Source organism: Carassius carassius, chromosome 18 (assembly GCF_963082965.1).
Source record: "Carassius carassius chromosome 18, fCarCar2.1, whole genome shotgun sequence".
In the NCBI taxonomy this organism is placed as follows: domain Eukaryota; kingdom Metazoa; phylum Chordata; class Actinopteri; order Cypriniformes; family Cyprinidae; genus Carassius; species Carassius carassius.
Window position 1 is genome coordinate 22540445 of NC_081772.1, and position 72089 is coordinate 22612533.

Sequence of the window (72089 nt, forward strand, 5' to 3'; positions counted from 1 at the left end):
ATGCTTTTGAATGCAGCTATGTTGTCTGTTGCTATGTAGCCAACACATTTTTTATTAGAAATAATGACATGAAAATCTGATTTAAAGAAATGGTAAGCCAACAAATTTTAGCGCAGCGCTTCTGTGTTGTACGTAACATGCATCACACACATGACCAGCGTCGGCTTATAGTGAGCCTACTTGGTGACGTGCAACACAGACGCGCTGCGCTATTACACTATGTGAAAACTCGATGCCCATAGAGAAGGAAATGAATATTGGAATAAAGTTGTTATTTATTTATTTTACTTTTTTGCGCACAAAAAGTATGCTCGTCGCTTGATGTACTTAAGATTGAGCCACTGTTGTCACTTGGACTATATTAACGATCTCTTTAATATAATAACTTTTCTGGGCCAGCAAGTTTCATTCCCATAGAAGCCTATGGAGGAGTGATCCAGCTCTCAGATTTCAAATCAAAAATATCTTAATTTGTGTTCCGAAGATGAACGAAGGTCTTAGGGGGTTGGAACAACATGAGGGTGAGTGTCAGGATCCTGCCCTGACAGTCTTGTTTGTACTGTCTTTGTTCAATGTGTCTTTGTTTATTTTGTGCCTGAGCACATGGTCACGCCCCCTTGTTTAGTCCTCATTAGTCAGAGTGTTGTCACCTGTTCCTCATGTCGCTGTATGCTTCTTATTGTGCTCTCTTTCCTCTTGTAGCGGCCGGTTCGTTTCGGCTGTATGTTTGCCTAACGTGTGTTTTGCAGTTTCGAGTTTTCCTAGTCAAATCTAGTTTTTGCTTTTTGGACTTACCTGTTGAGCCAAGCTACCTGTACTTGTTTCTCCAAGAGCTATTTTTTCCCTAGGTCTTCTCTTTTAGTTCCTTTTTAGTTTAAGTTTATTTTCACCTATTATCCAAGAGTTATCCTTCTAGTCTTTTGCTAGATTCAAGTCTCTAGTCTAGTTTAGTTTAGTTTTTTTCCCCTCAGCATTTACCTGTAAGTGCCTAACCTTTTTATTTATTTGTGTTTTTTCCCTATTTTTTTCTTGGTTCTTATTTACTTTTTTCCCTGTTTTTTGGGAAGGAATTTCTTGTTCCCTGTATTGTTTGTGTTGTCTAGTGTGCTAGTTGTTTTGTCCGGTCTTGTGGTGTCTCTGTCTGTTGTGTTCTCCCCCTCCAGCCCTGCCTGGCCGTCTGTGGTTCCCTGACCGCTGGTTCCCTCACCCTTGCAGCTGTATCGGTTCTGGGCAAGTGATCTTCAAGCTGCAATTCTCTGCTCCTTTGTGTCTCGCCTGGTCATCTACATTCTGTCTGGTCTTGCCAACTCCTCAGCAGTGGTCCTAGCTGCTGCCTCCTTATGCGGGTTCCAGTGGTCACCCTCAGCTATCCCGTCATTACCCCAGTATCCCCTCCTGTTGGACTTTCACTGCACGTGCATAATAAATAAACCCTTGTACTTTGCCATTCTGCGATTGGGTCTTTCCTTCCAGTGCCTGACAGGTGAGTAATTACTGACAGAATTTCATTTTTGGGTGAACTAACCCTTTAAAGAGGTGGTTCTTACTCCTTGATATTCTGAAATAGTCTTACCTTGTATCTTGCACATCTTCAGTTTGATGCAGCTATAAAGTTATGGAACATGTCTATTAAAAAGTTCAACCCCATATACCTCGATAAGGTGCTTCATTGTCTCTTTTGATTGTAAATCTAACAAATTCTTAAATGTAGTATCTAATCTCATTTGTTCAATTAAAACATTGCATATCACACCCAAAACAACTGATCTGCTTAATTATTGATAACTACAGTTAATTTGAATATTTACTTTTTACTTCCGGTACTTAAGTATGTTTTAAATCGGATACTTTTGTACTTTTACTCAAGTGATGTTTGAATGGAAGATTTTCTACTTTTACTGGAGTCATTTTTTTATTTAGATACATCTACTTTTACTGGAGTATAACTTTTGAGTACTTTTACCACCCCTGATTGTTTTTTGTCGTTTCTCCGATCACAAATGCAGACATGGTTTTATGTTTATGTGGCACGATATGCAACGCGTAAAAACACAGTATAAATCATTATAATCGTAGTGCCTGGAAACGGTGCTTCTCTAGTGCGGGAACGGATCTGCTCGTGTGCATAATTCTGATAATTTGCAATGACTATCCATTATGACATGTATGGATTTTTATATTTATGTAGACAATAATAATCTTTTACATTTTAATCCATACATTTTTTTCATTTTTAAAAATGTCTGTGTGCTGCTGCGAATCCCTGTGTGTGTGTGTAATAAACAAAGTGTACACGTGTTGTGCAGCCACCTATAGGCACATATTACTAACGCTCTTTAAAAAACAAATACATATGTGTATATATACGCCAGACTTTAGACCAGGTTTTTGTTGGTCAATGGGACAGTATTTTATTGCCCTCAAAATAGCAACATGCCAGCAATGCACCTGAACACACCTTGTTTTCAGACCAGCATGCCCGTGGGTGCACAAATGGATTCATTTGACTGGAATTAAACAACATGAAAGATCAAAGATATTTTTATGTATAACTCCGACTGGATTCGTCTGAAAGAAGATAGTCATATACAACTAGGATGCATTGAGGGTGAGTAATCTATGGTCTAATTTTAATTAAGGGGTGAGCTAACCCTTTAAATGTGGTTTAAATTTCAAGAACTGGCTGCATTTCCTCCTCTTTGCCTGGATAACTACACATCCTTAAAGGGAACCATGAATTCTGATGTATAGTTCTGGAAGAGTGGGCAAAAATCCCCCAAAATAGATGTCAGAGACAATGGGAGAGGTTTACACCACATTATTGCTGCTAATGGAGGAAATCACAAGCTGTTTATTGATATGCATATTTTTGCACACATTATATGTGTTTATTTGTTTTCTATATGTTTTACTTGTAGTTATTAGTATGTGCCAACTGCCATTAGAATATCAAATGCTGAGTTATGATTATGAGTGGGGTGGAAATCTATGCATATACACAGGGGCTGGACAAAATAATATGAAGAACTGGGAAATCAGCAATATTTCATTATTAAGGTGTTTTACCATTTGCCTTTAATACTGCTTCAAGCCTTCTTCGAATAGATTCATCCAACTTCTGAAAAGTGTCCAGTTTAATGTTGTTTATAAAAGTTGCTTCAGAGATGGTTGAACAGGGAATCGGCTTCCTACATTACTCTCCAAAACTGCATGTCCACAGTGATTTGGTGATATCCAAATCTGGTCATTTGTTTTGCCAGGGCAGATGTTGAAGTGCATCTAGGTGCTCCAAATGTCCAGCTTTTATAATCATAAGACCTTCTTTTTTCACATTTTAGATATAGACATAAACTTTATACATATGTATTGCACAGTGCCATTGTTATCCAGCATTTTGTCAATGGACTATACTGGACCATTGACCAAATATAGAGGATCTTCAATATATATCCCACCTGAGTAGCACTCTCTGCCATTGGACACTGTTCAACAATAAATTGCATTTTATATCTTTTATATAGTAATTATTTATTTCTGTTTGTTGTTTTTAGGTTATTGATGTCTTTCTTAATATGATGAAGTCAAAGACAAACTTCTACCTAACAACTAGCTGCCTGAGATTTTAATACCAGTGCCTTTTTGTTGATGTGCCTGGAAAATCAAATGAAGGATCATAAAAGCTTGATTCACTCAGATCAAAGTGATAATGAGGCCTATTTTGTCCATTAATCCTAATAAAAACCCTTCTGCTACTCAGGAATTAGAATTGAATTGACAAGAACAAAAATCCCAGTATCCAACCTGTTCTCTTTGATCTGATACATATTATATGAGCCTGCGTGGTCTTTGTTGACTTGGACTGAGGCAGGCTCCGCAGAGACATCTGCTGTTTCAGAGCTCATGCTTTACAGATGCATCAGTGCTGCTCAGAGCGACACTTCACATAACTCTCACGTCTCTCACTGTGTCTCCCTCGAAACACTCAGTTCTGAATTCAGCCAACCCAAATATGACTACCCAAGAGCTATTACTCACGCTCTTTGTCTTTCTTTTTAACATTCTTCATGTCTTATCTATCTGACACTCTCTCTCTTTAGTACAGTTTCTAAGTTATTTTCAATGGGCAATGCAACTTCTATAAGGAAACTTAGAGTAATTAAAATCAGGTTTCACTCTAAATATATCTATAGATTGATATATTTAGAGACCCTTCAATCTTATTTTCGTAACAAAAATCTGCCCTATAATTGCATCTAGTCCTATATAAAATGTGTTCAGTGTTTTTAAAGGTTGTGGGTTTAAAATATTTGGCTTTTCTGAAATTAATTGCAATGCATAATAAATGTAAAACTTGAAACAACAGTTCTTGTGACAGCACTGATGGATAACTTAATACTTAATACACGTGAATGCTTTTCGTTGGAGGTGAAAAATGACTGTTTTCAGCCTCCACATCAGTGCTTGATTTGTTCACTGTTATTGATGGTTTGTTCCAAACAGAGATTTGTAACACATGCCATGTTCCACCGCCAGCAAGCCCCATTTTTCTCTTCCTCAGGCTGTTGTCACACACATGTAGGGCACTTACATGAAGGCTGAATGCTTAGAACACTACAACCACTCATTTAATGAAGGTCACTAATGACTTACATCAATCTGTCCACATCTGTTTCAAGAATTTTCTGATGTTCCCTTAAAGCCCTTCACTGCCTGACTTAAAATCAGGCATAAGACGATCCCTGCAATGTTGTGAGATATGAAATTAGATATTCCATCCAAGCCGGGGGTCAGACTAAGGTAACCCGATATTACAGCTTTCCATCTCGCGGATGTACTTTTGCGCTGAAACCGAATTAGGATTCATTGGTCCCTTTAAGATGAATATAGCTTTGTGTGGGATTGTGTTTTGTTGAGAGTGCATTTGGAAAACACTCATCTGAAGCTCTCTCACAAATTGTGTGCAGACTATTCGCAAATTACCGACAGAAACTCTGTTGCTATGGCAGCATCACCATGGCGACAGCAATTGAACAGTTTTTGAGGATTAAGAAGGCAGCGACCCTGCAGCTGATGTTCGGGTGTTATATGACCAGAAAGATTTCAGAGAAAGAAAATTCACACCGATGCCGTCCATCTACTTTGCGACAGACTTGGATAGGTTCTCTCTGATGAATCCTGTGACTGTGGATCCTGCAGCGTGTCGGGTCCATCAATCTCCCGTAAACTATGTGCGAGGGATTGATGGCCTGTTGCCGGGTTGTAAAGATGAGAACTGGAGGAGTCTGGCTCCCATTATCCCACAAATCTTAAAACAGCTGCATGTTGATGAATGGGTCCCACCTTCTGTTTGACATCACCTGGCAGGTAAACTCATTTAGCAAGAGAGCAAAAGCAGTTGATTGGACGCGGCTGTGGGTTTCTGTTTGTTCATTATGATATGTTGGCTGAGTACTCGTCTCTGTTTTTGTCATATACGATTACAGGAACCAAGTAACATTTGGGCTGTTTCCTGGATGAGGTCTACATCTGGAGAAAATTACTGTCAATGCTGAATCTAAGATGAAAATAGTCTTTTGTTAGGGCTATATTAAGCAGTCTGGAGGTGGGGGGGGGGGTCTTCTGTTTAATTTATCGCTATGCCTTTTAAGAGCGATTATAAACAGCACTAAACACACAGAGTGACTGTTTGACACCATTAGTTTTTATTATTTATAGCAAGCTGGTCAACACGATGCTACAAATTTAAGGAGAAATTACATTTGACCAAAGACCTTTAAAAACAGTTTACAAACAGATGTACACTTCTGTTCATAGTATCTGGCAGTCAAATGGTAGCTAACACTTGTAAATAAATAAATAAATAAACTATGCGCTTGGGCCCTTTTTCAAATTATAGCTCATGTTTCATCCACAGTAACAATCAATGGTAACAAGTAACAAATTAAATTACGAAATCTGGTAGCCACAAAGCAATCAATCATTCAACACTATAGATTTCATAATAATCAATATTAATATAATCATCATAGTAAAATATGGAAAATAATCAAAAATGTATTTACATTGACATATTTACATTTAGCATATATATACAAACCCGATTCCAAAAAAGTTGAGACACTGTACACATTGTGAATAAAAACGGAATGCAATGATGTGGAAGTTTCAAATTTCAATATTTTATTCAGAATACAACATAGATGACATATCAAATGTTTAAACTTAAAAAAAATATATATCATTTTAAGGGAAAAATAAGTTGATTTTAAATTTCATGGCGACAACACATCTCAAAAAAGTTGGGACAAGGCCATGTTTACCACTGTGTGGCATATCCTCTTCTTTTTATAACTGACTGAGGAGACACCTGCGCTTCTGGATCATGTTTAGATATGGCTACTTTTTTGACCTATAGAGTTCTAGCCAGCAACGGCGAATGGCATGGTGGATTATGTTCACGGACAATGTTTTCTTGAACTATTCCTGAGCCCATGTTGTGATTACAGTAGCATTCCTGTATGTGAAGATGTGTCGTCTAAGGGCCCGAAGATCACGGGCATCCAGTATGGTTTTCGGCCTTGACCCTTACAAACAGAGATTGTTCCAGACTCTCTGAATCTTTGGATTATATTATGCACTGTAGATGATGATAACTTCAAACACTATGCAATTTTATCTGAGAAACTCCTTTCTGATATTGCTCCACTATTTTTCGCCACAGCATTGGGGGAATTGGTGATCCTCTGCCCATCTTGACTTCTGAGAGACACTGCCACTCTGAGAGGCTTTTTTTATACCCAATCATGTTCCCAATTGACCTAAAGTTGCAAATTGGTCCTCCAGCTGTTCCTTATATATACATTTTTAACATATTTTTTTGACCTCTTATTGCTACCTGTCCCAACTTTTTTGGAATGTGTAGCTCTCATGAAATCCAAAATTAGCCAATATTTGGCATGCCATTTCAAAATGTCTTACTTTCAACATTTGATATGTTATCTAGTTTCTATTGTGAATAAAATATAAGTTTATGAGATTTGTAAATTATTTCATTCCTTTTTTACTCACAATTTGTACAGTGTCCCAACTTTTTTTTTTTTTTTTTTTATATGCAAACATGTTACATGAAATAGCTTATATACTGTATATTGTACAGGAAATAATTTGTTATGTTTGTAATTTGTTATAATTTGTAATAATTTCTGTTGTGCGCATTCTCAAAATTTTTTTTTAAAATATGTACATTTAGAATATAAAATATTCATATTTATATATTTGTTTGCTGATTTATTGTTTTACTGATTTATTGTCTGTTTATTCACTTCAAATATCCCTTTATGAAAAGTTATGGTAAATATTTACTGCATCCACATCCTGACATCATAAATGGCTACTTCCCTGTTGTTCTTAATTTATATTATTTTTGTTTCAGTATTATCTCAAAACACAGGCCCCCGATCAGACTAAAATCAGTAAATAACAACATCAAATAATTTTCTTTGTAGGGACACATTTCAATAAAAATTAGCATGTGCCCTTTGAACAGACCTCTTCTTGCTCTGAACGTTGATCTTTTACTTTTTCACAACATGAATGTGAAACCACACTTTACAAATTCATATAATTAAAAATAAATAAATAAAAAAAATAAAAAACTGAAAAAACAATCCTTTAATATTATTTAATTTACTGTTCATGGAATGGGGAATTTTATGTGATAAATTATTATTTTTTGTCAGTTTCTTCAACGGTGTGTACTTTAAGGATAATAATTTTCTGTCAACTTCCCATAATATGTAGATGGGAAAAGGCTACAATATATTACTGGAACTCTGTATTATTATTGGAACTTTAACCTAGAATAGAGTTTATGGAAATAATTATGCAACTGTTCTAATTTTAAACTCATAAACACACTTTAATGGTCTGTGTTTGCAGAATAACTTTTTTATTGCACACTCTTTCCCATCAACACACCCCAGAAGAAAATTCTGGCAGGCGTGTGGACTTTGCATAAACAACATTTCTGAGTCCATCGGCACCTTCTGTGACAAAACGCCACTGTCAGATATCGCACCTGGAACACTCTACTTCCTTTAGGTGTTGTATACCCTTGGATGCGTCAACACAAGCCTCGTCACTTTGATGCTGACCGAGAGCAACATTGGTTAGTCCACAGCTGCAGAGAGGCAGGAAACAAGTGGGGCCGCTCATGCAGTTGGTCTCCTGTGTGGCTGTTACCATAGAGACACTCAGATGGCAAATCATCCGCATCTAATTTCCTTCAACTTCAAGATGGTCAAGATGCTCCTTCCAGCAAACTGCTAGGAGAAGAGACTGTGGAATCTCAAGGGTGAAGACACCCACCTCTTGGAACTCTAATGTACTTTGGATAAATCTGTTTTTTGGCCTCATGCCATCACTGTGAGAACAGTGAACACTTTACATATGCCTTCACAGCCCTGAAAACAAAAACTTGTGAAAAGAAAGCTCTGAGAAATTAGAGGAATAGTTTATGAAACACTGCTAACCCTCAGGCCATCCAAGATGTAGATTAGTTTGTTTCTTCGCGGGAACAGGTTTGGAGAAATGTAGCATTACATCACTTGCTCACCTGTGGATCCTCTGCAGTGAATGGGTGCCATCAGAATGAGAGTCCAAACAGATGATAAAAACATCACAATAATCCACACCGCTCAACTGAAGTGAAAACCAGCATATTTGTAATAAACAAACCCATCTTTAAGTGTTTAACTTCAAACTTTTGCTTCCAGCTGTAAGCAACAGTCCATTGCTTTCTCCAGTTAAAAAAAGTAATTTCTTCTGAATCAGTAGTGAAATATGCACAGATCAAGCACCATTTACAGGCGAAAATAGCTCTAATCAAATATGTTGGGTTTTGACATGAAATGACTCCTTAATGGTGGATTTATTTTTATTATTATTATTATCATTATTACTTAAAGAATATTAAGTTGTTGTTGTTTTATCAGCTGTGAATTCATATCACATGAAGACATGTGACTTTGCTGAATAAAAATAAATAAATAATTCAGAAAGATTGCAGAATAGCAGTAGACAGATATATAAATATATAGAAAACAGCATATTTTCAAAATTTGTTGATTCAATTTGTGATTCAATATATAAATATATGTATGACTACATTTTAATAATAGTTATGACTAAAAACAGAAAACGGTGATTAATTTGCTAAAACTACTACTGCTGCTGCTACTACTACTACTACTACTAATAATAATAATAAAAGATTAATTCAAGGACTTAAGTCTTAGTATTCATGTTGGTTTGATGAGGTTTTAAAACATTTGCATATTATTTACAACAAAATGTTTAATTTAATGACTAAAAATGTAATGTGATGTGGCCATTTTGTGAAAAAAAAAATTAGTTTTTCCTCACACCATCTTAATCTTAACTTACTTAACAACTCTACCTTAAATTATTTAAATTATTTAACACCTATTTTCTGTGTTATTTTATGTTTTATATTGGTTGTTGATCAAAACAGTCAGAATTTATTTTTTATTTTTTCTTCCTTATATATATATATATATATATATATATATACATATATATCAACAAAACATGAGGATTAATTCTTGCTCCTTTGATTTTTTATGTGCATGAGTCAGTGATGTGTGTGTCTGTGTATCTACAAAGAATTCTCAGACTGAAACAGCCAGGAGGATTATTGTTGAGAACGTGTCTGTGTTTGTAACTTGATTTTCAGGGTTGTGTCAAGGGCCTTGGGGGAAGATGTAGCTCAGTAATGAGGAATTTCCACATATTCAATAATAAAAAAAAAAAGGAAAAAAATAAAAAATAAATAAAAAATAAAAACACCCTGAGCTCACAAAAACAAACATGGATATTTTTGAGGAAAGAAGAAACTATAAATAAAAAATTCGAATGTCGTGTCATTTATTTCAGTAATTCAGCTCAAATTGTGAAACTTGTGTATTAAATAAATTCAGTGCAAACAGACTGAAGTAGTTTAAGTCTTTGGTTCTTTTAATTGTGATGATTTTGGCTCACATTTAAAGGGATACTCCACCGTGTTTTCATATTAAAGGAGCATTTCACCCGTGGGAACATTGATCTTCATTGAAAGTGGGTCATATATGTAGTCGAAATTTATTAAAACTTTCGAATTTGGTGCCTTTTTGACCGAGTTATTACAGAAAGTAACTTTAGGGCTCATTTGTATGTAAAACCACAACTCCCACAATGCAACATATTTGCACAGCTCCACAAGCCACTCCCACTAATCCAGAACACCGCTGTTAGGCTGTTAGGCGATCACAAGACATTGAGGACACAGTTAGCGATGTATGGTATTTACGTGCCACAGTAGTAAACAATGCCACAGTAAGCTTTTTGTGCATTAAAAAAGGTACTGCACAAACAGTTTACAGTTGACGTTACGTAACTTATTAACCGGGAATCATTTCGTGATAATAATGCTTGAAGAAATTGTGTACATTTCACGAAATGAATAATAAATAAAATTGAAACACTTATTTTACAGTTAGACATCCATTTGTCCCTGCAGGCTTCGGCTGGCGTTTCCAGTTTACCTTCGGAATTCTGAAATATGTCTCCAGGACGCCTCTGTCCATACGCAGGGCGAAACTAGGATGGTTCACAACGCAAACATCCGTGTCCTTGTCTGCCTCAGACATTTCTTCGAGGAGAAATTGGCATCTTTCAAATTCTTGCAGCAGACGGACTCGAGCTCTGTGTCCGTAGGCGCACAACGAGAGCACAGGCACCACCAGTCCGCGCCAGCTCGAGCACGCCCGGGCTCCTCGGACGCGACAGGCAGGTCTCCGGCCTCGGCTGCAGCCGCCGCCTCCTGTTCCTCCTCTGCGCTATATTGTGGCTCGTATAGATAGCCACGAACATCTGTTTCGAGCAACAGACTTTGAAAATCCTCTTCTTCCGTATCATGAGTTGTTCCTCCAGCCATTCTCGTAAATCTGACTCCATAAGCGCTTGTTAGCTTAGCTACATAGCTTCCAAACAAGATGGCGGATTTTCATTTTCGTTTCTGTAAGTTTAGTCCCACCCACTGATCTGTAATAGGCCTGTAGGGTGAGTGGGTCCCATCCCCTGGAATAATAATAAGCTAGTGTCTGTAGTCTCTACACTTTTCAATGAATTTTGACTTCCTGCTTATTATGACGCAAAATGACGATTTTTACGTCATAATAAGCAGGAAGTAAAACACTTAAATCCTTATTTCTCCCATCTCAGGGAAAAACAAAGGAAAAATCCATGATCATTATAATATATGACTGGGTTTCTAACAATACAAAGCTAAATGCAAATGGGTGAAGTGATCCTTTAAACTATGTTTTTCCCTTAACTAAGACGAGTTGATACATACCTCTCTCGTCTCAGTGCGTGCACTCAATCGCTTTGGCACGCGGTGACACTTTGAAAGCACTTAGCTGAGCCCATTCATTCAATATGGGCCAAGCAGAGAAGCTACCAAACACCTCCACGTTTTCCCTATTTAAATACAGTTACTCGCGTAGTGTAACTCGACCTAGGACGGTAACACAAAACAAAACGTTGCGCTTTTCTAAGCGTGTAAAATGGATAACTATATTGTATGGCGGAATGCCATGGCAAGTGCTTGTAAGCACTTCGTCTTGGCGCAGTAATATCTTCACTCGTGAAAAATCCTCTCACCGGCCCCCACTCCCTCTAGTGAAGATATTACTGCGCCAAGACGAAGTGCTTACAAGCACTTGCCATGGTACTCCGCCATACAATATATATATATATATTTTTTGACTGTGAATTGAAAACTTACATTGCCTATGTAAGCGAAGCAAGCAAATAAAAATAAGCACAACAAACCGGAAATATACAAAAATTGCAAACCAGGCAACTGAAGTGAAACTGAATATAGGTGTTGTTACACAATTATCTTTCAAAATCATTAGGCCAGTCAAATTTATCATGGAATTAGCTGTTATATAATACTAAATAACATTAACATAGTAATATTGATTTTCAAAACAGCCTTTCTGTGGGCCTCTTGTTACTCAGGTTCACCGTTTCTCACTGTCTGACGCAGCTGTGTTATCCACATACCAGACATTAAGCAATCGCCCATGACACTACACAGAAACTCTCCAGAGATTGTTTAAAGCAGTAGGAAAACTTACACAACTGGAGGATTTATATCTGAAAAAATATAATTTACAGTAATAGTTAGGACCTAGTCCAGGGCTAGGCAAGTTCGGTTCTAGAGAGCCACAGTCCTGCAGAGTTCAGCTTCAAACCTAATCAAACACACCTGAACAAGCTCATCAATGTCTTCAGGCTACAGGCAGGTGAGGGTTTTTTTCAAGGTTGGAGCTGAACACTGCAGGACTGTGGCTCTCTAGGACCGAACTTCCCCTGACCTAGTCCTAGATTGTTGATGGCAAGAAATCAGCCTGTTTTAGTTTGGCTTTTGCTCTCTCATGGTTTTTCTATTTCTGTCTGTATTCTTCTCTATACTCAAACATTTAATGTTTCAGTGCTTTAGCAGAAGCAGGATCATCAAATATTAATTTCTGAAATTGATTAAATGAAAATAAATTGAGAGCATTTATTATCATTTGAATTGCATACAACCAAATTAAGAGCACTTCTCCTGACTAATGTTTGAAATATATAACCATACAACAAAGAGACAGACTCTAGACACTAGACTATACAGTGCAGTTTTTCTTAATATTATAATATTTCACAGCTTGTTAACAGATATACTATTTCACAATAAATAGGTCCTGACAATTGTTAAAGTGTTAAAGTGGTGTTATTGCACATTGACATATTGCACATTGTATAAAACAGGAGTATAGATAGTAAAAGAGATTGGAATAAAATAAATGGATTTAGTTAAATAATTACTAATTACATTACTAAAAAATATTATTTTAACACTGTCCTTTGTCTTTAGTGCATTAATGCATTTTTGAGTTTAGAGTCCGGATTGCAACTGGAAAGAAACTGTCCTTTACTCTTGTAGTCTTTGTTCTTAAGGATCTATGCCGTCTGCAAGAGAGCAGATGATTAAAGGAGGTTTAAACAGGTGGTGTCCTGGATGTGATGAGTCCTTGATGTTATTTGCTTTTGAGAGATAGTGGGACTTTCATCAAGAGTCTAGATGACATTCTCAAACAAAACAGAGCTGAAACATCTGTGCTTCTCCAATTCCTTTCAAATGCGGAATGTGATGATGCCAGATAAAACATCCTTTCACATGGACCTTCTAGAGCTTGAAACAAACAGTGGCAACTGGCTTGATGAGGGATCCAGATAACATACCGATGGCTTCCTGCCCACCCCCACCACCACCACCCATACCCATGACCTCGTCTGAGCCTCCCTCCAAAGTGTTGTTGCCACCAGCTTTAATTAAGCAATCCATCTCAGCTGAGAGCTGGGTGTGCTGGTTACAGCACAGACTGTTTGCATGACCTGCTTTTATAAAAAGTAGAGAGAAGAATGTAACAATGCAATTTTGCTGAGCATAGATATATAGCTGTTGTTGTTATTTTATTTATATATTTTATTTATAATTTTTATTATTATCAAACCAGAAAACTATGCGGTGAAACAATTGGTCTGTGCAAGAAACAAAACACTATTTTCAACATTATAACCTTTAATCCAGAGCCTCAGGCAAACGGTCCGGAGTGATGTCTGGTTCATGAACAAATCATTGTTTTAAACTGGTTCTTATTAGTGAACTTGATGAACCAGTTTACCAAATCTGACCGAAACTGTCAAAAATAAAATAAAATAAAATAAATAATAATAATAATTACAGCACAAGCAGCACAAATCTACAAGTTATTCAGTCAGACTTGAAATGGCATGTATGTTGCTACGATGCTTGTCTTTGCCAACTCATTAAGTGTCATTCAGACTTTTTTTACAATGTTGCCAACTCAACATTTGTGTTTATTTGGTTTACTAGAAATATTTCCATAAATGTTCATTTTAAAAAAATCAGTCTATAAAGTCATGCATTTGAGAAGTAATTTAAGAAAAGGCAGAATATTGTGAAATCATTCTGGAATATTTGGCTTATCTAAAGTTGCTGTGTCTTGAGCTAAAGATTTGTTAAAAAGGCAGTATCACGCTTGAGTCATAATGTTTATCTTCATATCCGCTTCATAACAGTGCAAGTATTTTACACAGGCGAAAGACAGCCAGAGCATGACTAATGGAAAATGAGAACAGATCCAGGCATCCATTGACGACAGCCTCATTATGCGTTTATAAAAGAGCCTGTCTGATCTGACCAGCGTCTAGTTGGAGAAGATTCAGCGAGACAAGTCCTCGGGAGTGAACAGATCTGGATCTATAATCTGGAGCTGCCACTTAACATGACAGGTAGGAGAGATTCTTACAAGTCATTGGGACTTTAATAATAATGGTTATTTTCAAACAGCACATGTTAAATAACTATAAAAAGTAATTGTTGGAATATTACAGCATGGTGTGCTAGCAAGGCCAACGTTTTGGGTTTTATTCCCAGGGAAAACGATCTATTATTTTTTGGATAAAAACATCTGCAAAATGCATAAGTGTAAATCAGAATCCAAAACTGAGATTAACTTTTTTGCGACACATTTTGTTAATATTCTGCCTTTTACAAACATGGAATTTCCAGGTTTTGCTGTGCCAGATGGATCCGTTCAAACAAATGACTCTCCTTCATTCTTTGAGTTGCTTTCACAGTCTGGTTGATTTTACTTGCCAAACATGAAGGAAACGTCAAACTTCATCAATTTAGGAAGAAAGAACAGGCTTAAGATTGGAATAAATACATTTAATTAATTAATCAATTAATTAATAAATAAGGATTTTTGTACCTTTTACAAGAAAATCAGTCTTTCTATTTCCAAATGTCAAGCATTTAATTGCTATTTCTTTCTATTTGTGAAATGAATTAGAAATGAAAATGTATTGTTGTGAAGTTGCTTATGTATATTTTTATTGGCCTTTTTGATCTTCACTAGGAGAAAAAAAATGTGTAGAAATAATTTTCACTCTGAAATTGCTAGTGAATTTCACTATTAATTACAAAGAAACAGCAAGTAACACACTGAAGTAAACTATATTTTAAAAGACTGAAGTAGTATTTTTTTTTTTTCACTTTTTTTGTGTATATCTAAAATCATTTTTAAATACAGTTTAAATGGCATGCTAATCTACAATAACAATTCACATTTTACAGTGTCCCAATGGAACTAAATTCATCAAACCTCCCCTGCAATGACACAGTCGCCTGGATATGGCTGTCGTCTCTCCAGCCTCCATTCCTGGCTCTTATCAGCATCCTGGGAGTGGTGGGGAACATTCTGGTCCTCTGCGTGTTCTGCCTCCAGCGGAAGCCGTGCACCGTAGCTGATGTGTATCTAGGCAACCTGGCAGCTGCAGACCTCATTATGGTCCTCTGTTTGCCCTTCTGGACGGTCACCATCGCTCATGGCTATCAGTGGAACTTTGGTCAGCTGCTCTGCAAGGTGATCAACACTGCCATTTCGATGAACTACTACTGCAGCATACTCTTCCTAGTGTTGGTCAGCATGGACCGCTACCTCGCCTTGGCCAAACCCATGAATCCCAGTAAGCTCAGATGCCCAAGATGGGCCAAGCGTATCTGTGTGGTAATTTGGGTGGTAGGATTCATGTTCAGCCTCCCAGTTCTGCTCTTCCGAAGAGTAGGTTCCTTTCCACTCATAGGGGTGGATGCCTGTTACCTAGAATACCCTCATCCAGCCTGGGTGCTCCAATGGAACCTCACGAAAAACTTTATAGGATTCCTGGTTCCGTTGCCAATTATTTCACTTTGTACTTTTCACACAGTCAAAGCGCTTAAAAACCGTGGTCTGGTGATTCAACCGAGAGTTCAAATGGAGAGGAAGGCCACTCGGCTGGTTCTGGCGGTCCTCGTCGTGTTTCTCCTCTGCTGGACACCCTTTCAGTTGTTCCGGTTTCTAGACACTCTTCACTACTTTCAGCTCTTTTCTGGGTGTCTCTGGGAGGACATATTGCAAATAGGCAACCAGCTGGCTACTTATTTAGGGTATAGCAATAGCGCAATAAACCCTTTCTTGTACGTCATTGTAGGGAGCCACTTCAGGAAGAGAGCCCAAGGAGTTTTTCAGGGTCTCTTGTGTTCTAGACGGAAGAGCAACTCCTCTGTGCTCTTAAATGTTTCTGTTATCAGCAAGTGCAGTAACAGTGTTAAAGATAACAGAATAACACCGGTGGAACTGAGAGCTGTATATCCACCCATCAAACCTCACATGATGTGTAGATCATTTTGAAGAGGGAAAGAAGCTTAGCTGGTTGAGGTTGAGGGTTTGATTGGTAACACTTTATTTTGATGGTCACCCAACAGACATTCTACTTAACTTCTTAACACTCTGCTAATACTCTAATGAGTAGAGCTGACATATAGTTTCAAAGATAGAAAGTAACAGAATGTGTAAAATTGACCATCAAAACAAAGTATACCCATTTTAGTACAAGGAGAATATATGTATATACAAAAAAATACCTCTCATTTGTTTGAGTGTGCAATCCGGTTTTCATTTCCTCACACCTTTTCCTTCTGTTTTAGCTGAGGTTTTAAAATAGTTTTGTATGTACAGTATTACTGATTGTATTACTGTTACTGTTTACATTATAAAGACCTTGTCTCAGATCACCACCGAGACAAGACCACAGGAAACAGATGATTCTTCTGCACAATCTGACTTTGCTGCAGCCTGGAATTGAACTACTGGTTTCGTCTGGTCAGAGGAGCCCCAACTGAGCCTGGTTTCTCCCTAGGTTTTTTTCTCCATTCTGTCACCAATGGAGTTTTGGTTCCTTGCTGCCGTTGCCTCTGGCTTGCTTAGTAGGGGTCACTTCATCTACAGCGATATCATTGACTTGATTGTAAATGATTGCACAGATAATATTTAAACTGAACAGAGATCAATGAATTCAATGATGAACTGCCTTTAACTGTCATTTTGCATTATTGACACACTGTTTTCCTAATGAATGTTGTTCAGTTGCTTTGACACAATCTGTATTGTTTAAAATGCTATATTAATAAATGTGACTTGACTTGACTTCATTTTCACCAAAGTAAATTCAATAACCAAAAACCGTTTTTGAACCAAAAATTATTTCAAAATGATTCCAAAACACACTTAGTTTTTTTTTTTTTTCAGTTGTGTATATTTTTTCTAATAATGTATATAATATATAATACTGTGTATTATTTCACTAGACATCTTTCTTTACACACACACACACACACACACATATGTATATATATATATATATATATATATATATATATATATATATATATATACAGTAAAGACCAAAAGTTTGGACACACCTTCTCATTCAAAGAGCTTTCTTTATTTTCATGACTATAAAAATTGTAGAGTCACACTGAAGGCATCAAAACTATGAATTAACACATGTGGAATTATATACATAACAAAAAAGTGTGAAACAACTGAAAATATGTAATATTGTAGGTTCTTCAAAGTAGCCACCTTTTGCTTTGATTACTGCTTTGCACACTCTTGGCATTCTCTAGATGAGCTTCAAGAGGTAGTCATCTGAAATGGTTTTCACTTCACAGGTGTGCCCTGTCAGGTTTAATAAGTGTAATTTCTTGCCTTATAAATGGGGTTGGGACCATCAGTTGTGTTGTGCAGAAGTCAGGTGGATACACAGCTGATAGTCCTACTGAATAGACTGTTAGAATTTGTATTATGGCAAGAAAAAAGCAGCTAAGTACAGAAAAACGTGTGGCCATCATTACTTTAAGAAATGAAGGTCAGTCAGTCCGAATAAAATTGGGAAAACTTTGAAAGTGTCCCCAAGTGCAGTTACAAAAACCATCAAGCGTTACAAAGAAAGTGGCTCACATGCGGACCGCCCCAGGAAAGGAAGACCAAGAGTCACCTCTGCTGCGGAGGATAAGTTCATCCGAGTCACCAGCCTCAGAAATCGCAGGTTAACACCAGCTCAGATTAGAGACCAGGTCAATGGCACATGGAGTTCTAGCAGCAGACACATCTCTAGAACAACTGTTAAGAGGAGACTGTGTGAATCATGCCTTCGTGGTAGAATATCTGCTAGGAAACCATTGCTAAAGAAAGGCAACAAGTAGAAGAGACTTGTTTGGGCTAAAGAACACAAGGAATGGACATTAGACCAGTGGAAATCTGTTCTTTGGTCTGATGCTTCCAAATTTGAGATCTTTGGTTCCAACCACCGTGTCTTTGTGCGACGCAGAAAAGGTGAACGGATAGACTCTACATGCCTGGTTCCCACCGTGAAGCATTGGAGGAGGAGGTGTGATGGTGTGGGGGTGCTTTGCTGGTGACACTGTTGGGGATTTATTTAAAATTGAAGGCATACTGAACCAGCATAGCTACCACAGCATCTTGCAGCAACATGCTATTCCATTCGGTTTGCGTTTAGTTGGGCCATCATTTATTTTTCAACAGGACAATCACCCCAAACACACCTCCAGGCTGTGTAAGGGCTATTTGACCAAGAAGGAGAGTGATGGGGTGCTGCGTCAGATGACCTGGCCTCCACAGTCACCGGACCTGAACCCAATCGAGATGGTTTAGGGGTGAGCTGGACCGCAGACAGAAGGCAAAAGGGCCAACAAGTGCTAAGCATCTCTCGGGGAACTCCTTCAAGACTGTTGGAAGACCATTTCAGGTGACTACCTCTTGAAGCTCATCAAGAGAAAGCCAAGAGTGTGCAAAGCAGTAATCAAAGCAAAAGGTGGCTACTTTGAAGAACCTACAATATGACATATATTTTCAGTTGTTTCACACTTTTTTGTTATGTATATAATTCCACATGTGTTAATTCATAGTTTTGATGCATTCAGTGTGAATCTACAATTTCATAGTCATGAAAATAAAACTCTTTAAATGAGAAGGTGTGTCCAAACTTTTGGTCTGTACTGTATATATACATACATTGTGTTAAAAAAAATATATAATAAAATTAAATACTGTAATATATCATGTAAATAATGCAATAAATCATTACTTTGTACTGCTGAAATACCTCACCGTGCACTTGTATTTATGTAGCTGGTAAAACATGTAGAATAAAGCGAGATGCGCTGTTGAAATCTGCCGATTTACAGTTGATTTAAACAACGAAGATGCCAATTAAAAGTTTTTTCTGTGTTTTCCAGTAGTGTACAGAATTATTGGTTACACTTTATTTTACAGTAAATATACTGACAGTGTACATAAAGTGTACATACCCAAGCAAGTACTGGTAGTATAAGGTAACTACATGGGTTAAGGTTTAGGGGTAGGTGCAGGGTTAGTACCTAGTACCAAGTTACTATAATTACTACTATAAGTACAGTAGTATTTACACGTGGAACAGAGCTGCAAATAAAGTACTATTATTATTGAACACATTAGTCTAGGTAGGATACATATGGCAAGTTTTATTCATTCGCAGGATATGTATTCTTGATATCAACAATTCAGTTTTCACTAGTTAAAATGTTAATTCTTGATATCAACAATTCAATTTCCACTAGTAACAATGTTAATTCTTGATATCATGAATTAGATTTCTACTAGTAACAATTGCTATTTTTGATATCAACAATTCAATTTCCACTAGTAACAATGTTAATTCTTGATATCAATAATTCAATTTCCACTAGTAACAATGTGGAATTGTATTTTCACTAGTTAAATGTCACCATAGGCTTCCATTCAAATTTAATTGTTGATATCAAGAATTGCTTTCTTACTAGTTGAAATTCCGATCTCACATATCAGAAATACAATTCTTACTAGTAAAGACCTTTATTTTTGATATCAGTAATCACACGGCTACTAGTACCGACGTCAATTCTTGATATCAACTATTTAATTCTTGATATCAACAATTGAATTGTCACTAGTGACAATGTTCATTTCTGATATCATGAATGTGATTGTTACTAGTAAGAAAGCCATTTTAGATATCAGAAATTACCCTCCCAATTGTTGATATCAGAAATACAATTTCAGATATCAGAAATTAACATTGACACTAGTAACAATTACATTTTTGATATCAAGAATTAACATTTCAACTAGTAACAACTAAATTGTTGATATCAAGAATTCACATTTTTACTAGTAAAAATGTCATTGTTGATATCAAAAATTATATTTATACTAGTAAGAAATACAAAGCTGATATGTATGGCAAGCCGAATTAATTTTTATTCATTTGCAGGATATGTATTCTTGATATCAACAATTCAGTTTTCACTAGTTAAAATGTTCATTCTTGATATCAACAATTACATTTCCACTAGTAACAATTAGAATTTTTGATATCAACAATTCAGAAGCACATAGATTGAGATATATTAATAATAAATACATTTCCATATATTTAAATATCTATACCCTTCTGTAAGCATCCAGGGTCAAAACATTATGCACAAACATGCAAGTCTTAGTAGGCACTCTGTACATTGCATTTAAATATTAGCATTGACAATGCACACATTCATCAACTAATCACAAGCTCCCACAATAATACGTCAGCTAATCACACCCTTAACCAAACCACTACAAATAATTCATTGAAAATAATATGCAATAGCTTATGAACAGATGTATTATAGCAAATCAAGTTTAATGAATCTCACACCTATCATACAGCATTATGGCCAGTTCACATCTTAAGTAATTCTTACTTTCTCTATTCTTGCAATATTCAAGTGTTCATGTCCCTGAGTAATATCTGCATCCCCCGAAGTCTGAAGAGAACACAATATGCTAGTAGACAGCAATCCTCGGGAGAGAGAGGTCTGGTGTGGAAGGTGGATCTGGAACTGACTTCTCTTGATTATCTGTCTTCACAAACTGCCCTGAAATACAATTCAAACATTAACAATGATTGTTATAAATGTAATGTAAGGCTCTTACATTCATAATGCTCATTTTGGAAATATAGTTAAGTGAGTGAAGTGACATTCAGCCAAGTAAGGTGACCCATACTCAGAATTTGTGCTCTGCATTTAACCCATCCGAAGTGCACACACACAGAGCAGTGAACACACACACACACTGTGAGCACACACCCGGAGCAGTGGGCAGCCATTTATGCTGCGGCGCCCGGGGAGCAGTTGGGGGTTCGACGCCTTGCTCAAGGGCACCTAAGTCGTGGTATTGAAGGTGGAGAGAGAACTGTACATGCACTCCCCCACCCACAATTCCTGCCGGCCCGGGACTCGAACTCACAACCTTTCGATTGGGAGTCCGACTCTCTAACCATTAGGCCACGACTTCCCTGATATCAGTAATATGCAGCATGCACGATACAAGGAAGTGGTCAGTGACAACACTTTGAGGTATGATATCTATATCAGTAAGGCTAGCTTTAAGAAAAAATAAAATGAATAAATTAAGTTGTTATGCATTCAAATAGTTAGACATGCTAAAATACAGAATTTGTTAACAATAATAATAAAAAATAATTTGCTGGGGAAAAAATGAAACATTTCATAGGGCCCTAAACATGTTTTTTTTTTTTTTTTACTTTTAATAAATTGATGTGAAAAAGAATGTACTACGAAAAAGGAGTAGAGAAAAATGAAATATTTATTTTATCATTGAGGATTTCTTTAAAAAAATAAATAAATCTCGTCTCGCTCTCATGAACCCAGTCTCGTGTCTCATCTCGTCTTGTGGGATAAGTGTCTCGTCACACCCCTAGTAGCCAGAGTAAGAGATACATTAGATTTCTTTTGCATGTTTGACAGTGTAACATTAAGCTGAAGTATTTCAAATGAGTTAAACCTGTATCCTGTTTTCTGGGTAACATTGAGAATATCACTATATATTGTTGCAACACCTCCGCCACTACCAGTCTGACGGGGCTCATGCTTATAACTGTAGTTTGGTGGAGTTTAGACTAATGCTAAATCAAAAATGCCTGTCAAAATTAACACTGGAACAAACACAATCTTTATTGATTGGACAGCAAAAGTACTTCTATTTGAGCGTGTACAACAAAAGTCATCATAATAGTTATTTGAGAATTGTCTTACTAGTCACATGGAAGCGAAGTGTCCTGGAGATGTTGTCAGAGAGCAGCTCCGCTCCGACTCTGCTGGGGTGCAGACCATCAGCGCGAAACAGCCTAGGACGCTCCCAGAAAAGATTCCAGTTATTAACAAATAGCAGTTTCTGTTCTTTACACCATGACAACAACCATTCATTTAAAGCAACAAGTCTACTGAACCTTTCGTGTCCTCGTCGATACATGGGCAGTGGTCCTGACACGATGATCGTCGCCACGGGTGTCGTGCTGTGAACCGTCTCGATCAGGCTCCTGAAGTCCCTCTTCAGCGTCTCCGTCTGCCGCAGCGTGGTGTCGTTAACCCCGGCGTGAAGCACGACCGCTCTGGGGCTCTCGTCGGCCTTCAGGATCGCGGGTATCTGGATCAGGATCGCGAAACATCGAGAACACGAGCACCACTTTACCTTCGGCTAACGTAACACGGACGTGTCGGACGATGGAGTCTCCGATGATTACAGTGTCGTGTTCTGTCTCGCGAAGTGGAGCTCCTGCAGGTGGAGATCCTGAAGACCGGAGGCGTTGGAAGGAGAGAGGTCATCGCCCAGATCCTGGCTCATGTCTTACGTTGTGGACATCTGGGAAGATCGCGTCCTGGGTGCACCGAGCCTGTGCTGTGAACCACACAGAGTAGAGGTGGTAGTAGGGTTGGCTGTATACTTACCCTGGACTTATGAGCGTCAACCCCTGAATGTTTCCAGCACAGCTCTCCACTCTCTCAGCTGGGCCTGCTTCTCCACGAGGTCATGGATCTGCTTCTCCACAGCCTCCAGCTCCTTATTAGAAATAAACAAACTAGAGAATAGGGGAAATGCAGAAAAGAAAAATAGCAAAATGGAAAACATACATAAAAATCTTAAGATACCAGTATTCACATTTTTTGATGTTACAGATGCATGATGATATGTTGTGTAAAATAAATATTAAGTTATTTAATAAACTTAACCAATCTGTCGCAGTTGTTGAACTTTTCTTTGGTATAACTGACGAGAAACAGAGAAACTGTCAGACGAGTACTCTCCTCTCCAGCAGCTGATGTGTCCGCTGTTGCCATGGTAACTCTCAACGGCTAGTAGGCTAATAAAAACAATAATATTAAAAAAGGGTTTTAGCGTCTTTACAGAGATCAAGACTTTTGTTTTATAAATTTGATCAACCTCTTTATTTATTATAAATTGTAAGACTCACCTCAGAAAAGCCAATTCTCCTGTCAGACACGGTTGAAGTGAAAAGTGCTTCAAACAAATGCGCTGTCCTCCTGATAACGTTACTGTATCTGCGGCAGATGAGATGGTGTAGCCAGTCTGTCATTATTTCACGTTCACAACTCCTTACGAAATAGAAAGTTTCACAACTCCGAAAAATGTATTTCCTTTCTTGTCAATATTGTGCGCGCGGGTGCGTCAAGTTGTGGAAGCGCGCGCGCGCTGTATGCCACGTCACTATATATTAAAAGCATTACCATATTCTGACTTGGTGAAAAGAAACACATTTTATCTCTAAGGAATGTTTAATTGTGTGTCTGAAGTTTAATTACACTTTATAAATAGCACTATACTCAGGGAGCATATAAAGAATGTACAAAAATTATGGTAATAAAAATTACGTGCATACGACGTTGTAGTTACGTTGCCAGTAAGTCATGAAGTTACCAATATATTACGAATAGAGGACCTATCTGGGACGTTCTTGGTTATCTGGCCACGTTGGAAGGACGTACTGACGACGTTGTGAGTTGGTAATGTGATGGTAATACAATTACGGGCATGCGACGTCGTAGTTACGTTGTCAATTGGTAAGTCATGGAATTACCAAAAATTACCAATATGTTACGTAACTCTTACGTCGTGTGTTAGCAGGGCTACCATCTGCGCCACAGACATAGATAACCAATCGAAGTCTTTTAGTAGTGTTGAGAAACATTACTACACGTTAGTAGGCGGAGTTCAATAGTCTCTGTCAAAATAAAAACAAAATAATTATTAAAAATAGCCTACAGGAGCGTTTTATTTTCGTGAGAGGGCAATCGAATGTGCCCATTCTCTTTTGAACTCTGTATCTTGTCGTTTATCTGCCATAAACATTCATAAAGGGTTGCACTCGTCATTAAATTATGCACATATCCAAAAAGGAGTTAATTGCTATGCACATATCCAAAAAGGAATTCATGATAACTAAAATAAAAAATTTTACTAGTGAAAATGTAATTTTAACATGTAACAATTAAGTTAAAGATATCAAGAATTATGTGTATTACTAGTTGTAATTTCATTTTTGATATGATAAACGCATTTCTGCATTTCTGATAACGTCATTTTGATATCAAGAATACATGTCGTTACTAGTGGAAATGTAATTGTTGATATCAACAATTCAATTATTGATATCAAGAATTAAATTGTTGATATCAAGAATTGACGTCGGTACTAGTAACCGTGTAATTACTGATATCAAAAATAAAGGTCTTTACTAGTAAGAATTGTATTTCTGATATGTGAGATCGGAATTTCAACTAGTAAGAAAGCAATTCTTGATATCAACAGTTAAAATTGAATGGAAGCCTATGGTGACATTTAACTAGTGAAAATACAATTCCTGATATCAAGAATTAACATTGTTACTAGTAGAAATCAAATTCCTGATATCAAGAATCAACATTTTAACTAGTAAAAATCGAATTGTTGATATCAAGAATTAACATTGTTACTAGTAACAATTAAATTGTTGATATCAAGAATTAAATTGTTGATATCAAGAATCGACATCTGTGATAGTAACCACGTGATTACTGATATCAAAAATAAAGGAGATGATGAATATTAATGAGATTTTCCGACACCCCTCGTTCTAGCGTCAGCATTGGCCAAAGAGGACTATATTAATGATCTCTTTAATAACTTTTCTGGGCCAGCAAGTTTCAGTCACATAGAAGCATATGAAGGAGGGATCCAGCTGTTAGATTTCATCAAAAATATCTTAATTTGTGTTCGGAAGATGAACGAAGGTCTTACGGGGTTGGAACAACATGAGGGTGAGTAATTACTGACAGAATTTTCATTTTTGGGTGAACTAACCCTTTAAACTTGTTGGTTGTTGGGTACTGAAATAATATATTTGATTATATTTCTTAGGTACCCAAATCATAAAATGTATGGAGATGTTCTGGGGAGTTTGATCACCCGCTTTCCATTTCTGAAGGATGGCAGCTCCTCTGGTTATGTATGAAAATATTGCAGTCCTTTTAATATTGTGAAAATATTAAGATCATTGCTCATTAAAAAAATCTAACACAGAAAAAAAAAATTCAATTTAAAAAGAAATTGTAAATGTGTCCACAGGATACCTTGTTGGAATGCCTTAGAAACAAATTTAAAAAAGAAAGGATTCCCTTGGTTAGCTCATCGATCGTCCTGCAAATGAAGGAGAAGTATGTGATTAAAAGGAAGTGTGCTGGACAAACAGATTTTGAGGAACTTAGTCAACAACAAGAGGCAAGTTCAGTTCAATAAATTTGATGTCGAAGGCAGATTCAATTTGTCTTAACATGAAATACATGTTGACAATTATTTCAGAGTGCAAAATGTAGAAGAGAACCATTGGATATATTGGCATTTAAAGATTCTGCTTGTTCGCAGGTGGTATTTGGTTTATTGATCTTTAAGTGATACATCAGTTTTTAAGATTGATGTTTAAATCTTAAATATTGTATTCTGTGACTTTGATTCATATTTACGTACTGCACAATACTGTCTTCCTACCTCAGATTGTGTTGGACCTGGAAGTAATGGGTGAGGATGAGACAAGTTTCCGGGAACACATTAATGCCACCCTGGAGTTGCGTAAAAGCAATCCCAGTTACTCTGAAGTCAAGAACCGGATGAAGCGCACTCTTTTCAAAAGAGTACAGCTTATGGACAGGCATGCAGCTGAAGTAATGGAGCAGTTTCCTTTTCTTGGAGTGCCACAGCTTATGAGTAAACATTGTTACATTTTGTGCCAGGCAGATAAGAAAAATCAGTGTAATTATATTTCTGTGAATTCCTATAGCCCATTATTTGGTAGAGCAATGTGTTAGCAATGCAAAAGGGTATCCCAGGGAACACATACAATGTATAGATTGAACGCAATGCAAGTCCCTTTAGATAAAAGCGTTTGCCAAATATGAAGTATTTTATTTGATATAAAGTTATTTTGTTTTATTCTTATTTTATTATTTTAATTTTAGATATATACTGCTGTTAAAAATTGAGGTCATTGATTTCCTCGGGTTATGCTTATCTTAGAAATTAATAATTTTTGAATTAGTTAATAAGGTGTCATTTTATTTATATTGTATGACATGTTTCCTGTTCTATAAAGCATTTCTGGAGTATCGTATGAGTATAAATATATTCAGTAAATAACATATTTTAAAATACGATATAAAATATTTTGTTTCTGCAAGGTTCGACATTGAGTCTGATCTTGCTTGTGTCTTATAATGGCAGTATGAGCTGACACAGTAGGGTAGTATTAGTTTAATAAATTACAACAACGTAATTACAACAAATTTACCATTTGTGGTACTGTGTTGGCTTAAATGGTGAAAAAAAAAAGATCCTGAAGAAAGGGATAAGGTCTTATCCGAAGTGAGTCAATTGTTTTGAGTGAATCCCAAACTGAAGCACAAGGTTTCCTTTTTGCTCATCTATCTGATTCAGCCAAAATTGTAAATCTCCCATTGACTACCCATAGGCAGTTATCATGAGTGTTAGTTACACCCTTGTGAAGTACACATTAGCATACTTAGACTTACATGTTACAGAAATAATTCAATTCATGTATTTAACTGCAAATTAAATGTATTAGTTTTGGACCACCATATATATATTAATTTGGGAGATGGGAGATTTACATGTTGGCTGAATCAGATAGATGAGCAAAAGGAAACCTTGTGCTTCAGTTTGGGATTCACTCAAAACAATTGACTCACTTCGGATAAGACCACCAGAGCTTCTCAACTGGTTTTAATTAAATTGAACAGTATAATAGTTTAAATTTATATGAAATGCAATTACCTGGAGGATTCAGGACCTACCCCATCTGAGGGTTGCCCTAAAATACTACAGCAGGTGGAGGATGCAAGATAATTTAATAATTATAATATGACCGCATGGTGAACCTATCAACCTAACTCATATTTAAACAACTTTGTGTTGTTGGCCAGATAAAATAACAGAGAAAAGAAAAACAGACATAAGATGATTTTCAGTGCAACAAAACACCAAGTACAAAAAGTCCCCATATTAAGCCAATTTGTCCTTAAGGCAAAGCATCTCTGTGTCCCCTTCAAAAATTGTTCTTTAGAAATGTGATGTTTATTGTCCCTCTCAACTGTCAGATTAAATTTATGCCCATGACTGTTTGGTTAAAGTGTACTTCTTGAAGAACACTACATGTGCACATTCGATACAATTAAGCACACTTCTTTTTCACATTTGTGTGTTGCTGTCACAGCCACTGGGGAGTCTAGAACATTGTCCAGTTGAGTTTGTACCTTTGAGTTGTGTACATTGATTACAGTAGTCAATGTGATGAAAGCTATCTAGCCTCCAGTACATAAAGGTCACGGAGTAATTGTAAAGGGCATTTTCCCTGTGATTTCAAAGCTGAAAGGGCAACATGGTCCCTCTGCTTTAACTACCTTAGAGAGAGAGAGCAAAGAGCTGGTGATTGACTCCATTGTGATAGCTGATACTTTTAAAGCTTTTGGAAATGACACAAGACAAAAGTTTAGATGATGAAGCTGTTTTCCCAATCTGTGCAGAGCCATCTGTGCAGTATCAACAAGCCAAAAGGTCACCAAACAAACCCAGCAGACTTTCTTCCACATGATATGAATGTACATGACACACACAAAGATGACTATTCACTTTAAACTGAGCTGTTTTAGGCATTGGTAATCAGACACCAGACTTTCTCAGCCATTAGCATCTACATTTAGGTCAGAAGCTTTGTCCTCTCTCTGAAATCCCTTAAGACACAGTAGTTACTTGGTCAGTTGGCTAGATAATATCATTTCAACCATGTTACACTAAGGGTAAATTGCATCTGGAGGCTTCAGTAATCAACTTTGCTCTCTTTTTTTGTCTGTATGCTAATGGTATTGCATCAATAGATTAAAAGACAAACTACCCACAGAAGCAACCTATATTGATATGAGAATGATATATAATTCGATTTCTGTTGATTTAAATGGTTGTAAACTGGAAAGAGAGGTGTGTGCTGTTGACCACTAGAGGCCAGTGCAAGGCAACAAATTCTATGTGACTTCTTTTCTCCTGCAAAACATAAACGTTTTATCGTTTAATGTCTATAAACTTAGATTTAAATGCCATCAAAGTGTCTCTAGAGAAAATTTCAGTTGTTTTAATTGTTAAAGTCGTATCTGGCACATTGAAAATCTAGGGTTTAAAATGTAATTATAAGTGTAAGTAATGAACTTTGAATACTGTTAACACACATTGATAAAAACTTTTGAAACCCACTGTGACATTGTAAATCTATATATATATATATATATATATATATATATATATATATATATATATATATATATATATAAATAAAATATATATATATATATATATATATATATATATATATATATATATAAAATATATATATATATATATATATATATATATATATATATATATATATATATATATATATAAAATATATATATATATATATATATATATATATATATATATATATATATATATACAAAGGATGGTTTATATATATATATATATATATATATAAATATATATATATATATATATATATATATATATATATATAAACCTTCCTTTGTCATCACAGGAACAAATTACATTATAAAATATATATTCAAATAGAAAACAGATATTTTAAATTGTAATAATATTTCATAATATCACAGTTTTTACTGTTACATTTCTAACGTGACTATGTAATGTGTGCAGCATTTGTGGTTAAAAAGTATATACATTGTTATTTTTTAAGAAAATGAGCAATCATCTCACTAGATAAGACCCTCGGCTTAGATAAGATTCCTCGGCCGGGATTGTGTAGAGCTCTTTAAGCTGCATTGAATCTGCAGTTTGGACCTCCAGCCTTTTGCCACTATTGAAGTCCATTATACTGAGAAAAGTCCTGGAATGTTTTCCTCAACAACGTCTCAAGGTTACGCATAAAGTCTGGCGGCGTGGGCACCTCGTTCCCCATAGCATTTCAATGGAGCATCTTGTTCCCTCGAGGAACCATGGTTACATGCGTAACCTTGAGACATTCCTCTTCAAGATCTCGAGCTGCGTCGAAACGCTATGGGGAACGAGGTGCCCACGCCACCAGACTTCCAAATTCCTACCTAGTGTGTGTACGAATAGCACAGCTAAGGTGAGAGAACAGAAGAGCCGGGAGTGGCTCGCATATCTAGATCATAATATCTAACAAAGGTGGAGGGCGTGGACCACCCCGCAGCATTGCAGATGTCCAGCATGGACACACCTGCTAAGAAGGCCTTAGAGGCCGTCATACCCCGTGTAGAGTGAGCCTTGACTCCCATCAGTGAGGGGAGTCCAAAGGACTCATAGGTCAGGTTGATAGCCTCGACTATCCAACAACTAAGGGTCTGCTTAGATGCAGGAAAGCCCCTCCTGGAGGGACCGTAGCACACAAGCAATTGGTCCGATTTTTTCTCCACAGGGCAGCTCATTGGACGTATGTGTCCAGCGCTCGAACTGGACACATACAATTAAGCTTTTCCTGGTCAGGCTCCTGAATGGGAGGAGGGCAGAAGGCCTGCAGGACTATAGGTTGTGGTGGGACAGAGGGAACTTTTGGAACATAACCCGCTCAAAAGTATAGAGACGCTTTGGCCATGCCGGGGGCAAAGTCGAGGTAATTAGGGGCCACTGAGAGGGCCTGAAGATCTCCAACTCTCTTTATGTCAATGTCAATGTCAATGTCACCTTTATTTATATAGCGCTTTAAACAAAATACATTGCGTCAAAGCAACTGAACAACATTCATTAGGAAAACAGTGTCAATAATGCAAAAATGATAGTTAAAGGCAGTTCATCATTGGATTCAGTTATGTCATCTCTTTTCAGTTAAATAGTGTCTGTGCATTTATTTGCAATCAAGTCAACAATATCGCTGTAGATGAAGTGTCCCCAACTAAGCAAGCCAGAGGCGACAGCGGCAAAGAACCGAAACTCCATCTGTGACAGAATGGAGAAAAAAACCTTGGGAGAAACCAGGCTCAGTTGGGGGGCCAGTTCTCCTCTGACCAGACGAAACCAGTAGTTCAATTCCAGGCTGCAGCAAAGTCAGATTGTGCAGAAGAATCATCTGTTTCCTGTGGTCTTGTCCTGGTGCTCCTCTGAGACAAGGTCTTTACAGGGGATCTGTATCTGGGGCTCTAGTTGTCCTGGTCTCCACTGTCTTTCAGGGATGTAGAGGTCCTTTCTAGGTGTTGATCCAGCATCTGGTCTGGATACGTACTGGATCCGGGTGACTGCAGTGACCCTCTGATCTGGACACAGACTGGATCTGGTGGCCACGGTGACCTCGGAACAAGAGAGAAACAGACAAATATTAGCGTAGATGCCATTCTTCTAATGATGTAGCAAGTACATAGGGTGTTATGGGAAGTGTTTCCGGTTCCGGTTTACCTAATTAATGCAGCCTAAAAATCCTTTAACGGATTTGGATAATAAAAGCATATTAGTATGTTATGTGTATGCCAGGTTAAAGAGATGGGTCTTTAATCTAGATTTAAACTGCAAGAGTGTGTCTGCCTCCCGAACAATGTTAGGTAGGTTATTCCAGAGTTTGGGCGCCAAATAGGAAAAGGATCTGCCGCCTGCAGTTGATTTTGATATTCTAGGTATTATCAAATTGCCTGAGTTTTGAGAACGTAGCGGACGTAGAGGATTATAATGTAAAAGGAGCTCATTCAAATACTGAGGTGCTAAACAATTCAGGGCTTTATAAGTAATAAGCAATATTTTAAAATCTATGCGATGCTTGATAGGGAGCCAGTGCAGTGTTGACAGGACCGGGCTAATATGGTCATACTTCCTGGTTCTAGTAAGAACTCTTGCTGCTGCATTTTGGACTAGCTGTAGTTTGTTTACTAAGCGTGCAGAACAACCACCCAATAAAGCATTACAATAATCTAACCTTGAGGTCATAAATGCATGGATTAACATTTCTGCATTTGACATTGAGAGCATAGGCCGTAATTTAGATATATATTTTAGATGGAAAAATGCAGTTTTACAAATGCTAGAAACGTGGCTTTCTAAGGAAAGATTGCGATCAAATAGCACACCTAGGTTCCTAACTGATGACGAAGAATTGACAGAGCAACCATCAAGTCTTAGACAGTGTTCTAGGTTATTACAACCAGAGTTTTTAGGTCCTATAATTAACACCTCTGTTTTTTCAGAATTTAGCAGTAAGAAATTACTCGTCATCCAGTTTTTTATATCGACTATGCAATCCATTAGTTTTTCAAATTGGTGTGTTTCACCGGGCTGCGAAGATATATAGAGCTGAGTATCATCAGCATAACAGTGAAAGCTAACACCATGTTTCCTGATGATATCTCCCAAGGGTAACATATAAAGCGTGAAGAGTAGCGGCCCTAGTACTGAGCCTTGAGGTACTCCATACTGCACTTGTGATCGATAGGATACATCTTCATTCACTGCTACGAACTGATGGCGGTCATATAAGTACGATTTAAACCATGCTAATGCACTTCCACTGATGCCAACAAAGTGTTCAAGTCTATGCAAAAGAATGTTGTGGTCAATTGTGTCAAACGCAGCACTAAGATCCAATAAAACTAATAGAGAGATACACCCACGATCAGATGATAAGAGCAGATCATTTGTAACTCTAAGGAGAGCAGTCTCAGTACTATGATACGGTCTAAATCCTGACTGGAAATCCTCACATATACCATTTTTCTCTAAGAAGGAATATAATTGTGTGGATACCACCTTTTCTAGTATCTTGGACAGAAAAGGGAGATTCGAGATTGGTCTATAATTAACTAGTTCTTTGGGGTCAAGTTGTGGTTTTTTGATGAGAGGCTTAATAACAGCCAGTTTGAAGGTTTTGGGGACATATCCTAATGACAATGAGGAATTAATAATAGTCAGAAGAGGATCTATGACTTCTGGAAGCACCTCTTTTAGGAGCTTAGATGGTATAGGGTCTAACATACATGTTGTTTGTTTAGATGATTTAACAAGTTTATACAATTCTTCCTCTCCTATGGTAGAGAATGAGTGGAACTGTTCCTCAGGGGGTCTATAGTGCACTGTCTGATGTGATACTGTAGCTGACTGCTGAATGGTTGCAATTTATTCTCTAATAGTAATTTAGCCACTGTATTGAATAAATACCTGGGGTTATGTTTGTTTTCTTCTAAAAGAGAAGAAAAGTAATCGGATCTAGCAGTTTTTAATGCTTTTCTGTAGGATATGTTACTTTCCCGCCAAGCAACACGAAATACCTCTAGTTTTGTTTTCCTCCAGCTGCGCTCCATTTTAGAGAAGTAATATCCAGTAGCAAGGCAGTCTTAAGCGTCAGATGTCGATCTGATATATCTTGAATTGGTTCGAATGGAGCTTTACAGAGAGCCTCTAATACCACAACCAAGTGCCAGGTGAGAACGCGGGACCGTACTGGAGGCCTAAGCCTCAGCCCACCGCAGAGGAAATGTGACACTAGGGGGTGTCTACCCACTGACTGGCCACCGAAGGGTAGGCCGCAATGGCCGCCACGTAAACTTTTAAGGTGTAGTGGGTTAACCCTGCAGAGAACCTAGCTTGTAGAAACTCCAGAACTATACCAACTGGGCAGTTAACAGGGTCAAGCTGGCGGTCTCTGCACCATGAGGTGAAGAGTTTCCACGTCAGGGCGTACAGTGTCCTTGTTGAGGGAGCTCTGGACTGGAGGATGGTCTCAACCTTGGTTGAGAGACCAGATGCTATGAGCTGTACCCCCTCAGGGGCCACACACACAGTTTCCATAACTCTGGGCGAGGGTGAAATATCATGCCCTGCGCCTGTGAGAGTAGATATGTCCTGATCGGAATCTCCCATGGAGAGCTGTTGAGGAGTGAGATTAGATCTGAGAACCTGAGATTGTGGTGGCGAATTCCCAATGATGCTCTCCACATCAACCTCCTCAGAGGAAGAGAGGTGAAGTGTCGACCCCTCTCCCCAGGGGGAAGAAACCGCAGAGTTTGCTTCCGAACCCAGGGATTGTGTGCCGGATCTGGCAGATGAGGAAGGAGATATAGACTCGCCCGTCTCCATTCCCTCTAGCCAATCCACCTGCGAACCCCACGAGTGCAGCTGCCGTTCTGCCTTGGCAGAAGCGTGGCCAGCACCGTGGAGAACGCTGGCGAAGGCTCCCTCCTCAAAAAGGGCCCTCCGGGATCGAAGTGCCTGCATTGACAATCTTTCACAATGCGCACTGTCTGCCCCGTCGAGAGCTGATTCAGCGTGCTTCGACCCCAGGGAGACCACGCACAGACTGTGTTTCCCCGTTCGAAATGAAGTGGGCAGGGAGCAACACACAATCTGAAACTCGATCTGGATTCGCCCTTCAGATGTCTCAAAATTACATGCACACACAGAGTGCTTGCTGAAAGATGTGAAGCTGATTCCAGCTGTGCGGCACGTGCTTTTATAGCTTCCTGGTCGCTACGTCACCCCGCCCGTGACATCACACCCTTCCATTGGACAGATTGCACACAATATTCAGAGTCACTCACGCAAAAGGTGTTCCCCATAGTGTTTCGACGCAGCTCGAGTTCCTGAAGAGGAACCTTTTGGGGAACGTCCCTGACGAGACCGACTCTGAATATCGTGTGCAATCAGTCCATCGGAAATGCGTGACGTCACGGGCGGGGTGACGTAGCGACCAGGAAGCTATAAAAGCACGTGCCGTGCAGCTGGCTTCAGCTTCGAATCTGTCAGCAAGCGCTGTGTGTGTGCATGTCAAAGTCTGTCCTGTTGGTCCTATTTATTTTTGTCTGTCCCTTAGCCATTAAAAGATCGCTAAAACAGCTCAATATGCCAAAACAAAAGCAAAAGACCTAACATATGAAGGGCGATTCCAAGCCACGTTATAGATTGTGTGTTCCTCCCTGCCCTCGCTACATTAGGAGTGGGGATACACACAGTTTGTGCGTGGCTTGCCTGGGATCGAGAAGTGAGCCTTCGCAAGCGTTCCTCGCGATGCCGGTTCCGCTTTCACCGAGGCGAAGCCGCGCCGGCATTCGTTGGGTTCGCAGATCGATCTGCTGGAAGGTATGGAGACGGGCAAGTCCTTATCTCCTACCGTACCCACCAGATCTGCCTGATTCCGGGGTTTGGAAGCCCGAGCTTCGGCTCTCCCCCCCCGAGCGTCGGGCTTGACGCTCTGCCTTTCTTTCTCCGAGGAGATTGACACGGAGGGCGTCGGCGAGCTTGTAGTTGCACAAACAAAGTTGCATAAGCACAGTATAAAACAAACAGTGTCATTATACGGGCAGCGTTAGTGGTACAGACCTGGCCGAGGCTTCGTCTGTACGCTTTTCCCCCTATCGCTCTGCTCCCGGGAGTTCTGGCGAGAGTACGCCGGGACGGGGCCCGTCTACTACTAGTAGCCCCGTTCTGGCCGGGCCGAGTATGGTTCTCAGATCTAGTCTCGCTCCTCTACAGCTCTCCGTGGGAGATACCGATCAGGACAGACCTACTCTCACAGGCGCAGGGCACGATAATTCACCCACGCCCGGAGTTGTGGAAGCTGTGGGTGTGGCCCCTGAGGGGGCACAGCTGTTAGCAGCTGGTCTCTCAACCGAGGTTGTTGAGACCCTACTCCAATCCAGAGCTCCCTCTACGAGGAAACTGTACGCCCTGAAGTGGAAGCTCTTCACTTCATGGTGCAGAGACCGCCAGCTTGACCCAGCAGACTGCCCAGTTGGTACAGTTCTGGAGTTTTTACAAGCCAGGCTCTCTGCGGGGTTATCCCACTCCACCTTAAAGGTCCACGTGGCGGCCATAGCTGCTTTCCATGTCCCTTTCAATCGTCAGTCAGTGGGTAGACACCCCCTAGTTACACGTTTCCTCTGCGGTGCGCTGAGGCTGAGACCTCCAGTACGATCCCGTGTTCCCCCCTGGGATTTGGTTGTGGTTCTAGAGGCTCTTTGTAAAGCTCCATTCGAGCCAATACAAGATATCTCAGATAGACATCTGACACTTAAAACTGCCCTGTTACTGGCAATCACCTCACTAAAGAGAGTTGGAGATCTTCAGGCCCTTTCGGTGGCCCCTACTTACTTAGACTTTGCCCCTGGTATGGCCAAAGCATTCTTATACCCTCGAGCGGGTTACGTTCCGAAGGTTCCCTCTGTTACACCACAACGTATCGTACTGCAGGCCTTCTGTCCTCCTCCGTTTCGGGAGCCAGACCAAGAGAAGCTAAACTGTATGTGTCCAGTGCGAGCACTGGACGCATACGTCCACAGAGCTGCCCTGTGGAGAAAATCAGACCAATTGCTTGTTTGCTACGGTCCTTCTAACAAGGGTTCTCCTGCCCCCAAGCAGACCCTTAGTCGTTGGATAGTCGAGGCTATCAACGTCTCCTATGACTCTGGTCTTCCCCCTCCTTTGGGGGCCAAGGCTCACTCTACTCGGGGTATGGCGGCCTCCAAGGCCTTCTCAGCAGGTGTGTCCCTCTTGGACATCTGCAACGCTGCGGGGTGGTCCACGCCCTCCACATTTGTCCGATTTTACGATCTTGACATGCGAGCCACGCCGGGCTCTTCTGTTCTCTCGTCTTAGCTGTGCTCTTTTGACTACACACTAGGCAGGGATTTGGAAGTCTGGCAGCGTGGGCACATCGTTCCCCAAAAGCGTTTCGACGCAGCTCGAGTTCCTGAAAAGGAACGTCCCAAGGTTACGTATGTAACCCTAGTTCCTTGAAGGAACGAGACGCTGCGTCGCAGAGCCATACTCCCGGCACCCCTGCCAGCGATTGCTTCCCTACTCGAAGCTGAAGCCAGCTGCACGGCACGTGCTTTTATAGCTTCCTGGTCGCTACGTCACCCCGCCCGTGACGTCAATCCTTTCCGATGGACTGATTGCACACGATATTCAGAGTCGGTCTCGTCAGGGACGTTCCCCAAAAGCGTTTCGACGCAGCGTCTCGTTCCTTCAAGGAACTAGGGTTACATACTTAACCTCGGGACGTTTCTTCTTATATGTCATGGGGGGTGAGTACATTTTCATTCTAGAAGTGAACTATTCCTTTAAAAAAAATCTTACTGACCACAGTCTTTTGAACTGTAGTGTATGTATCTGGAGAACACAAAGTAATTTTATAATATGAACATGAAAAATCTGAACATAATATAAACTGTACATTTTGTATCAGTACAAACCAAGATTACCATACGCAATAACAAAACTTGCTAATACACTCTCATCTTGAAATTACATCATAAAGCTAAATACATCAAATTGTTTACAAAAGACCTCTAATGGGCAAAATTGCATTTTACCTGGGAAATGGGAAAACAAAATTACTTCTAAACATCTTTAATGAGACCTATACATTAATTAAATACATTCATTACATTCTGGTAAGGGAGGACAGAGTTCTAGCTGAGGGTGTATTACTTGAATTTATGCAAGAACACTTTTATTTTCCAGTCACTGGTCAAACTGAGTCATTCATTAATATGTATCCACTGTATTTGTTAGAGGAAACACACTGCATGGAAATTCATCATGAGCCCAATCAATTGTAACCCTATTTAGGAGTGTGTTCAGTAAAAGAACAGCAGTTGGCCCTGAGAAAGCGGCAAGCTACATCCATCGTCTTGGATCAGCCAAGAGATGTAAGTTACTCTGTCTAACTCCAGTGGAGCCATTGACGTCATTCCTTCCTTTCTCCTGTAATCACACTCTGCCTGATATTACAGCTTTTATAGTGTCACCTAGTGCTCAAAAATACTTTTTGCATGAGACCTTGCTTATGCATGCCATTCAAATTGTGGCATTTTATGATAATTACAACTGCTGTAAAACTTTGGATATTAACACTGACTTCTTGTTTTAAGTAATTTATGAGAAATGATTCTGTCTGATGTCTCACTCATAACAACTAATTAATACTTATTAGTTATTACACTATTATAACACATTGTGGTCAACATTTCTGAGATTCAGTGCATCACAGTGCTGCTAGAGCCTGTTTATAATGGATAAACTTCTTATTTTAAACCATCCCTAACCATCCCTTGTTTGACTCATGTGTCACATTTACTATAACTGCCAATCAACCAGACTCCAGCATACAGTAGGTTACCACTGTAACTACAACCCAGACATTTGTTGGATCAGTAGTGATAAACTGTATAATTTGCCTAATGTAAAATGTCTAATATGAGCGCCTCCATCACCCCCCCCCCCACTCCCTTATTTGAGGCAGCCCTGAGATCAAAGATAAACAGTGAGCAACAGTGTGCTTGATTTCTGTTTCTGTTCACTGTCATTCTTCACTCTCTGCTTGGTGTAGATGTTCCCTGAACTCTTATTCTTCCCCTAGGGACTGCATATCTAGATTCATGAAAGGTTAATAATACTCTTCCAATCAGCTCTCATTCCTGGCTTTTATTTGTCTCACTGTTACTGATAGAGAGTGTGAGTCACATTTAGGAACTCTTGGAGCCCCTAAGCGACAGAGGCAGCTGGGAACATAAGCCTCTGGATGAAGTTGGCAAAGAACAAGCAGAAAGAGAGAACAACTCGTAACCTCACAGCACTCACAGGGTCAGTGGCTCTTAATATTCCGGTAATGGGAATAATGCATCAAAAACAAGTTGACAACAACAGCGCTAATGAAACAGTCTGTTTTCCAAAAGGCTAATCAACACCGTGGATGTTCCTCTGCAGAAGCAGTGGGGAATCTACATACTTGTTGATGTAATACATTGAAATTGTTTAAAACAACAGCAACATCTAAACTCTTACCTAAAGGGAGAGTTTAAATTAAACCTGTAATGAATATGTTAGCACATTGTATTCACATGACTGCTTCTGTTACATTTGGAAAGTTTATATCTAATAGTTCATGTGTTTCATGATATTAAGAATACAATATATTATGTGAATAGTTTACCCCAAATTAAACTTCTGTTATAATTTACTCCACCTCCTTGAAAGGTTAAATTTCCAACACACTTTCAAAGCAGTTTGTAATTATTTTACTTTTTTGTTGAATTAGTTTCAAATTAATATGAATTTGTATGATGTTATTAAAACGTTTTCATACAATCTGCTGAAACAGAGTTAAGTGGATTTTGGCATTCAGTTTTCGCCAAAGTTAATCCAATTTCGGGTGGGGATATACAAATATGGAAGTTAGATCTTTAGTTTTAACAAAAGCCCTAATGCTGTGAAAAGTCATATAAAAGACATATTGAAACAAACGCTGGTTGAAATTCCTCGAACTAATCCTTCTTGTTTTCTCATCAAGTTGGGCTTTCTTTTTTTCTGCAGACATGAGTCCTCAAACCTGGCCATACACAAAAAGATTTTCAGTTCATATATTGGTTTGTTCCTCACACAAATCTATCATATTACTTCAGGGGACTTGAAATATACCTCAAAAATTGGTCTTTCAGAAATTGGATGAACTGCTTTAATGATGTTTTTAATGTTGTTATTTAGGCTTGACAGCCTTAGTGTTTAACAGATAAGCCTTAGTGTTTAGCCTGGACATTTTGTGTTTAACAGATGCGATAGAATGACTAGAGGGCAAACCGATGACAGATTTATACTGATCTTTTAATTCAATGCCAAGTCTTTGTGGACTTACATTTTAATTTCATATGAAAATGATTCTCTTCCCCATAGGTTAAACATATCCCTTTAATATGCATGCATGCATGATGTGATGTTTAAAATCCACCCACAGCTGAAGACATTTTGACATCATTCAAATTAAGTGGCCCCAAAAATACTGCATAATTCAACAGTGTTTCTTTAAAGGTGCCATCTGTCATGTCTGGCAAAAAAATCAAGTCATACTCCACATTCCATACCAGATGGGGGCAGTACGCCTCAATAAAGTGAATTGGTCTACTCTAGAGTAACAAACGAGAAACGGCATAGTCTGTATGCTCCGCCCCGACCTTCACAACAACCCTACAGCCATAGCTGAAGCCTAAGAGGACGTTTTGCCTCCAGAGGAACGTTGGGTGATGTCAAGTGATTTTGAAACATGACATCTTCAAGCTACTCCCCTTCACCTTTACCAGTGAATATGTTCATATTCGTTTTGTTCATATTACATTTTGAGTTGTATATACACATTATTTGAATTAAATTAATTTGAGAGACAGCATTCTGTCAACATCATTGGTCAACATCGACTGTCAAACCAACGTAACCAGAGCTGCCAACTCTCAAGCATTCACCGTGAGACACACGTAATTGACTCTTTTCACACGCTTTCACGCCACACATCAATTTTCTCACGTACAGAAAAAACACGAAGCAAAGAGAACACGGAGACCAACAGACTAGACAGAGCAGGTTAGTCATGATAAAAAAAAATGGGTAAGTTATAGCTAGCTAATTATCAAACGCAGCTACGGTTAGCCATCGCTAACATTAGCACGTTTATTGAACAGCCTTCGATACATTTCTATGTTATAACTTCCCGAAATAAAATACACAAACATATAAAACAAACTTCTAGCGAAATACTAACAGCATCTAACTTACCAATCCAAAAGAAATGTTGCAAGTTCGGTGTCGAACCTCATTTCTTTCAGGTCCATCAGTTGGTTTACTCTGTTATTTACTCTGGTTCGGCTCCTTTTCTTATCGGATTTGATTTGTGATTCCGAGCGCGGTTGTTTCCCTGTAGCGGGTGGTGGTCTCTTGCCAAGGGCTTCAGTCATCCTTCCGCTCTCTTCCCTGAACTGAAATGAAGTAGTGGGCTGTACTTTCCACACGATTGACATCAGGTACGCCCAAAAGCCGTGCGAGTTATTAGTGTATTGCAGGTTGGCTGGTGGTTATGTTGCCCGCATACCGCCTCCCATGGCCGAAACTGGTATTACGACACCTGTCGGGCAGGGGCTATTAATGCTAATGCTAATTAAGGTTGATATCTCTGCAGCACTATAACTTGACATTTTTTTATGTACATATACATATACTTTATGTACTTTCATAAAGGACATGAAAACTGTATGCACAAAATCACAATGTCACTTCTTCAAGGTCCACAGATTATTGGTTTATAATATGCCTTGGACACAAACCAATGGCCTTGGTGTTCAAACAGTGTGCTTTACTGTTTGAGCTGCAGAAATACTTACAAATTAATTAAAATGCCTTTCAAAATATTTTAGAAAGTAGACAAAAGATTCAGGACACTGCTCTCATAGTGCAAGACATGTATTTTGACAACTATACTTCAAAAAGCAGTATTCACACTATAGAGTAAACTTATTTTATACCTTCAAATTATTGTTTGGAGGCATGGCATCACATTAAAAATTTAATATGAGGTACCTCTTCCTTTCCATCACTTTTCGGGTCCAGATTAACAACCTTTTCAGAGATTTTTTAAAAGATTGTTTAGACCACTTTGTGAAACAAAAATTGGTGACCATATTAAAAATATATTTTAGGGCATTATACATTTCATGACCATGTCATGATTCATGATCATTTTTGAAAGTTCCCCTATTTCATCATCACACTTTCCACATTTTACTGGAGAGAGGGAAAAGGGCTACCCACTAGCATGGTTTTCTGGTTTTCCACATCAGGCCCTATCATTTTCATCACATATTCTACATCACATTAAAGGTACAATATGTACATTTTGCCACTAGAGGGCATGTATTCAAAACAAACACAAAGGCATAGTTTGAGGACGCCATGAAATCACCTCTTCATCCCCACAGCTGATCCAATCTTTACGTGACTCAGGCAGAAATCATGTTCATGGTTGAGCTAATGATTTATTAACGTAGTATAATGAAGCAAGGTGAGGCTGAAAGCGGTCAAAGCAGAACAAGGCCGCTGATCGAGCGTGACACAAAGCTCGAAAGCAGCGGAGCTTTTATTATGCCACTGTTGACCGCTTCCGCTCCTTCCGGTTATGCGTATGTGTAAAACTGCGCTGTTTTATCATACTAGATACAATTGAAAGATCTGTTATAATGCTACTATGTGCAGTCGACACTGGTCTATTAAAATTGGCATTGGCGTCATTGGCAGGCGACACAATTTCACTGTGGATACGGTCCGTGTCACTACTTAAAATTGCTCTGGATTTAAACATTCTTCAAAACATTTGGGATCATGTAAGTATACAAGCCAGCAAAATATATAACACTGTTCTAGTGGTTTTTGGATATTTTAATGAAAGAATCTTACATATTGTGCCTTTAAGTCAAGAACCTGTGGGCAGTTCTCCACATCTCTCCATAAATCACTTCTTCAATCAGACTAGTTATACTCTAGAACCAGTTGTACTCTCTTCTAGCTCTTCATCCCTCTTTCCCTCCTTCCGTCTGTCCTCCCTCCTTACATCATGTTTTCCATTCCGTCTGGGCACTTGGCTCGTTGGCAAAGTCGTCACCCTACGTCTGTTGCTGTCCTTGGAGTGGTCGAGAGGAGATTCAGCACCGCTCTCAACCATGGCCTCCCTTCGACCCGGGGCTCGTGTGGGATGGATCAGAGCCACCGTCTCACCATGGCGGACGGAGAGGGGAGAGGAAGCGCACGTCCGCCACGGTGGCGCCACTGCCCATGATTGCCGCGAGTCCAGCGCCACGGTGCAAAATGGCCGCCAGCTCAGCGCCAACGCCCAAGAAGGCCGCTGACTCATTCTTGGATTATTTCGCTACGCTGTCAAAGATCCTAGAGATTCCCAAGACGGTTCACGTCATGGCTGCTGAGCCAGCGCCTCAGCACAAGATGGCCGCCAGCCCAGCGCCACAGCACAAGATGGCTGCCAGCCCAGCGCCACAGCACAAGATGGCTGCCAGCCCAGCGCCACAGCACAAGATGGCCGCCAGCCCAGCGCCTCAGCACAAGATGGCCGCCAGCCCAGTGCCACAGCACAAGATGGCCGCCAGCCCAGCGCGACAGCACAAGATGGCCGCCAGCCCAGCGCCACAGCACAAGATGGCCGCCAGCCCAGCGCCACAGCACAAGATGGCCGCCAGCTTGGAGCCACAGCACAAGATGGCCGACTCAAGGTGTCACCGACTCGCCATCATAGAGGGCGGAGGAGGAGGAGACCGGCGTCTACCATTCCTCAAAGCCCGGTGCCCGAGGCGGTGCCCGATGCTGCTCCGGAGGCCGAGGCGGTGCCCGATGCTGTTCCGGAGGCCAAGGCGGTGTCCGATGCTGTTCCGGAGGCTGAGGTGGTGCCCGATGCCGAGGCGGTGCCCGATGCTGTTCCGGAGGCCGAGGCGGTGCCCGATGCTGTTCCGGAGGACGAGGCGGTGCCCGATGCTGTTCCGGAGGCTGAGGTGGTGCCCGATGCCGAGGCGGTGCCTGATGCTGTTCCAGAGGCCGAGGCGGTGCCCGATGCCGTTCCGGAGGCCGAGGCGGTGCCCGATGCCGTTCCGGAGGCCGAGACGGTGCCCAATGCCATTCCGGAGGCCGAGGCGGTGCCCGATGCCGTTCCGGAGGCCGAGGCGGTGCCCGATGCCGTTCCGGAGGCCGAGCCGGTGTCCGATGGCGAGGCAGTGTCCGTTGCCGTTCTGGAGGCCGATGCGGTGCCCGAGGCTGTTCCTGATGCGGTGCCCGAGGCCGCTCCCGATGCGGTGCCCGAGACCGCTCCCAAGGCCGTTACCGAGGCAGTGCTTGAGGCCGTTCCAGAGGCGGTGCCTGAAGCCGAGGCGTCTCACGTCTCCACAGGCAGTCCTAAGTCTAGTCAGTTGCCCATTGACTTTCCAGAGTTGAGTCAGTTCCCGGTTGACCCTCCAGAGTCGAGTCAGGTGTTCATGGACCTTCCTGAGTCAGGGTTAGTCACCGTCGACCATCTAGAGTCAGGGCTAGTTCCAGTTGACCCTCCAGAGTCGAGTCAGGTTCCAGTTGACCCTCCAGAGTCGAGTCAGATGTTTCTCAGCTCAGCGCCAACGCCCAAGAAGGCCGCTGACTCATTCTTGGATTATTTTGCTACGCTGTCAAAGATCCTAGAGATTCCCAAGACGGTTCACGTCATGGCTGCTGAGCCAGCGCCTCAGCACAAGATGGCCGCCAGCCCAGCGCCACAGCACAAGATGGCTGCCAGCCCAGCGCCACAGCACAAGATGGCTGCCAGCCCAGCGCTACAGCACAAGATGGCTGCCAGCCCAGCGCCACAGCACAAGATGGCCGCCAGCCCAGTGCCACAGCACAAGATGGCCGCCAGCCCAGCGCGACAGCACAAGATGGCCGCCAGCCCAGCGCCACAGCACAAGATGGCCGCCAGCCCAGCGCCACAGCACAAGATGGCCGCCAGCTTGGAGCCACAGCACAAGATGGCCGACTCAAGGTGTCACCGACTCGCCATCATAGAGGGCGGAGGAGGAGGAGACAGGCGTCTACCATTCCTCAAAGCCCGGTGCCCGAGGCGGTGCCCGATGCTGCTCCGGAGGCCGAGGCGGTGCCCGATGCTGTTCCGGAGGCCAAGGCGGTGTCCGATGCTGTTCCGGAGGCTGAGGTGGTGCCCGATGCCGAGGCGGTGCCCGATGCTGTTCCGGAGGCCGAGGCGGTGCCCGATGCTGTTCCGGAGGACGAGGCGGTGCCCGATGCTGTTCCGGAGGCTGAGGTGGTGCCCGATGCCGAGGCGGTGCCTGATGCTGTTCCAGAGGCCGAGGCGGTGCCCGATGCCGTTCCGGAGGCCGAGACGGTGCCCAATGCCATTCCGGAGGCCGAGGCGGTGCCCGATGCCGTTCCGGAGGCCGAGGCGGTGCCCGATGCCGTTCCGGAGGCCGAGCCGGTGTCCGATGGCGAGGCAGTGTCCGTTGCCGTTCTGGAGGCCGATGCGGTGCCCGAGGCTGTTCCTGATGCGGTGCCCGAGGCCGCTCCCGATGCGGTGCCCGAGACCGCTCCCAAGGCCGTTACCGAGGCAGTGCTTGAGGCCGTTCCAGAGGCGGTGCCTGAAGCCGAGGCGTCTCACGTCTCCACAGGCAGTCCTAAGTCTAGTCAGTTGCCCATTGACTTTCCAGAGTTGAGTCAGTTCCCGGTTGACCCTCCAGAGTCGAGTCAGGTGTTCATGGACCTTCCTGAGTCAGGGTTAGTCACCGTCGACCATCTAGAGTCAGGGCTAGTTCCAGTTGACCCTCCAGAGTCGAGTCAGGTTCCAGTTGACCCTCCAGAGTCGAGTCAGGTTCCAGTTGACCCTCCAGAGTCGAGTCAGGTTCCAGTTGACCCTCCAGAGTCGAGTCAGATGTTTGTGGACCCTCCAGAGTCAGGGTTAGTTACCGTTGACCCTCTAGAGTTAGGGCTAGCTCCTGTTGATCATCCAGAATCGAGTCATGTTCCAGTTGTTCCTCTTGAATCAAGTCGCGTTCCTGTTGACCCTCCAGAGTCGAGTCAGGTGACTGTTGAATTTTCAGAGTTGAGTGAGGTTCCGGTTGACCTTCCAGAGGCTAGTCAGGTGCTTGTGGACCCTCCAGATTCAGGGTTAGTCACCGTTGACCTTCCAGAGTCAGGGCTAGTCACCGATGACCCTCCAGAGTCAGGACTAGTCACCGATGACCTTCCAGAGTCAGGGCTAATCATCGATGACCGTCCAGAGTCAGGGCCAGTCACTGATGACCTTCCAGAGCCAGGGCTAGGTACCATGGACTTTCCAGAGACAAGGCTAGTCATCGTGGGCCTTTCAGAATCAGGTCAAGTCACTGGGTGGCCTTCTGCTCTGCCCTGTTGGACTCCGGCATCGACCACAGGGCTGTGGTGGTCATCTGCTCCACCCTGGGGTACTCCGATGTCGACCACGAGGACGTGGTGGTCATCTGCTCCGCCCTGGGGGGCTTCCGCTCTGACCACACGGACATGGTGGTCTTCTGCTCCACCCTGGGGGGCGCTTGCCCTGACTACACGGTTGTGGTGGTCTTCCGCTCCGCCCTGGGGGACTCTGGCGTCGACCACGAGGACGTGGTGGTCCTCTGCTCCGCCCTGGGGGGCTTCCGCTCTGACCACGCGGACGTGGGGGTCTTCTGCTCCGCCCTGGGGGGCGCTTGCCCTGACTACACGGTTGTGGTGGTCTTCCGCTCCGCCCTGGAGGACTCTGGCCTTGACCAGAAGGGTGTGGTGGTCTTCTGCTCCGCCCTGGGGGGCTTCATGTTGTTTTTTCCTTTTGTTTTTGTGTTAATGTCTGTCCCTGTTCCTTTCTGTTAGTCTGGCCCACCGTCCCTCCCCCTGAACCTCCTCCGGTCCTCCTCCCTCCTGGACTTTCTGTGTTCTGTTTACATTCTGGTGCCTGTTCGCCATGTTTTTCTTTTCTGGCCCTCCGTCCCTCCCCCTGAGCCTCCATCTGTCCGCCTCCCTCCTGGTCTCTGTTTTGTGTCTGTCTTGGAGCGTCTGGGAGCCGCTCCGTAGAAGGGGGGTACTGTCACAGTGTCTGGGTTGTGTTCCCTTAGGTCTCTGTATGGACAGATGACGCAATTAAAGAATTGAATGGATGTTTTTATAGTACTAATTGGGATGTTTTTAAGGACTCATGCACTGATCTAGACGAATTAACTCTCACTGTGACAAGCTATATCAAATTTTGTGAGCAAATGATTATTCCAAAAAAGACGATTACATTATACCCCAATAATAAACCCTGGGTGAGCAGATCACTTAAGCACGTTCTTAATAAGAAAAAAATAGCTTTTCAACAGAATGATATACATAAAAAAAGGAGACTCAAAGGCTGGTTAAGAATGAAATAAAATTGGCCAGAAGTCAGTTTAAGAATAAGGTGGAAGATCAACTGAAGAATGGCAATGCTTACTGTGCTTGGAAAGGGATTAAGGCCATGGTGGGAATAAGTGGTAAGAGAAAAGGGGTAGTTACATCTGACAAACCTGACTCTGATTTGGTGGAGGAGCTGAATCAGTTTTATTCAAGATTTGACTCCCATTACCTTAATGACGATCTGGCTGAATTTAGAATTGAGTCTGAGGGAAGTAAGATTTTGATTGATGAGATAGATGTCTGGAAGACTCTTGAGCAGACGAGCATAAGGAAGAACCAGGGGCCTGACCACATCAGCGGCCGATTGCTTAAAAATTGTGCTCTGTTTCTGAACAGTATTTTTGCTTTTATTTTTCAACTTTCACTATCACAAAGAAAAGTCCCAGGGATATGGAAAGAGTCAGTAGTGGTTCCAGTGGCAAAAGTTCCCTCTCCAAAGGTGTTGAATGACTATCGTCCTGTGGCCCTGACATCTCTTGTGATGAAGGGTTTTGAGCGCATTGTAAGGAGGAGTTTACTTTGCATGACTCAGAGCATGATTGACCCATTACAATTTGCATATTTACCAAGTAAGGGGGTTGAGGATGCCACAGCAACACTGCTGGACTTTGTTACTGGACATTTAGAGGGCAAGAAGACACATGCTCGCTTGTGTTTTGTTGATTTTACATCAGCGTTCAACTGTATGCAGCCTCATATTCTTGCTCACAGACTCTTGCAATTTCCTGATATTGACTTTGGTACAATTTGCTGGCTGGTGGATTTTTTAATCTTGAGGCCACAGAGGACCCGGGTAAATAACACTTTATCTAAGGTCCTCATGTGTTCAACGGGGTCACCTCAAGGGTGTGTTTTGTCACCACTTTTATTTGTGCTCTACACCAATGACTGTCAGAGTATGTTTGAATCAAGGCATATCATTAAGTATGCTAATGATACTGTGATAATTAGTCTTCTGCAGGATCATGAGGAGGGTCATGGACCAGTTTTGGACAATTTTATCTCATGGTGCAAGGACTCATATCTCCACCTCAACGTCTCTAAAACTAAAGATATGTGTATTGACTTTCGCCGTAATCCTTCAACCACAGCTTCAACTTTGATTGATGGCATAGCGGTTGATGTGGTAAGCCAATACAAGTATTTGGGTGTCATTGTAGATGACAAATTGAATTTTGACACCAATACAGACTATATATGTAAAAAAGCTAATCAGAGACTTTTTTTCTTAAGAAAGTTAAATGGGTTTAATGTTGATAGATCACTTCTGAAAGCTTTTTATTCATCCTTTGTTGAATCAATTTTAACCTTTGCTATGATCTGCTGGTTTGGCAATTTGAGTGTAACTAACAAAAATAGATTGGGGAGAAATGTAAGCATATGTCGGAAAATAATTGCCATTGATCTTAACAGCATTGAGCATATATATGAGGCCAGAGCTACACAGAGGGCAATGGCCATTTTGGTTAACATCACTCACCCACTACACTCTGAATTTTGCCTCCTACCATCAGGAAGGAGGTATACCTACCGAAAACGTGCCAGATCCAACAGATATTTGAAATCATTTGTACCATTAGCTTCAACAGTACATGTACCATTAGTACATGTGTATTTATGTTTTTATTTACCTATTCCTTATGATTTTATGTGTTTTTGTGCGAATGTGTACGTGTTGGCTACTTGTTGTGAACCAAATTGCCCCTTGGGGACATTAAAGATATTTCAACTTCAACTGGGTTTCCACTAGGTGTCCTCAGTTCCCACGGTGTTTATCATATTATCACTTCCTGTCTCCTTATTTGGTCACCTTCCTCCTTGTTTAGTTAATTGATTGTTCCCCACCTGTCTCCTGTTTCCCCATTATCCTTTTGTGTATTTATACCTGGTCTGTCTGAGTCTTAGTCACGGAGTCCTTGTTGTATGTGAGATACAGTTCATGTCTATTGTTTTTCCGTAGTCTTGATCTTGCTTTTTGTTTTGTCTGTTCATTGTTTATTGGATACTCTGGTTTTGACCCTGCCTGGACTGTTTACCCCTTTGGATTACCCCTCAATAAACCTCGTACCTGCATTTGGATCTCTCCCTTGTTTCTTGTATCACCGTACGTGACACTCTCCCCTTTGAAGTTTTATTATTATTATTATTTGTTTATTTATTTACTTGATTTGTTATTTCTTATTAAACTTACTGTTTTTAGATTTTATAAAAAATTATAATAAGAAGAACAATTTGTACATTTTTAAAGCCAAGAAAAAAGAAAAAAAAAAAGTTCACAAATTCAACAGATTGTGTGCCTATATTATAAACAGGATAGCATTAACATGTTTTTGACTTCAATAACTGGTTCAAAACATGTACTTTTACTAACTAATAAAAAGTCACATTTGAATAAATAAACATTGAAATGGCCAAAAAAAAGAAGAAAAGGAAAGAAAAATCAACTTCCTGAGAAACATCTTTATCTTTCTCTTGGGCCTGTACAAGCTTCATTGGCTGCAGAATGAGCCAAGAAGTCTCATGACAAACTAACAGACAGAGCTGCCTGTGCTTGTGAAAGGTTTGCTTCAAAGCTGAATCCCTTTTAGAGGGCTGTTCCATATTTAGACTCTTTTTTTAGAGGCGAATACAACCCAGGCTCATCGGAAATACATGACAATAGCTACATTTCTCCAAATCTTGAAATATGTTGATTCAGGTTCATTTCTCTGCACTTTTCAAGTGACCGTCCACAAGAGGCACTACAAGCAATGGTATTGTTTAACCATCCCAGTGTAGTTAAAAAAAATATATAAATAAATAAATTAAAATTATAATAATAATATTTATAACATGCCTGTGAGTACATTATTGCAAGTCAAGTCACTTTTATTTATATACTGCTTTATACAATACAGATTGTGTCAGAGCAGCTTTACAGTGTCAAACGGAAAAATTGTTTGTCAGTAATGCAAGAGGACAATAACAAAACAGTCAATGTTTCAGCAAGTCATTGTTGATTCACTGATGTCATCATCACTTGGTTACCCCTCAATTGTTGTCATGGTTATTCATTAGCTCCTCCCTCTTGTTACCTTGTTAGCTGTTTATTTAAACCCCTGTGTTTGCCCTGGTTCTTTGTCTACTCTTGTTTGTTTACTGGCTGTTGCATGTTTGGTTCCCTGTTCATGGTTTCTGTCATCCTGGTTCTTGTTAATTACTTAAGTTCATCAGCAATTTGGGTCATTTCACTTTTGTCTAGGCAAAATGCATAAAACGGTGAGAAGTGTTTGAAATGAGAAGCACTGCATTTAAAAATAATAATAATAATACAGAGGGAAATGACTGTCCCTGAAAATGATTTATGCGAAATCCAGTGGGTGTAGGGTGTAGAAAAGCATTGGTTAAAAATAGATTTAAGCGAATGTGTGTAATCTTTGAAGAAAGATCAAGTTCCATTTTACCACATAGTGATCTTACGCAACAAGAATATTTATTGTTACTAATTTGTATAGTTTCATGCCAGTAGAAACATTTTTAAATCTATTCATAGCTCATTATGATGCATTAGTGCATTAGCATTCAGTGTGCAGCAGCATAACTTAAGACATATAAAATAAACATCTCATGTGAAGAGCATTTCAGATGATGGATATCGGCATTGTGGTGTCTCGCACAACGTCTCCCACTGTCTCTCTCTCTTTCTCTCAGTTGGCTGAAATCTACATGAGGAGATTTTCCAGATATAACAGTTACTATGACAACCCAACTGCATCACATCATACTCCTTTATTCTCTCAGTAACTGATGTAGTCTGTGTTTGTTTTGCCTGCCACACTTGTTCACATTCTTTTGCTCTGGTTTACAGAGGAACTAATCGCATAGTTCTCCCAAAAATGTAAATTTGTCATATTTTACTCACCACCAAACCTGTATATGACTTTCTTGCTTTTATTGAACACATTTATAGCTAAATATCTGAGCTGATCTTTCATATAATGAAAGTCAATTGTGCCCTCGACTGCCAGGCATGATTTTCCACTGACTTAAATTTCATTGCTTTCTTCTCATAAAGCTATTTTATATGAGAACACTTGTGAAAAAGAAATGTGCTCATTACATTAAATGTGCCGTTCTAGTGTACTTCAAACCTTAAAGGATTTTATAAACCTGTACTTGTAGGTATTGGTAATATTAATTAAATAAAAGGCCACTTATGCATACTGCGTGCTCAACACACATATTTGTATTTTTTATTTTTATTTTTTTTATAAACTTTTGCTGTGCTTTAAAGAAGTACACTTGTTTCGATGCACACGGAAAGCACATGTAAAGATCCATCAAGGATCCATGTGATCTTTGATGAGACCTTTGTACTCCAGCTGTGTACTATACCACCACACATTTACTACCTGATACTACTGTACCATGGTAAAGGCTGTGATTCTTAGTGCAGTCCATGTGGTCTAGTATAGTGTTTGTTTTTAGATCATAAACTGTGAGTTTGAAGAATATTCTCCAAAAGATGAAGGAAAATCTGAACAGTGCATTCAGTGCATAAAGCAACAAGAAAAAGCAAACTGACACGAACCTCAGCTGACCATCTGCCTCGCTGAAGCAGAACTTATCTTCCCAGCCTCTCTGACCCCAATCTGTCCAAAAAGCCCTATTATCAGTTCATCATCAGTTCAGTAATTCTTTTATTGGAAATGAAGGTGAGAATTTAGATTTTGCAAAAAGTTTGCAGAAGGCAAGTTTGAAATTTTAAGTTGCCATTATTTAAAGCATTATTTGTTTATTTTTAACTGAAGCCATCATGACACTGACTTCTAATAATATAACACTTAACTAATTTGTCATTTTAATAGAGGTACAAGTGCATCATGGCATCACATTTAATAACATTTAAAAGTAAGTTATTAAAAAGACATATTTATTTTTTTGTTGTGTATTTTTGGCGTACAAGCATCAGTTTCACTAATCTTTCGACTTCTAACAAACTGGAGAGGAAAGATCCTGCTGTGACCCAGCTGATTCAAGGCAGAATCAGTGTGTGACACCAGTGCTGTTGCCCTTGCCAAGAGCTCATCTTTTCTTCAGGCCACATCCTTTCAGTTCTGTGACAGGTGTGATTCCAGCACTAATGTGAGTGCTCACCTTTACTTGCCATTGAGACAAGTGTCTTATGCACCTGTTTGTGAGAGAAGCTTTTATATATTCCTAGCCAAATACAGTAATGTCTGCAATCTGCACCTGTTTCTAAAAGAAGCTTTTATATATTCCTAGACAAATACAATAATATCTGCAAACTGCATCTGTTTCAGAGAGAAGCTGAAGGGACTGGTATATGAAAGAGACTTACTCCCCATATCCCATTTCATAATATAGTATACAAAAAAAATTAAATAAGCTTAATATTTCAAAACTGCTCAGAATGCAGATAGAACCTTATTCCAAGGTGATGATAAGACACTCAACAGTTCATAAATTTCATAGGGTATAACCCCAAAAAACGGCATTGATTGGACACTAAGTGGAACCCCAAAATTATGATGAGTTATGATTGGCCAACTCACAAGTCAGAGGCAGGACCTTCACCTGTGTGGAAATTGCGGGAAGCAGAAGATTGATACAGTGACAAATATAGAAATACAAACCCGAATCCAAAAAAGTTGGGACACTGTAAAAATTGTGAATAAAAACAGAATGCAATGATGTGGAAGTTTCAAATTTCAATATTTTATTCAGAATACAACATAGCATGGCACCGAACCCCCAACTTGCTCCCTGGGTGCCGCAGCATAAATGGCTGACCACTGCTCCGGGTGTGTGTGTGTGCACACTTTGGATGGGTTAAATGCAGAGCATGAATTCTGAGTATGGGTCACCATAGTTGGCTGTACGTCACTTTCACAAATGTTTAAACTGAGAAAATGTATCATTTTAAGGGAAAAATAAGTTGATTTTACATTTCATGGCATCAACACATCTCAAAAAAGTTGGGACAATGCCATGTTTACCACTGTGTGGCATCCCCTCTTCTTTTTATAACAGTATGCAAACGTCTGGGGACTGAGGAGACAAGTTGCTCAAGTTCAGGAATAGGAATGTTGTCCCATTCTTGTTTAAAACAGGCTTCTAGTTGCTCAACTGTCTTAGTCTCTTTGTCGCATCTTCCTCTTTATCATGCACCAAATGTTTTCTATGGCTGAAAGATCTGGACTGCAGGCTGGCCATTTTAGTACCCGGATCCTTCTTCTATGCAGCCATGATGTTGTAATTGATGCAGTGTGTGATCTGGCATTGCCATGTTGGAAAATGCAAGGTCTTCCCTGAAAGATACGATGTCTGGATGGGATCGTATGTTGTTCTAGAACTTGGATTTACCTTTCAGCATTGATGGTGCCTTTCCAGATGTGTAAGCTGCCCATGCCACACACACTCATGCAACCCCATACCATCAGAGATGCAGGCTTCTGAACTGAGCGCTGATAACAACTTGGGTTGTCCTTGTCATCTTTAGTCCGGATGACATGGTATCCCAGTTTTCCAAAAAGAACTTCAAATTTTGATTCGTCTGACCACAGAACAGTTTTCCACTTTGCCACAGTCCATTTTAAATGAGCCTTGGTCCAGAGAAAACGCCTGCACTTCTGGATCATGTTTAGATACAGTATGGCTTCTTTTTTGACCTATAGAGTTTTAGCCAGCAACGGCGAATGGCACGGTGGATTGTGTTCAACGACAATGTTTTCTGGAAGTATTCCTGAGCCCATGGTGTGATTTCCATTACAGTAGCATTCCTGTATATGATGCAGTGCTGTCTGAGGGCACGAAGATCACGGGAATCTACTATGGTTTTCTGGCCTTGACCCTTACGCAATGAGATTGTTCCAGATGAGAAACTCCTTTCTGATATTGCTCCACTATTTTTCACCACAGCATTGGTGGAATTGGTGATCCTCTGCCCATCTTGACTTCTGAGAGATACTGCCACTCTGAGAATACCCAGTCATGTTGCCAAATGACCTAATAAGTTGCAAATTGGTCCTCCAGCTGTTCCTTATATGTACATTTAACTTTTCTGGCCTCTTATTGCTACCTGTCCCAACTTTTTTGGAATGTGTAGCTCTAATGAAATCCAAAATGAGCCAATATTTGGCATGACATGATATTTTTTATGACTAATTTATATAATATAAATAAATAAAACATGTTTTTGACTTCAAATAACTTCAACATAAATGTTAAGGTTTTTTATTTTGGTTTTTTAGCTCTTTAAATGACAGAACTAGATTAGGGAGTTTAACAATTATTAAGTATCACCAACTAGCTAAAACCCACCATCAAATGTACAAATGTTAGTGAGAAGACCAAATCACACTGAATACATCACTGTTACACTGTAACATGTTTATATTTCTATAAAGTGTGGGGAAGGTTGATAAATGACTGCAAACTGTGAATGATTTTATGGAAATAGTATATAATATGATGAGAGGAGTTAGCATTTAAGACTATAACTTTATAACAGATAAATTAATCAGCTTAATTCAAAGCCAAATACATTTATTAAGCATTTCAAAAGGGGCGGTATCTTCATTACTCTATAGCTGTCACTGTTTTATGCTGTGTGCACATCAAATGTGAAGCGAATATTCTCATCGCATTGTCACTCGTGTGAATAATAACATTGTGTATGCTCTCCTCCAATTTTTGATACAACCAGACGTGTCAAATAATCAAATATTTATATCAATCTTTTTTTCATTAACCTGTTATTGAACATTCAGATCAATGCTGTTTGGCTAATTTTCATGGCCTATTTTAAAAGGCATTTCTTGCCCATCAAGATTGCATAATATTTGCTATTGTAGTGCAGGATGATCTTACGCTTGGAAACACATTTGAAGGTGAACGTTACCTCAGGATTTTTAAATAGAATGTTGAGTGTTCTTTCAGTTGTTGATGTTTTTGTGGATTCTTACATTTCAAGTTGACCTTTAAGCAAGGAACCCATATATTTGAAAAGAACACTGCCTCAGGACATTTATGAAAATGGAAAGTGGAAAGAGAAGAAGACAAACAAACCATTTTAGATTTTTGTTTATTTCCAAAAGGCACTCACTACATTGAATGTAATGGTTGCACAAGATACTGCAGATACTGCGAACAGCAATTTACTAGTATGTGCAGTTTGAATTAGAGCTCAAACATGGACATTTCAAATGCTCAAGAAGCATTTTTGTGGTACGATCAATACCATAGCATGGTAATATATTAGCACGATAGCATGCTTTAGGGACCCATGTCTCTAAATAGTTTTGAATGCTTTAACATTTTTTTCTTATTACAGATATTCAGTCCATTGCTGCATTCGCTCTAGACTATTGCAAACATGTAAACAGTAATTAACATTAGCTCAACAACAAGCATTTTGCCGCAGCTGTAGATGTGTGTATGTGTGCATTTATGAGTTGATGGGAATGAGGTTCTGATACATGTGTCTGGCTCAGGGAGTTTTCATTAATACAGCCAGCAAGACAACTATCACATCAGACAAAGTGGTGTTTGGTTTCAACACAAACATACGAACAAATATATCAGACACTCCCAGGCAATAAGCACAACATTATTTAGTGGTGTTTCAAAAGTCGAGTCCAAAAACATTCTGGAAAAGAAGATAACATAATTGTAAACCAAAGACAGAAACTTGTAAAAAGTGCAACATTTAAAAAGATTGTGAGATCTGCTCCGGCAAAGAAAAAACAACAACAACCCTTTGGAAAATTTTCCTGTTAATCCTAAATGGAACTGCACCCTTAACTTTCATAAAGCTAAAATGGTAGTACGCAATATACATATTTCATTCACATGTACAATGTCTAGTAGACTTCAAACAAGTTTCAAACAAATTTAAAATGCTACCCTGATCATTCACAAATCAATGTAATGTTGTGTATTCTGAGTGGTATTTAAAGGTGCAGTAAGTGATTTCTGAGAAACGCTGTTGATATTTGAAATGACAAAAACAAACACACCCCTACCCAAAAGGACACATCCGACAAGCCCCTTACTAGTGATTGGCTACAAGTGTGGTGCTCGGTCCAATCCACTTTCAATAGCTTTTCTCAGAAATCACTTACTGCACCTTTAAGCATCAAGACAATAGCTGTGTTTCTATTACCCTTCAAATTGTGCAAATTGAAACTGTGAATTGAAAATCCGGCCAATGGAAACACATCAGTTTTGCAAAAACATATATGTTTTTTTCAAATTACGTTCACATAAGGTGATTTTTCAGGCTATTCAAAAAAGGGGTATTTTGCAAAACTGCAATAGAAACCAGTTTGTTTTTTCGCATTCATCTCCGATAAAAAATAATAATGGCTATTGCTGTGACTGCCATATATGTAAACCTAGCAACATATGTTGGCATGACTAATTGTGAGAGGATAAAATTAAGTTTTAGTTGCATAACATTGGTTATTGAAAACACTGTCATTTCGCAATAGTTTTTTAATCTACATTTTGTCTACAAAGGTTTTGGGTAGATCTCTAACAGAAACGCAGCTAATGACTTGAAGGGACATGATGCCCAAAAATGGAAAAGTGCCCTCTACATAGGTTGCTTTGGATTTCACTGACTTTAATTGTATATAGACAAAACATTTGAAACACTAACACAGAGTCAGAACACAAGTCATACAGGTTTGGAGCAAAACTTTTGGGTGAACTATCTCTTTAAATGAAATAAACAGAAACGTTCAGCATTTTGTGATTAAACTCTACTAGACATTCAGCCTTACATGACGTCAACCATGACTTTCTACCTTATGGCTTCTCTTCTGTCCCATTGTCCTAAAATTTCAAACTATGAAAACTGTGCAAATGACCTTGAAGTACAGTCTGGCTGAAAAAAAAAAAAACCCATTGAAACCTTCACACTACAAACAACCCGCCAATGTAGCTAGCTACAGATTTTTAGTTTGTTGTCCAGAACGTTTGGAGAGATTCTTTCCAACTTACACAAGCATTTTTCAGTGGTCTGAAGAAGGGAACCACAGCTGTTTCCAGTGCTAATGTTTCCATATTTCCATTATCAAGTTATCAGGACACAGTGAACAGCTAAATGAACAGCAGAAATTGAGATTCTCACATCTCAGCTCAGGGTAAGGGCAAGGCACTTTAGGAATGTATTATTTTTCAACACAGTTCCCTCTAGGGCTCCAACTGCAAATGGAACTCCTCGTCTTCAAGTTTTATCTCGTTTTCTTCCTCTTTGGTCTGTGGCGGTAGAGGCATGAATCCATTTTGTATATTGGGGCTCTCCACAAAGAGAGGTAAGTTGGTTAGACTAGTGTTGACCTCTTTCTCAAGCTCATCGTCCTCTTCCTCTTTCTTCTCCTCATCCATTGTGGGAGTATCACATGTGAAGGAATCTAAGGCTTTCCGACCGTCGTCTGGGATGTTCTTTCTCAACTCTTTGTGCTTGTTCCTCTTGGCTATTTTTGTGACTGAACCAAGGCGGTTGAAAATGTTCTCTTCAGAGTATGCCTGGCTTGGGTCGCTCCGTCGATGCTCATTCTGCTCAATTCGTAAACGTAAGTTGTTGAGCTTTGTGTCGATGCTCTCCTGGGAGGATGTCTTGAAATGAGTGGTGTCCAGGCTATTGAAGGCAGCTCGACGTTCAGGGGACAGCATGTCTAGGGAATGGGCCCGCTGGTCGAAACCCAGCTGCCTGCGCTCCATACTGCGAATGGTGGCGGCCCTCTGCAGTTTGTCATGAACTTCCACACTGAGTCGACGCCTGGTCTCACGGAACTCTGCTCGAACGTTGGCCTTCCATTCAGCAGCATGAGCTTTAATTTCACCCACCTTCAACAAGATGACAATGGTAAATAAACCTGTAACCCTTTAGTTATCCATGCAAATAACTGTTTGAACTTAAAATAAAGGTTAATTTTGTATATGAGTGTCCACAATAAAGGAGAGACAAAATAAATGCCAAATACTTGTAATTTAGTCTTTGTGTTGATGTTGGTTTCACACACTTTCATACAAAATAAAATTAACAATGAAGTAATCACTATGTTTTTTTGACAGGTGAATGTACACATCTTAAAGATTATTTTCAAAAACTAAAAAAAAAAAAAAAAAAAATATATATATATATATATATATATATATATATATATATATATATATATATATATATATATATATATATATATATAATTTTGTGTATACATTTCATTTCTGTGTGTATTTTTGAGTAAATCGATTAGTGTCAAGTCACGACATTGATCATTACATCATATCTGGAAGTAGAAAATATAGCAGGATTACTCAAGATAAATGTAGTGCTAACAAAAGTCTCACCTCCATTTTTGTCTTTTTAGAAAGCACCCTGAGCCAGTCTCCAATCATGCTTAGAACTGCAGCAAAGTAAGCCATTCCAACCAGGATCCAGAACCACACCAGCGGTTTGTACCATTCACGGTACTCTATTCTTCTATTGCCTCCTGGAAGAGATTGCAAGAGATGTATAAATGATACTTTCATTTCAGAGGTGGGAGCATTTGATTGCCTTTAAATCTACAAGCACGCCTTTTAAAGGGCATACATCAAAACCTCTTGCAAAATTCTCAGGAAATAATTTCCTGCAATCAAACAAGCTCAGTTTTTCTCGACAATTCATGGTGTCTGCAAGTAGAGAAGCTTCAAAAAGACCATACATTGCTTTTATATGGACTGTGTTTTATTCAAGTACTAAATGGAAACAAAGTCTATAATGGAATTCAATCAACTGCGTAGCAAAATTTCTTCCCTCCTGCCATTTTGCATAACAAAGCAAACCAAAAGCCACCGAACTTGTTCCTGACAGGGATTCACAGAAACTAAATGTCAAATGATCAAATCATATATAGATGTTTATAAAACTTGTATTACAATTAATTAATTAATGAATAATAATAATAATAATATTATATATATATATATATATATATATATATATATATATATATATATATATATATATATATATATATATATATATATATATATATATATATATATATATATATATATTTCCCAAATGCCCTATATAGAGTTTGTTTCACACTTGTCTCAGACCTGAACTTTTAATCTTAAAATATTTAATTCTTTAAAAAAAAGTACAATCAAATAAAAACATGAAGGGGAGAAACACAATGTCACTACTATTATAAAAATAAAACTGAAATAAAATAAATTCACAAAATTACATAAAAAAGCATTTATAAAATGAATTTTAATTGCATTAAAATTATCGCTATTTTAAAAGCTACGATTCCCCCTAATTAATTTTGTTTACAATTTTTTTTATTTAGTTATTACAGTGTAAAGGCATCAGTGAAAGTATGAGATGAAATATAAGACGGTAAAGGTGAACAAAATATAAAATACGGCTTTGCATTCCATTCTAAGAATGTTACAAAATTTTATTTATATCACTGTCAATTCCATCACAGAATGCATTATTTGAGATGTATTAGAAATAAAACTGGTAAGAAATGGCAAGACTTTCAGAAATAAAAATGACAAAATATTACTGTTTTCAATAGTCTATTGTAAGGCACGGTTCATGGATAAATTAAACTAGTAAGCGATGTTTTTCCCCATTCATTTCAACTAAATTCTGTTCCATGCCTGCAACATAATCTCCGATCCCAACAGTCGTCAGTGTGATGACCACGAAATAGATCGCCTCCAGCCCGGTCCATCCTTCAATATGCTTGAAGATGAAGGCTGGTATGGTGACGAAGAGGATGCAGCCAGCCAAGATGAAGAGCAATGTAGAGGCCACTCGAATCTTGGTCTGGCTTATTTGATTGTGTTTGCGCTGTGGGGCAGGTGGTGAAACAGACAAAAAGCAATATCAACATGAAATATGAAGCACATAATACAAGAGCCATTCTTCTTGGTCATGCAAACAGCATGACCTCATGGCTACATGTGGCACAAGAAGACATTTCGCGACTTTGTGAAGGTGGCTTGTATTCATTAGCTCTCTGATGGGCCTACTGATGATCTGAATGAGACTGATTAGTTCTAATGAGGTGTGATCTCAACCCATACTGCAGATGCATGTGCCTCAGCATGCTGGAGCCACGGTTCTGTGTTTATTTACTAGGCCTGTACCTCTGCTGCGCAGGGTCTTACTAAACAGCTACAAACAACTGCTCCGATATTCCTGACTAATACTGGAAAACAATGCTACAGTCAGTTATTCTCCCTAGAAAATGTGCGTTCTGGCCCAGAATGTCGATCTTTGTTTTGGTTTGTGAAACCTGCTAGTAGCAGTTTGTGTTCTGCTAGTAGCAGTAATTCACCTGTGTCAGTCAATGCAGTCTGAGCCGGAAAGTGAATTGATTAGTTCATTTTTCAGGTCTTCAGGTTGTTCGTTCTTTTGTCCCTTGTCGTGCCAGTGTTGGCTAGAGTAATTAGTTAATTTACCAACCTTCCATACAAATGGGTGCCTAGTACTTATTATTACTTTTCTTTTATAATTATTATTTACTCTTACAGTTACGTGATACATTTCAAATTGTTGATTATAATTTATGTCATGATGGAACTTTTCCATAACACTGAATGTGGTTATAAAGAGTTGGTTATGCTTTACATTTTGTCTTTACATTATTATATCATTATATAGCCTAGTGTTTATTTACTGATAGACAGTCAAAAAGACAAATTAATCAATATTTTATTTTATTTATTTATAAAATAATAACACACCACAGATCCTCAAGAAACAGTAACAAAAACACAGTGACCGAAATGTCAGAAATAGCGTATGGGTCTGTCACGTGATTAAGGAACGAGTCAAACTCAACCCGAAGACCCGAAAGATGAACTAATCAATTCTCTTTCTGGCTCAGACTGCATGGTTCAGCGTATGGGGCTGTCACGTGATTAAGGAATGACTTGAACCCGAAGACTTGTCAGACAAGAGATGAGGTGAGCTAATCACAGACTGAAGACCCAGGTAAAGAATTAATTAATCTTTTCTGTATCTAATAGCATTTTAGTTTTGTATTGTTTGTAGTGTGATCAACGTTTGCGTAAGTAGTAGATGTGTTGGGGAAGTAACACGTAACATTTTAATTACATTTTGCTAAAATGAACAAAATTAACGAAATGACTTGAAAAAAGGTTCGTTCATTTTGCTGAACGACACTTAAAAGTCAGATTTCGGTAAAATGATCCAAACTTCCCATCACTAGCTGCGTCTTGGGCCGATGACGTCACTTCCAGGGAGGCATGTTGTACACGCCCCCGTCTCTTGACTCCACCCCCACGTCAAAACAGTGCCACAAAGCGAGACACGCAGAAAAGTTAAGCGCAAAGGGAAAACGGTATTGCAAGGTCAAATTACACTGACACGCAAAATAAAAGCAGCGTTGCAAATAAATTAGTAGATATGGCCATGGAAAATATGTATTGCAAAATCATTGCTTTCGCGCTGTTTCATTTATGTTTTGCAATTCTTTATTTTTGTTTGCCACACTACATTTTTTTCTCCCAATTCTTTATTTTCTTTTGAAATTCTTTATTTTTTATTTGCGTATATATACGGCATTATTTTGACTTCATAGAAAATGCAGTGTATTTCATTTCATTCATTGTCAAGTACACTTGTTCCTGTTTGTGTCGTCAATCTGGCAACCTGCGCGTGCATCAAGTCTAAGGAGCAGGGTCCTGGTGAAAAAAAAACCCTCTCTGATATTTTGAATTTGGACTGCAATACCTAGTTCAACCACTCGGTGTCAATCCTACATACAGCACCTTTACAAAAAATAAAAATAAAAAAGGTGTTGTGTAAATTAAGAATATGGACTCAACAGAAGCACACCAAAAACGAAACAGATTTTAAAACTCTTAGAATCATACACTTCCTGAAATAATAACAAAGTTTGTTTCAGAGAAAAACACTACCAGATTTTCAAGTCATTCTGAACATAAAAAACGTCAACCAGAAACATGAGCCTTGTTGCTAGGAGATGCATGAAAAATGAAAACAATACAGTATGTGCTCTAAAATCGGCTCAAAATATCAAACATGTTTGATATCCTCTAACTGTATAGAAAAAGAGTCTGAAGCTAAAAATGATGGAGTCTGTGCCCATCGTACACTATGTGATTTTTTGTAATTCTGTCAACTCCGACTGCACAGACTGGTTCTGACTTTCTGCATCTAGCATAACATGTCCAGCAAAAATCATGTACAGCATTTACAATGATACCTTACCATAAAGCCTGGAAGCCATGGAATAGATTGTGTGTCTATCCCTCACAGCCTTGTTTTCAATAACCCTAGTTTTGTGGTCCACAGTTCACTTACCCTGAACATTTTCTCCACTTTAGCAATGCTCTTCACAAAAATAGTCCCTAGTTGATCACCAACACCAGCCAGAAGAAAACCAAAGAGTGGGATGCCAAATATTGCATAAAGGATGCAGAAAATCTTCCCACCCTCTGTTCTTGGAACAATGTTGCCATAACCTTAAAACGATAAGAGAGCAATGGTGTAAATTAAGATGCAGCTGAAAAGCAAATGAACAACTGTATATTCCATGTGACACATGAAGGATGTGATGCAATGAAAACCGGCCATAATAATGGTAATGGGATAATTACATGGATATTTAGTTTGAGGCCTATTCAAACTACACAAAATCAAAAATAACCAAACGTCATATACGTCTTCTAATTTTGCTATATATAAATCCAGACTCCAATCAGTCTGTTAATTCCAAAGAATTCCAGTCAGATGTACTCAGCAGGTTAAAAGTGCTTCATAGGAAATGACCTATACTGTGGTCCCCGATCAAAATATGTCTACTGAGAGCGTGTTGGAAGGTTTGGCAACTGAAGTGTAAAAACTAATCTTGTTTATTATGACTTTGTCCATTGCCCGCTGGATGACTGAGCCAATGACACTGAGAGTCTGTATTACTATATTACTACTGTATTACTATAACTGTGAGATAGAAACTCCAATTGGATGGACAGCTGAAGCAGTCACAGTTTCACACATGACATTTAAATGTGACTGAAGAAAAAAATAAAAGACTGATTGGTGGTTATGGGGTCAGGCATACAGACCAAACGCAAGACTATAAATGTATGACACAAGCAAATTCCTTGTATTTGGCTTGAGCTGTACATATTAATGTGGTGTCCTTATGGTAGCATTTTGAAATGTATTTATAATATCCAGGGATGCTTAGGTTCTACCTATTGTTGTTATCACAGTTCCAGCGAAGAAAAAGGAGCTTCCTAAGTCCCAGTGACTGGAGTTGTATGATGTGTCTCCAATAGGACTGACACCAGCGTTCCCTGCATCTACAGAGTGCTGGGAAGAGATAAGACTGGAGTTTAGGTCATTGTATGAGAAGCACGTCTCACTCCATTCAAGTGACAGATCATTTAATGTGGTAATGAAAATCAAAATTGGTATCAGGCAAAAATAAACAAATCATTTCAACATCAAAATGGACTGAAACACTAAAAGCCATACTAACAGACGATGCAATTTTAAGAAATTACGTTTTTATTTCAAAAGAGCAAAACAATTTAACCTAATCTTTTGTGCAGTTTCAAAACCACTATGTATCACAACTCAAAAATAATAAAACCATGTATATATTTGAAGACACAGCAAAATGTAAAAATAATAATAATAAATGAGAAGATGTGTATGTGCGTATGTGTGTGAACTTGTTTTTACTACTTTGAGAGGTCCAAGGGTTAGTCGGACCCCACAAAGACATACTATTTTATATAAGACTAAAAAATGACTAAATATACCATGCCCCTACACTAACCCTAAACCTACCCATCACAGAAACCTAACCGTAAGCCTATACCCATCACATATATATAAGAATAAATAGAGCCTTCATTGATGAGCCAATGTATCAAGCAGTACATAAAACATCAAGCCATATATTTCGAATTTTGATTCACCATGCCTCACACATCCTAGTCATTCCGAAGAGAACAAAATATAAATAGATCCTCTTTTGTTAAGCAAACTGTAGTTTTCGACATACTGCTGAGGTGATGATTCAAATGAGCTGTCTTAATTTAATGAGCGTTTGGTGATCATATGTATCATTAATAGAGAGGAACAGAGAGGGCGGATCAGAAACAGGTCCCTTAGCCCAACAGGAATCCGGGAGAGCAGATGGAAGTACTACACCGGGATCAACAGGAAGCGGCTCAGGTGTGAGAAACGAGTGTGTGGGCAGCTGAAGGGCAGTTACACAAGGGCAGATTCAGAGTCTGTCGGTCTAGACTTTAGGCTGGATGCATAAAATAAAGTTTGAGCCAAGTGTAGCCATAAAGGCAGCAACTCATGCAAGAGAAAGTATATTAAATTTTCAATAAAACAACCCAGAACAAAATAAGTTATGGAATATATGCAAAAATGATTAGAGGATATCATAATGCAATCTTTGAATTTCAGATTGAAATGAAACTGGAATAACCACATTTAAGTTCTCTGCATCTGACTAATCAATCAGCTTTAGATTCTTTCTCGGTCCAAGAATGGAAACTGCTGTCCCTTGGACGGATGCTCTTTGAAGAGCTCAATTCTCTTATAATGCGATGTTCTCGACCGTTTAGTGCAAACGGGTTTTACCTCAACACAGACTGCTAGAAAGCACACATTTCCATTCCGTCTGTCTGTGCTACACCAACTCATCTTCAGTTTCATTTCTGAACCAATCTGAATAGCACTTTATTCCATCTGCTTGCCAGAGTGACTTGAATACTATACGTAACAGGGAGACGTTGTACCACTTTTAAGGTGATGAGAAGATGATTTAGAAGAAACATAAATGCGTCTACAAAGCAGACAGCAGGTGTTCAGATGACAGCGTCTGGAAGCTTTCAATATCATCATGAGAAATGTCGCTGTGACAAAGATAAACCATATAGAAGCTGCAAATACTGAGTGTCATGAGGAATGTATTTTTCCTCATGACTTTCCTCACTAGGTGTAAGATTCTGCCCACAATCAATGTTGCCTCTAAGTTGCGTGAGAGAGAGAGAATCAAGATTACCCAACAGAAGCTTTTAAGACTTGATTCTTCTTATTTAGCTGGATGATTATCACGGCTCATCTATCAAAGACGTTTCTGGTCCTTTAACTTGACTTCACAGTTAAGGTCATCTTGAGAGAAATGCTTTTAGCATTTTAAGCATCAAAATCACAGTAACCCAACAGCAGAACTCAATTAGGTTTAGAATGTGTGCTTAAATAAATGGTCTTCCACTGTTGGTGTTGTGACCCAATGAGTAATAATCATTTCAATAATTAAACCTGCAGAATAGTTAGACATTGACAGAGCATTGCGGCTGCTTGAGCCACATGTACGATTTGCCAGAAGCTGAGTCATTGTCTAATGGATTCCAGTAAATCAGATAATGTGATTGTGATTTTTTTGTGTAATCCTAATGCTAACTTGTTAAGATATGAGTATTTACTGTAAATTTACCAAGTAGACTACAAGAATAATATTAAATTTTAAGTAAATTTTGCAACATACAGTAGGCTTGTTGTATAAATGTGCCTCTAATGTGACAAAATGTGGAGTTTTTTCTCAAATTCAAAAAAACGTGCCCATACATACAGTACAGACCAAAAGTTTGGACACACCTTCTCATTCAAAGAGTTTTCTTTATTTTCATGACTATAAAAATCGTAGATTCACACTAAAGGCATCAAAACTATGAATTAACACATGTGGAATTATATACATAACAAAAAAGTGTGAAACAAGTGAAAATATGTCATATTCTAGGTTCTTCAAAGTAGCCACCTTTTGCTTTGATTACTGCTTTGCACACTCTTGGCATTCTCTAGATGAGCTTCAAGAGGTAGTCACCTGAAAGGAGTTCCCCGAGAGATGCTTAGCACTTGTTGGCCCTTTTGCCTTCTGTCTGCGGTCCAGCTCACCCCTAAACCATCTCGATTGGGTTCAGGTCCGGTGACTGTGGAGGCCAGGTCATGTGGTGCAGCACCCCATCACTCTCCTTCTTGGTCAAATAGCCCCTGATGCCTTCAGTGTGACTCGACAATTTTCCAAAGGTGTGTCCAAACTTTTGGTCTGTACTGTACATTTCACTGCCATTTCCAGCTGAAATTAACATTAGTGGCATCTTATATTCCCTTTCACACAAATTATGATTATAGGGGCGGATTATTGCGAAGTTATTAATTTTAATTTACCTAATACTATGTTATGAACTCAACACCTTACCATGTATTATTTCTTATACATTTTGACATTTGCATTACATCATTAGCTCCATATGTATGGCTTAGTAAACTTGCTCGCTAGCCCACCCAGTTCACTGTACGTCCCATAAAACATGATTTGTGATAAAAGAGCTAAATGACTTGTAGAAGCAAAGCTAAAATGGCATGGTTGCTTCAGTAAATGCCTTTTTATTTCTCTTTATTTTATTTTTTTAACAGAACACTATCGGTTTGGTGTAGGATTTGGTTTAGTGTAGGTGACAGGTTATTTTTAGATGCGATAGAGCGTTTTAGCGCCACTCACCGGTCACTTCATTTCTATACTGCCGTGATACATACAACAACCAATACCACTAAATGGACAATTCACAGCACAGCTATTTTAACAATATACTTTATTACTGATTGAATTCTAAGTATATAAACAATTTTTCTCTCACCTCATCTGTCATTTTTTTTTCAGAGTTTTGAGAATTAGCCAGGAAGAACATATGCTTTAGAATAGCTTTTTGCTTTTTGATTGTGCCTAAAATGTCTTACAATGCTGCCTATGTATGCAGCTTCCTTGCTACTGGAAAAGAACATAGTCGACCGGAAGGTCTCTGCAATTGGGCGCCACTTTCCCTGTTTTATGAGAAGCTGTGAGCACTGGACCCTGAAAACCCCAGAAGTAGTAAAAAAGAGGGTGACGCAGTGCAATACAAATGAACTGCTTCTGTCAAGCTTGAGCAGAACCTGACCCTTGTAAACTAGGCTATAAACAGATTACACGGACAAAAATTTCTCCACCTTTCACTGATATAAACACAGGTCCATGGGGAGTATAAGAGAAAGTGAGCTTTAAATGTATAAATCAGAAATGTACAGATGAACTTGAGCGCTAAATTTGGTATGAATTGTTCTAAAATTCACTAAAAGTTAAAACTTTTATTAAAAATTAAATAAAATTAAGGTACACCCCAATCCCATCCCTAAACCTAAGGTGGTCGTACAAATGTAGGAAAGAGCTTGTACGAATAAAATATTTTGGAATTGACATGAGAGTGGGACGTGACATCAATTTCATCAACAAAACAATAAATATTATAAGTATGTTAATAAATATTTTGTCAGAATACATGGATAATTTTATTTCTTAAAGGTCATCGATGGATTATAATGGTCTTTGCAGCCAACAGGGTGCAATTACTAAATCCAACCAGCAGGGGCAAATGGATTTATGCTAATCGGCAAAACTTTAAAATATTGATGCGAGATGGGGAAACTAAATCTTAAGTCTAAAGTAAATTAGCTTCGCAGGAATGAAAAGTCATTTTATTCACAGCACTAGACATCACATAAAATACCTGACAAAAATGTATTAATCAGATTTCAGAGATTGAAAGGTTGCTAGGTTTGCAGTGTTTCCTAATAAATCTCTTCCATTCTATTGCTGAGAACATTTCTGAAAAGTCATTTTGAAGTAGTTTCGGAAAATTGGAGCTATTAAAGACCAGAATGGACTTTGCACATCACTTCAACACTGCAAAACAGATTGATTACTCCCATCATGGCCACTATCCATCAAATACTTCAAATCTACACCAAACGGCTTGCTGTCATAAGTCTACTATGATGCTCTGCTCTGATATCTTTACATTTATTTTCGTTGTTTGCTCCATTTAGAATTGTCCGACCGCCGTGCCCTGTTCTATTGCATGAGTGAAGCTCACATGTCAGACAGATCGATGAAGCTATAGTGTTCCACTAGATATGAGATCCCACAAGGGACACTGCCTGAGCTTTACTACAGATGAGCAACTGTTTTACCTTGATGAGCTCTTCCAGCTCATCGGGGGTCACACACTGATGTTTCTCCAGGAAGGCAGCTTTCTTCAAAGTGATGGTGTCTTTTTGGTTGCTCTCGAAGGGTTGCTCCAGGGCTTTGAACACCAGACCACCAGCAACCAGGTACGTTACCACCACCACAAACACAGCTAGGACAGTCTTCCACTTCATGACGGTGAGGAGGGCTGAGCCGTCCGCCACTGCTTCCAAGCTGGCCACCATGCTAGCAGGCCGCGAGACAGAAAGGCGAGGTAAAGGGCAGCCCATGGGATTCTGCATGGTGGCCACGCTGGCCTGCACCAAACTGGACTGCAACATCCCTGGCTGGACCTTCTTGGGTGCCACCAGGTTGGTCTGCACTGGCACTGTTAAAAAAAAAGACAATAAACATTTTTTCCTGGTATATGATAATTTGCAACACTAGTTCTCAACTGGTTTTGCTTCTGGACCCAGATTTTACATGAAACATCAAGTCAAACTTTGGACCCACAGCCCTGACGTCAAAAATACCTGCATTTTCTCCTCTGATGAACCTATGAGATTTGGTACACTGGACTGTTATATGATGATTTGCATTTTATTTTTCCCTGCTGTCCACTATCCAATCAGAACAGAACAGTGATGTGTTTTTATGTTGCATACCACTGATTTATGTTGTCATTTATCCACTGCAAGAAGCTTTTTCAAAGACCAAAAACTAGAATGAAAGATAATTTGCTTTTTGAGTTCATGTGTTCATTTTACTTTATTTTGAAACATGACGATTTAAAATTAATGTAAATGCTCCAGGTGGCAAAGGATGTGTTTCACATGTAATGGCCCCAAAGCCTCTTGTCTTTGCTGCATATCCACACATACACACACATCTGCACACACACACTGGCTTTCTGAAAACCCATTACAGCAGAAAGCAGCAGTAGCAGGGTGGAGCAGCTACACTGTTTCAGACCGCCTGGCTACATTCACAAACACATGAAAAAAAACATTAATGACCATTATGCATATTCTACATAATAATAATAATAATAATTACTATTATTATTATTGTCGTGTGGAGGTTGTACTCTAAATAAATCAATATGACCCTATAATCAATAAACCAAAGATTGCATTTATCAGAGAAAGCACGTATAACAATGAGCCTCAAATGATTTGCCCTCAACTTTCTAGTACTCAGACAATCCCCTAGCCTGCAATATGATGTAGTATTGCACAGCTGTTTATGTGGGCACTGTCCCTGCAGCATGACCGCAATAATTTACTGTGACAGTTCGATCGGTTGTTTACAAGCTATATTGACCCTACCTTCAGATCTTTTTTTTCTTCAGTGAAATTTCAAAGCAAATGATTAAGTAGAAATTAAGAATTTTAATACGCTTGTTTGTTTTGTTTTGTTTTGTTTTTGAATTAAGATTAAATATTGATCGACAACATAGTGACTTAAATTGTAGTCGCTTTATATGAAGGAACTATTGCGTTCAATATGTAAAAATAATATTTTTCACAATAGCTGTTCCCAAACGTATAACAATAATTCAGTTTCCTGGTACAAAAAGTATATTTATCACCTCGCGTGACATAAATGCGACGCGGTAAATAAGCTCAGCATCGTGAATATGTCTGATTTGTCGGTACATATTAAGATTATGTAATGCGCGTCTCCCACGTTTCATTACGCATCTCTCGTGTCTCTGCATAGTACTCGCAGACTCGTACACGCGTAATGATGCATCCGCTAAAGATTTCTGGAAAATGTAGCCTTTAAGTGCTTATATAGACGTCTCTATGACTTGTTCCTGTCGCACCCTGCTAAACTATTGCAGCAAGCATCAACGATACAGGTCTCTCGGTCATGTCGTGATTGCGATTTATCTTGTGAGGAAAACCTCTGAAGCATCCAGGGGTGTGCGTGAAACGCGTGGTTGTGAATCTTAATGAAGGTGTCAACTGAAAAAAACTGAGACGGACAGAATGAGATCCATTATTATAATTAAGTGAGACGTTAAATCGTTGGTTTTGCACCACTAAGTGATCACAGTCAACTACCTAACCCATCAACATATTGCGCATCTTGGTTAAAGTGCTTTTGATTGGATTAGTTGGGTTCTTAAATCACTCTAACTGACAACTGGCTACCAAAGCGCGCGTAGCCTATGCTTCTTTATGCTCTTTATAACTTTTGTTAAAGATGTAGCATGAACAACAACGTATTTATGCCAATGGAAATGCATTTTGGATCGAAATGTACCTACCTGGTGGAGGGTTCCAGTTCCCTGGTTTCCTTGGGTTTTCCGTTGGAAATTTCATTTTGGATTGCAGGTTAATTCATGAAATGGTCGAAAAGCGTAATCGGGAGACACGGCGTGACCGTTGAATCATGCAGCGAATTTACTTGACGACATTGTTTTTAAACGAGACAGGGAGATAAATGGGCGCAAGCATGAGATCATATTCATCTTCAGGCGTGTAGAGGGATAGATGTGCTGCTAGACTGGCGTGGAGTCTGCCTGCCTCTTCATGGCACTTAAGAGTTCCAGATCCCTCCGCCTTTTGCCAGCTTTCACCCTTTGTGTGTGAAGTAAACAGTGAAGGTGCAGCAGAAGTCCACTTGCTGTTGGGGGCATCGTCTGAGCGCTTCGCGAATGGACTATCTAGAAGGCATTTCTCAGAAGCCGCAGTATGTGGCAAACCACGTTAACATTTATCCCACAAGACCGACTTCTTTCTTTCTTTCTTTCTTTCTTTCTATGTTTGTTTCTTATCAGTGCATATTTTTACAATTTCATGAATAAATTTTTTTTTTATTGAATGCTGGTATGCTACTCTGCGTGATCCATTTCACACGTGATTGGACTGTTTCAATGAGACATAGACTTCATCCAGCACCAACTACAGAACATGGTACTTACAATGGAAAGGTCTTAAATTTTTAACCGACTGCATGAAGTGACAAAATGTATATCCTGAAGAAAATCTGAATAATTAAAAAATAAAATAAATAAAGGTATCTGCGTACTGTAAAATAAAAATACGGCCAACGCTCCCTCACTATTTGCTCTTCATCGCTGTTAAAATTCTAATATTACCTCTTATCCACATGATATTTACGTAAAAGGGGGTGTGGTCAATTGTAACTTGCCGTCCGCTTCCAGTCATTTTAGCAGTTCAAAAATAGTCCATATGCTGCTTACCGTTGCAAGCTGGTATTTGTTATCATATTATTCAAAAGTATTATTGTAATCACAGATATATTGTTTTTGTCATTGTTTTACCTGTAGCAGCTAATTGGAAATCTCACACATTTTCATAAAATAGCTTACTTCCATATTACAAAAAAGGTGGATAGGCCTTCCTTGACCAGTGACAATTTAAGAGGTGTGTTCTTTCAAAGCTAATTTCACAGCTCACACAACTTTTTCCATGACTAGTGTGTAGGTCAATTGCAGATGTTGCTAGTGTAATAACTGGCGTTTTCCAATTTACTACGTCATGCAGTTTACATTGTCGTGACTGTTTTCAGCCTGCATCACTACAGAAACTTTAATGTTCTCATATCACATGACTTTATACGCAATTCTGTGTCACATCTGAATGGATCAAGCGACTTGCGCTGTTTATCCTTTTGTGGCAGAAGTGTAGCGCACGTTCATCATCGCTGTATGGAGGACGGATCCCGCTCTGCTTTCGTATGTGGCTGGCAGATGTATTGCGTAGTGCCACTTCACACTTTTGCAGTATTTGCTTTTTGCAGTTCAGTGTGATTTAAAAAGAGTGCCTACTAAGGGGTAGATATGCCCACTACTCGACCGGCCCATTGGGAATGTCCCCATGCTACCAATGGCCAGTAAATCCCTTGTTTAAAGCAATAAATGTAAAAATGGCTTGCCACAGCAGTATGGAGAGACCACACATAAGGCTCCAGCTATAAGCCCGACACCCCTCTTACCTCACCTGATTATACTGCACTGTTGCGCCAAGTGCTGGTGTGTAGTCGGAGAATACTGTGAGCCATATGAAGCTCAGCCAGTGTCATTTATACAGCCTGCTAGCTAGTGAACGGACAAGCTTCTTTTCTCTGCAAATTCCACTGCTATAAGATTTATTCTGGAAATGTAACAGCAAAATATTAGACACTGAGAGAGGGAAGCTTTTGTGGTAACGCACTGATTCCATTGGTTAATTTAGTATCACAGCACTCAATGCAAATATGAAGTCTTCACCTTACATAACGAATCACAGTTACTCAGTAAATGTTTAATATGGGATCTTTCAAAACTTTGAAAGTGGAACTTTCAAAATGTAATATATTAAATATTTCAATAATGTGAAATATTATTAAAAAATGTTATGACATTTCTATTTTAATATATCTTAAAATGTCCTTTATTCCTGTGATGTCAAAGTGAAATATTCAGCATCATTACTCCAGTCTTCAGAAGCATTTATTATTATTATTATTATTATCATTATTATTATCCCAGTTGAAAATGGTTGTGTTGCTTAATATTTTTGTGGAAACTGGATTCTTTGATGAATATAAAGTTCAAAACAGCATTTATTTGAAATAGAAACATTTGTAACAATGTAAAAAAAAAACATTTGATCAATGTAATGCAATTTAATGCAAAACACAAATAAAAATACAAACTATAGTGTAAAGTAGAAAATTATTATTAAACTAAATTATTTATAATAATTATAAACGGAAAACCAATAATGAATAAAAAGACAATAAACTACAATTATGT

At 39.4% G+C, this 72089-nt stretch overlaps 2 protein-coding genes and 2 long non-coding RNA genes across 5 annotated transcripts; 2 read left to right on the top strand and 2 right to left on the bottom strand.

Annotated features, from left to right (window-relative positions):
- The first annotated feature begins 14244 nt into the window (after positions 1–14244).
- Positions 14245–16568, top strand: LOC132091931 (B2 bradykinin receptor-like). Its single transcript, XM_059498010.1, has 2 exons — positions 14245–14427; positions 15275–16568. Exon 2 carries the CDS (start codon positions 15282–15284, stop codon positions 16368–16370), a length of 1089 nt encoding a protein of 362 aa, XP_059353993.1. The 5' UTR covers positions 14245–14427; positions 15275–15281; the 3' UTR covers positions 16371–16568.
- Positions 16569–20788: 4220 nt separating this feature from the next.
- LOC132092670 (uncharacterized) lies at positions 20789–23585 on the bottom strand. 2 transcript variants are annotated; one of them, XR_009422243.1, is made up of 5 exons: positions 23374–23585; positions 23132–23262; positions 22615–22961; positions 22351–22547; positions 20789–20974 (listed from the first exon to the last, which is right to left on the bottom strand). It is a non-coding gene; the product is annotated as an uncharacterized LOC132092670 (long non-coding RNA). The 2 variants fall into 2 exon arrangements; XR_009422244.1 differs by lacking the exon at positions 22351–22547 and having other exon boundaries at positions 22593–22961.
- A 1609-nt stretch (positions 23586–25194) lies between these two features.
- LOC132091932 (uncharacterized) lies at positions 25195–26391 on the top strand. The gene is made up of 3 exons (XR_009422165.1): positions 25195–25404; positions 25524–25823; positions 25949–26391. It is a non-coding gene; the product is annotated as an uncharacterized LOC132091932 (long non-coding RNA).
- A 29372-nt stretch (positions 26392–55763) lies between these two features.
- LOC132092671 (potassium channel subfamily K member 10-like) lies at positions 55764–70011 on the bottom strand. The gene is made up of 7 exons (XM_059499003.1): positions 69594–70011; positions 67324–67706; positions 62481–62598; positions 61585–61745; positions 58887–59079; positions 57576–57718; positions 55764–57071 (listed from the first exon to the last, which is right to left on the bottom strand). The coding sequence occupies exons 1-7, from the start codon at positions 69646–69648 to the stop codon at positions 56415–56417; spliced, it is 1710 nt and encodes a 569-aa protein (XP_059354986.1). The 5' UTR covers positions 69649–70011; the 3' UTR covers positions 55764–56414.
- Between the last annotated feature and the right edge of the window lie 2078 nt (positions 70012–72089).

Coding starts and splice junctions, on each gene's coding strand:
- LOC132091931 (XM_059498010.1), top strand. CDS start 15,282: ATGGAACTAAATTCATCAAACCTCCCCTGCAATGACACAGTCGCCTGG.
- LOC132092671 (XM_059499003.1), bottom strand. CDS start 69,648: ATGAAATTTCCAACGGAAAACCCAAGGAAACCAGGGAACTGGAACCCT. Junction 59,080..61,584: donor AAGTGGAGAAAATGTTCAGG/GTAAGTGAACTG, acceptor CCTGCCCCACAG/CGCAAACACAATCAAATAAG. Junction 57,072..57,575: donor CTAAAAAGACAAAAATGGAG/GTGAGACTTTTG, acceptor ATCTTGTTGAAG/GTGGGTGAAATTAAAGCTCA.